General features: G+C 37.9%; 3 protein-coding genes and 1 non-coding gene across 6 annotated transcripts; 2 read left to right on the top strand and 2 right to left on the bottom strand.

Annotated features, from left to right (window-relative positions):
* The first annotated feature begins 13,355 nt into the window (after window positions 1-13,355).
* Window positions 13,356-45,827, top strand: dctn1a (dynactin 1a). 3 transcript variants are annotated; one of them, XM_065261907.2, is made up of 29 exons: window positions 13,356-13,540; window positions 24,614-24,868; window positions 25,054-25,135; window positions 25,247-25,278; window positions 27,240-27,257; window positions 28,310-28,333; window positions 29,362-29,496; window positions 29,827-30,024; window positions 30,742-30,946; window positions 31,024-31,102; window positions 31,442-31,601; window positions 31,748-31,852; window positions 31,948-32,139; window positions 32,393-32,506; window positions 32,625-32,777; window positions 33,159-33,319; window positions 34,580-34,748; window positions 34,845-34,913; window positions 35,076-35,288; window positions 35,818-35,979; window positions 36,314-36,445; window positions 36,578-36,703; window positions 36,909-37,051; window positions 38,528-38,697; window positions 38,774-38,898; window positions 42,153-42,342; window positions 44,172-44,245; window positions 44,328-44,417; window positions 44,505-45,827. In XM_065261907.2, exons 2-29 carry the CDS (start codon window positions 24,638-24,640, stop codon window positions 44,643-44,645), a joined length of 3,693 nt encoding a protein of 1,230 aa, XP_065117979.1. In that variant the 5' UTR covers window positions 13,356-13,540; window positions 24,614-24,637; the 3' UTR covers window positions 44,646-45,827. The 3 variants fall into 3 exon arrangements, with proteins under 3 accessions (XP_065117979.1, XP_065117976.1, XP_065117978.1); XM_065261904.2 differs by lacking the exon at window positions 13,356-13,540 and adding an exon at window positions 23,401-23,421; XM_065261906.1 differs by lacking the exons at window positions 13,356-13,540; window positions 27,240-27,257; window positions 28,310-28,333 and adding an exon at window positions 23,401-23,421.
* Window positions 45,828-46,068: 241 nt separating this feature from the next.
* On the bottom strand, window positions 46,069-50,775 carry epdl1 (ependymin-like 1). Its single transcript, XM_065261909.2, has 6 exons — window positions 50,569-50,775; window positions 50,303-50,337; window positions 47,248-47,382; window positions 46,949-47,135; window positions 46,539-46,626; window positions 46,069-46,452 (listed from the first exon to the last, which is right to left on the bottom strand). The coding sequence occupies exons 1-6, from the start codon at window positions 50,642-50,644 to the stop codon at window positions 46,338-46,340; spliced, it is 636 nt and encodes a 211-aa protein (XP_065117981.1). The 5' UTR covers window positions 50,645-50,775; the 3' UTR covers window positions 46,069-46,337.
* Window positions 50,776-52,319: 1,544 nt separating this feature from the next.
* On the bottom strand, window positions 52,320-62,258 carry alpk1 (alpha-kinase 1). Its single transcript, XM_065261908.1, has 14 exons — window positions 62,053-62,258; window positions 61,676-61,776; window positions 61,198-61,352; window positions 60,505-60,703; window positions 60,364-60,423; window positions 60,198-60,284; window positions 60,039-60,115; window positions 58,747-58,842; window positions 58,556-58,660; window positions 54,881-56,426; window positions 54,666-54,813; window positions 54,422-54,584; window positions 54,026-54,212; window positions 52,320-52,892 (listed from the first exon to the last, which is right to left on the bottom strand). The coding sequence occupies exons 2-14, from the start codon at window positions 61,773-61,775 to the stop codon at window positions 52,696-52,698; spliced, it is 3,120 nt and encodes a 1,039-aa protein (XP_065117980.1). The 5' UTR covers window position 61,776; window positions 62,053-62,258; the 3' UTR covers window positions 52,320-52,695.
* Window positions 62,259-62,500: 242 nt separating this feature from the next.
* Window positions 62,501-62,591, top strand: trnar-ucu (transfer RNA arginine (anticodon UCU)). The gene is given in 2 exon segments: window positions 62,501-62,537; window positions 62,556-62,591. It is a non-coding gene; the product is annotated as a tRNA-Arg (tRNA).
* Window positions 62,592-72,089: the final 9,498 nt, after the last annotated feature.

The raw sequence follows: 72,089 nt of genomic DNA, 5'->3' as shown, positions 1-72,089 counted from the left end.
ACCTGAAGAGAGTAATTTCAACTTTTATGTACTTCTAAACACTACAAATATACAACCAAATGCATTTAAGAGCTAAGAAAGTGGATTTAGCATGATATGTCTCCTTTAATGTATGTCACTGCCTTATCTGTACTTGTAAAGACAAGCTCCAACTGATTTTGCCAAGTGGTAGATGTCCTCAGGCCAACATATTGTGTTGACCCAAGGACAACATTTTTGTAAATAAAACCTAAACCCACCCCAAACCGCAACCCATATCCAAATCCTAAAATCAGGGGTACATGATAAGTGAAAAACATGTAAACTTAAAACAAATTGTAAACTTATTTCTAAAATCTGATTGGTTAATTGAAATGTTGTCCCAGGGTCAACATAATGTTGCCCTGAGGACATCAACCACTTAGCAAAATCAGGAGAGTCGTAAAGACAATACAGCACCAACATAAGATAAAAAAAACTACTGACGAATTATAATAAAGGATAAAGGGGCGGTTTCCCGGACAGGGATTAGACTAGTCCTAGACTAAAATAAATGTAAGAGCTGTCCAATCTGAAAACAACTTGCACTGACATGTCTTAAAATACATCAGTGCCCTTTGTTTCGCCTCAAAACGCACACCAGTAATGTTTTTAGTAAGGCATGTTTGTTAAAACTAGTTATATTTCCTAATTAAACTAAGGCCTAGTCCTGGTTTAAGCTAATCCCTGTCCGGGAAACCACCCCAAAATGTATAGACATATACATTAAAATCTAGAGATAAAAATGTCCAATGGTTAGTATTACCATGTTAATTTTGTAATTACCGACTGTGCCAGTGTCATGTCTGCTCCCATGTGTTTGTGATGGCAGTGCTTCACCGACTGAATTTAAATGTTTTAGCAGGGCTCAATGCAAAAAAAATTATACTGGCCCAGTCGGGCCAGTGGTTCAGGTTTTCACTTGCCCTGCCAAAATGTTCACTTGCACCAATAAAAAAATGTCAGTGTCTGTCACATATTTAAAAATAATAATTCAAAGGTAAAATATTATTGTATACATATACAACAGACATGTTCTGACGAATAAAGGCTCCCAACTTTTCTGCTTTACCTTTAGACTGAAGGCAACCTTGTGCAAAATATAAAATCGTTTCTTTCATCGTGTTTTACCCAATTAAATGTCTCCTTCCAAGATGTTAAATTTATATATATATATATATATATATATATATATTGATGAAAATATATTTTAGTGACTGAAGGTGATGCACTGGCCCGATCAGGCAAATGACAATACTTTTTACTGTCCCGAACATCTCTCATGCTTGCCCCGGGTCACCGGGCAGTCCTTTATGTTGAGCCCTGTTTAGGGAAATCTAGTTGTACTGACACATGTTTACTTAATATATTTTTAGACAGATTCATCTTTTCTTTTCATCTGATGAGTTTAAAGCTCTGTTTGTTTCTTCAGTGATTGCTGTGAGCGCAGGTGTCGTGCAGCTTTACTCCTGGGTCATAAAGTTCATCTGACTTATCACAACATACACACACAGATGACTGGCTGATTTGTGTTTATATGAAAATCTGATTTACTCACTTGTGTTTTATCTCAACTAAGGCCTAGTCCACACGGACACGGGTAAAATTATAACCGGAGTTTTCCCTAAAAAAAATCCTTTCCACACATGCTCGGTTTAAATTAAATATCCATCCACACGGTAAAGCAAAAGCACGCTATCAAGCGCTGTCAAGAGCATGCCACACCAGCAGGCGGGGATATAACCCAAATCGTGTTCCGCAATATAGTGAGATAACTGAGCATCTATCTGTATACATGTTAGAAGCCCTATTAGCACAGTTATTATTAGCAAGATATGTCCGCAATTGCACAGAATCATCAACAAAGCAGTCAGCGGCGCACAATCTTGACGTCAAACACAGTGGATAACGGCGCACACTCTGACGTCGCAAGGTAAAACTCCCGGTTTTACTCTCTACACGACACCACTGTAACCGGGGTTTCTTAAAAAGCTCACCCTGGCCGGGGTTTTCAAATATGCTCGGTTTCAGTCCCCTGATACTGCGGTTTCGTGTGGACGAACGGCCGAACCGTGTGAAAAAACTCACGGTTATAAAAATACCCGTGTTCGTGTGGACTAGGCCTAAATGAACATTTATCTCACTACACCAATGTGCCATGATTCATTTTAATGTTATTTATTTGATGTTTATGCCAACAAAAGTGCACTTACAAGTAAAATCAGTTTTAAATTTGGTTTGCATCAGTTCTTTTTTTTACATTTCTAGAAATTGCTCACAAAACCATGGTAATATTGATACCCGTGGTTATTTTGGTCACTATAACCCTGATGTCAAATTTTCATACCATTTCATCTCAATTTAAATCAATACATAAATTAGTAAAAATAGTAAATGCACACAGTGCAAAATGTAAAAGTATCACTCTAAAAACCGTTGGGTTATTTGTTTTACCCAATAGGTGGGTTAAACATATTGGGTTGTTTGTTGGGTTATTCCTAGCTTGTATTGGGTTATTTCCATAACAACCCAGAGAGTTGGGTTAAAATCGGGCTCACGTCACGCATTTTGAATTTCAACGGTTGACCGGTGCCACTGCTGAGTGCGGACAGACACGAGAGGTACGTTTTAAAATATATATCTCTGTGTAATGTTTTATTTTGCTACAAAGTGTCTTTAAGCTCTAAAACACAGTAAACTATCAGTCACGTTTAAATAAGTGTACAAAAACGCTGCTGTCTAGTTTTTGTCCGTTACACCTGTTCCATTGATTAACTGTTACCGATGCCAAACGCGTTTTTAAGCCATCATAAACGTAGAGAGACATCGCAATTTATTTTAATACTAAACAGTACCAACAGCATGGTCCCTTACAAAAATGAATCATTTCTTCTTTTAGTAGTATAACGTTAGTTTCATGGCGTAGTGATTGCCATATTGCTTTAACCATGCTTTCTGTAACAGACAATGTTTTTTGGTTTAAAGTGTAGTAAAAACCGTTTTTTAACTTTTGTAAGGGATGCAACCGGCTGCTTTTTGCTCCAAATATTTTATTTTGGCGGTCTGTGTTATAGACACAGAGCTGTAATATAAATGTGATTCTGAATGTAAATGTCTTAAGAAATGACTCGATGGCATTTTATTGTCGTTTTACTTCAGTATAATCCCTGATAAAGCGCTGTTTAATCCTGCACGTCTGTTTACTGTAACCCAGGTAACGGTTGAATTTGCAATTCAGCGCCATCTACTGTCAAAGTAGAGTATTTATTCAGCGTGCCAGATGTGTTTGCTTTGAGATTTAATTAATTATTATTTTCTTTAAATGTAGACATTCTTGGAGATGTTGCATTAAAAACCTTACAAAATGGCCAGCAAGATGATTCAGCCTTCCTACAGTACCAAGAGCCAAAGCAAACATTTATTAATTTGCAACCTGTAAGTATCATTTATGACACTTAGTTTTTTTATACTGTTTATGTGTGCATATTTACATTGTGAAAATTCTGTCTTCAGGTCAGAAAACAAACATAATTCAGTATTTGGAGGAGGAGGTATGACGAAGACCCCATGTCCTCCTATGGGATGAATTCGACTAATCACAAGCCTTTGTTATCGTGGGGAGGCATGGCCCAGGAGCAAGACCAGCAGTTGACACATGCTTTAATTTTTTTTTTTTTACATTTTATACAGAGTATCCCAAGCCTTTCACTACTGTTAAGTAGTTTCTGTAACACACAATACATTTTGTACCATGTGATTTTTCCTGAACACACTGTCACCTGCTTAAAGGGACAGTTCCCCCAAAAATGAAAATTGTCATAATTTTCTTCCTCTCCTGTCGTTACAAACCTGTACACATTTTTTTGTTCTGATGACCACAAAGGAAGATATTTTGAGTAATGTTTAAACCAAACAGATCATGAGCCCCATTGACTGTCATAGTAGGAAAAAAGAATACTATGAAAATGAATGGGGCTCATGATCGGTTTGATTTCAAACATTCTTTGAAATATACCTTTGTGGTTATCAAAGTAAAGACTTATATACAGGTTTATAACAACATGAGAGGGAGAAAATTATGACAAAATGTGTGAACTATGCTTTTAAGCAGTTTGTAGTTGGATAAGATTGAGTAGATTTGTTTTGTTCTTATGTTTTTGTTTATTTATGTATGTATATATTTATGTATGTGTGTATGTATTTATGCTTCTATACTGTACATGTCTGTATTTATACATTTAAATGCAGGTGCAAATGACTAAATGAAAATAAAGCATTATAAATGTATTTGTAAGTTTTGTATTATTTATTTAAGCAAATAATAGTAATAAATAATAATAATAATAATAATAATGGGGTTAAAACAGCATTGCAAAAATAACCCAACAAATTGGTTATTTCATAACCCAACTAATTGGGTAAAACTTTCTACCCAATGCATTGGGTTAAAATAACCCAACAATGGGTTGGTGCTATAGTAACCCACCATTGGGTTATTTATTGGGTTATTTTTAACCCAACTGTTTTTAGTGAGTAAACTACAACACATTGTATGTTTGTAATCTGGAGTCATACAAGTTTACAACAGTTCCTACAAAAGCCAGAAAATCACACACTGCTTGTCTTGTATTGGCTGTTTCTTCAGTGCCCCCCCCTCCCTTAAATTATTTCACATGCTTTTCACATCAAATAGATCAGAAAATCTCAAGGAGTGCTCACAGACACTATCTGTATATTTTTTGTCCTCCTGACCTCCTTAAGCAAGAAAGACAAACCAGAAAAACAAGAATTTTTAGAAACATCAAGAGTTTTATTTTGTACCTTAGATTTCTGTATTTATTTGTTTCTCTGCGTGTATCTCCGTCATATTGGTGATTTTTTATTTGTGTTTGTTTTCAGATTTTGAGAGATGTTAAGATAGACAAAACAATGTTGCTTAGCAATAACCATGTCAATTATTTAGCTGGCACAAAACGACATACCATAAAAGCGTATTTTGCCTTAAAGCCAAAGGAACAAGGAAATACATATAAAGATATAATCTCCATGTTCTGGTCAATGACGCATAAATGAGTTATTTTTAAATATGAAAGTTATGCACGGCCTGGGTGTGAATCTTTTTATTCCTCATGCTTCTTAAAGCTGAAAACTGACTGAAAAAAAAATGTCTGTGTTTAAAATTCTGCTAAGATTAAAGTCTGGGTTTTTTCCACCTGTCTAAGCGGTCAGACCTGACTGAACCAGAAACAATACATGATGAAATGATTTTTGTCAGAGTACACAGCTTTGTGTGCTTTCTGTGTGCTAAACGTTTATCCATATTTCTTCATAGTCTCATTCACTATGAATAGCATCTGTCATCAAAGGTGACTGAAGACAATGTTACAAGTGATCTTTATCAGCTTTTGCGTAGAACACCATTCTTTATTATTTGATGGGTGTTCGTAGTTTCTGCTGACAGAAAACAGGCTGATAGATGAGAGGTTAGATTAAAAATACAGATAACAGAGATGAGAAAAATATTTCTACCTCTCATAGTGAAACAAATGCTGAAAAATATTTTCTATCTGACTTTTCGGGTCTTTCAACTTCAAATAAAGCAGCATTTTAAAAGTTTTAATGACAAGCAACGTGTTAGATTAAAGTTTCAGATAACATTAATGAGTCAATTTCCCTCTCAAAGTGAAACAAATGTTGATCATGTGTTTGTGGTTAAGAAAAAAAATTTCTCAGATGTTTCTATTTTTTTTTTACTTTCCAGCAAATTAGCATTTTGAATATGTCTGAATGATGTATGCACTTAAAACGCATTACAGTGACTGCACATGCAAAAAGTGATGATGTGGATCAACTTAAAAAAATGACTTCAATTGGTTTCACTTTAGGTGAAAATGTTAAGTTAAAATAAATTTACATTTTTAGCACTTCAAGTACTTTTTCTAGTTAATCCAAATGTTCACTTTTTACAGTGATAAGGGTTAAGGACACATAATATTCTGTGAACTTTATACAAGGTCGCCATCTACTGGCAGACAAGTGCTGTGTATACTTCTATATGTAATGCTTACAGTCCTGGCCAATAGCAGGGGAGAGCGGAGCACAAACTAACACTTTTTGTCTTTGTCTTTATCATCATTCAAAACATATTTAAGTTAGATTAAATACTTTTTATACACACACACACACACACACACACACATCTCTGCTACAAATGAACCTTTAAAGTTTGTTTGTGGGATCTACCATTATCATACAATTACACTGAAAGTGTCAGAGTGCAAACGTTACCCCATAGGTGGGGTTTATTGTAACAAACAGAGGGTTTGTTGTAACACCTGCAAGAAAATTTAGTTTAAACACAAATTCTGTCTATATACTAAAGGTGAATATTGTTTATAAATCTGCCTATCATAGATAGATATCCACACATTCATCCATCCATGATCGTTCATCTAAACATCCTTGTATTATGCAGCAATGAACATAGATTTCTTTTGAAAGGGCTGCATAGTTAAGACAATTAAATAACCAAATTAATATTAATTTATATCTTAACCAAAACACATCAAACGTTTCACAAATTCACAGGAGATCATCTTCTGACAGTAAGAGAAAAAGACCAAGTTTGCTCACCCTGTAGAAATATTTAAAGTAGCGTTACATTAAAGTAGTAGTGTTACATTGCAAAAAATACTTTCTTGTTTAGCATTTTAGTTTTGTTTCAGTGCAAATATCTAAAAATTCTTAAAAAAGCAAAAAAAATAACTTGACTTTTTCTTAAACACTTAATTTAAGAATTCTCATCCCATTGGGTTTTTCGTGCTTGTTTTAAGCACAAATTCACTTACATTTTATATTTTTTGTCTAAAGCTAAATTTATTTTATTAGGTTATTTTTCTAGGAAAATGCATCTTGATTTAAGAATGTTTAGATATTTGTACTGAAAACAAAACAAAAATACTAAGCAAGAAAGTGTTTTGCAGTGTACAATTAACCCCATGTTAGTTTGTGCCCCGCTCCCCCCTACTGAGAGTAACATACATTTTGTTTTGCACATTTTACTACTGCAGTATTTTTGAATAATTTTTTTCACGTCTCTATGGTTTACTGGAAAACAATTAGTTTTTTTGCTGTCAGTTTACAGGTAAAGCAGAAAAGTTGGGAGCTTTTTTGTTGAAACATGTCTGTTGTATATATGTATACAATTATATTTGACTTTTTTATTTGAGCCAATGAAAATTTTGACAGGGCAAGTGAAAACCTGAACCACTGGCCCGATCGGGCCAGTATAAAAAATTATTTGCGTTGAGCCCTGCAATGTCAATGAACACCACAACAGCTTAAGCAGCAAACTTTGCAAAACACAAAATACTTTACTTTTGGTTATGACTGTACAGTAAACACAGGACTGTGTACATTTGCGATTCTCATTCTTTTGTGTTCCTTGGCAATCAAACCCATGAACGGTGTTTATTTTTCAGGAGGACATGTATAAACTGTCTTTATGGAGCAGAAGACTGTTGTTTATCATGGAAATGGGACTCTCACAGGCAAGCCAAAAATAAAACACAGCACAATAATGAGCAATCAAAAGTTTGATTTCACTCATTGATTTCAATCTTTTGCATTATCTTACTCAAACAATATTAAAGATATCAATATTAGATTTTATGTTGGGATGATTTTATGTAATAAAGACTTTAGCTGAGTTTTTACAGGCAGGGTCAGAATTATGTTTTGCCCCCACAGTGATGTTGGTAATCAACGTTTTAGCTAAATCAGATAAAGTAATAAACTTATGATTTAAATTATCTGTAGTCACATGTGCGTTGTTATCTCTCCGGATCACTTCTTTAAAGGGACTGAGCTACAGACTGTGTGCAGGATGGACTTCATTTGGCACTACACAGACCGCTAGGTGAGTTCTGTCATTGAATTGTATGATTTTGGGCTTGTGATTGTATGTTTATTTTGATGAAAACGAGCTAGGCAGCCAGTTCTGAAAGCAGGTGATAGTGCTTTACTACTTATCAAGGAAACAGCTTTACTGACGAGATGTGTGTGACAATTGCATGCGATGCCCTAATTAAAATGTGTTTGCTTACGAGTTGTGGATTTGAGGTTAAAGTAGGGACTGCGACATCTTTGAACTAGCATTGAACCAGCATTGAACTCTACCACGTTGACAAAGCAGTCACTTGTGAAATGTTTAGAACAGACGGCTAAGGTCAAGCTAATTGTTGTGGAATTTTCAAATAAATGAACATTGGCCATTGGTCTCATATATTCATGTTTTTCAGAAGCCTGTGCAATGATTTAGTTTCATCGATTGAACAGCATTTTCTCACATGGTGCAATTGGGGTTTGTTTGTCAAAAAAGGGGTGGGGCGGTGGAACCCATGACAGTGCTCGTGGTGATGACTGAAGGTGTTGACTGAGTGTTCCTGATCCTGACGTCACGTTTTAAGAGAAGTCACAACGGCTCGTGAAAAATCCCAGCTACTTCAAACAGGCTGTGTAAATTTGACTGTGAAATGAATGTTCTGAATTATATGGTACTTACATAGCCCCTAGACCTCAGTCATCATGAAAAAAGCCATGCTTATGTTGTTAATGCTGAAACCGTCTATATTAGCTTTAAGTAATGATGACTTTAATTATTCTAATTCTTACAGGTTGCAGTTAGAGGGCTCCAGTTAGTGCATCTAAGGGTGTTTTCACATATACACTGTTTAGGTCGGCCCAAATAGTGACATTACGGGCTTTTTAGCAAACGGCTCCGTGAGAAAAACTTTAATAGAACAGCTATGCAATTTCGCGTTAAAGCAAAGAAACTTTGCAAAGACGTGCATCGTTTATCTCCACATCTTGATAGCTGCGCTCTCCCTGTCAGGCTGGTTGTCGTGGATACCTGGGGGTGGTCATGAGACGGTAAGAGCTGTCAGAGACCAATGACAGCGCTGACCGTTGTCACATGGTGTACGCTGCGGCATTTCGAGTACAGCAAAAACATATATATGTGAACACGGACCGCACTAACTGAAAAATGATACAATGTATTTTGGTGCACTCCAAGGCTGCACCACGGTGCCCACCAACATATGTGAAAACAGGATTACAAAGGGACTGTCAGGCTAGCCTGGCTCCGCCCTCCTACGTGCTTCCGCTTAATTTTCATTTCCCTTCAGCAGTACGTCTGGGATTTCTCTATAGAGTTTCGTTTTCTCCTGCAAAAATCTGCAGGACCAATCAGCGAACAGATGGGGGTGGCTAAGAACGATGACGTTGAGGTCGCGCGTCAGTTTGAGTTGTAGTTCAGTAATGGCAGCGGAGAAAGACGTGAGAAAAGCTATTCGGGCCGTTGTTGCAAAACTGCCGAATATACAGAAGTTAAAGCCGGAGCAAGAACCAGGTTTGCTAAGTTTTGTTTGTCTGATTATTCTGACTTGTTGTTTCCGTCCGGTTTCGGTGCATGATATACGTCACGACCTCACGTTAGCGATTGGCTTTGGCAGATCCTGAGTACTCTGGGCAGATCCAATAGTTTTAAACTTCAACAATGGACCCTCCTTAACGGAAGTAACGCTTTCCAATGGAGCGTGGCCAGACTCTCTGTACAAATGAAATGAATGTACGAGAGTCTGGTTGGACCAGGCTACTGTCAGGCAGGGGTGGAGCCAGACATTATAGACTTTGGGGGCTTAGCCTAAATCTAGGGGTTCGAAGGCATGGTCCACTGATGATTTTTTTACCATTTATCGCAGCTTTACAAACAATTTTGTTATCTAAGTGTTGTCTGTAGTATCATTTTAAAACTGTAACATAACAAATTTTGACAATGACACTTTAACTTCTCTTATCCAAAAATAGGCAAAATATGTTTGCTTTAATCCAGTAACTATGAAGTTACATAAGAAAGGTAGATTAGGAATTTGAAATAGCATCACTCTTGAAGCCTATTTTGTTACAGTCTAGAAGAGTACTTAGAATGAATGTTTCCACACCGTATTAATCTGGGCTGCTCTTATTTTTTGATCAAAGTTCCTCAACAATGCTCAACAAAGTAAGTTTACTGTACTTAAATATTAAATATAAACCAAAACTTGAAATTATGAAATGTAGTGGAGTAAAAATTATTTATTATCTTATTTCTTATACCTTTTTTCTTCAAAGCTTTAATTTACTGTGATCTACTAAATACCAACGACATTGTGCAGCGGCAGCAGAGCAGGCAAACTAACTAAGATCAGAGCGCTAACATTGCCGTTAGCCATGCAGATGCTATATAATAGTATTTATATCACATAACTATAAATATTTACTTTCACGGTAATAACAAAGGCACTAGTAATGAACACTTTAAAATGCGTTTAATATGGGAGATTCAACATATTAATTTACACACCTTTGTTTCAACTTCAATCTCTCATTCGTTTATAGGGCAGTGGGGACTGCAGCGTTTAAAGCTAAATGCCGCCACCTAGCGTACTGGATGGATTAATTTTACACATCTGACAAGATTTGGGGAAGCTTGAAACGTATTTTATTCAATCATAAAGGCATGCCGAGATGGCATGATATGTGTTTCTCATAGTTGATCATGTCCTCCATATGACTCAACGCTAAGATGCAAGATATTTTTTTACTCCAAGATTTGTATAAAGTGGAAATCAATACGTTTCTGGTAGAATGTCCCACTTGTGAAAATACGCTTCATTCACATCAGACCCCGTTTCTAAACAAGAATTTGATGCCTTAAATCGAGACAAATCTGTGTTATACCAAACGGTGTGTGTGCAACAGTACCTGAAATATCTGTCCTTCAGACTTTACACTGATCACAGTTCATTGATTTTAAGCCTTTTTCATAGCGAAGTCACTCGAAGATTTTCGTTCACTCTCTCTGAAAACTGTTGCATATGATCTTCGTCAAATCCAAAGGTAAAATTACATTTAACAAAATAAATCTCTCAGAGTTCTCTGAATCTCTCTTCAGTTATTTACATTCACACGTTGGCGCCATATGACGTGACAACGAAGCAGATTGACGGCTGGTATTAACCAATCTAAATCTGCATTTAAGTTGTACAAATGAAAAGGTAATATAATTGAGGTAGCACCGCCCATGTGGCAAAATATATATTTTCAAACATAAATTACAAAATACAAAAAATGGCCAAAAAATAAATGATATTTAAGCATGTATTTCCATGCATTGGAAGATGAACTTTGTATGTTACAAACCTGTAAATATAACAAGTTTGAAAAGGTTCAAATCAAATTTAACTGCTCAACTGCAAAAATAGCTGTACTTGTCATTGTAGATTTTATAAATACTTATAATTTATATATTTTATAAAAACTTTTATACAAGATTACACTTTTACACTTAGATTAAAAAAATTTTGTACTTTGGCTAGGAAAATATATTTTTGCTGTATGGGGTGTAAAATTATAAATGTAGCCTATTTGTTGCCCCTAAAATACATTTTAAAAATATGTGTTAATATATGAAGGTTAAAACTTAATATATTAACAAATTAAAAAATATATTTAATTAAGCTTCACTTTCTACAAAATATATTTAGCATATATTTAAAACATAGTTTTGGCCAGATAATTTTTTCCCATATGGGAGAATATATTTCTGGAACATATGTGACCATTGTCTGTTTTTAACTTTCATTTCATAAACATTGAATAAAAAACAAGTTAACAATCGAGATTCTAAGCAACTGTAGATTAAACATTTATGTACTCCACACAGATCTTTGAAATCGGTTGACAAATCTAAAAGTAATTGTGTTTTATATCTAAAAAAAATTCGCAGGTACCCCATTTACTCGCATTTGTTTGCAGCTAACTCTTGCCATTGCCAATATGGCGGCGCGCGGACGCATCGCAGCAGATGACCAAAGCGGCCAATGCGCGGTCTAGTTCTCTGCAGAGTCGTATAATAATAGAGTTACGACACTCACATAGACGTCCGTTGTAAGAATGGAATGCGGAAGTAACAGCGTTTCATGTAGTGACCGGTAGTGACGCATAGTTCCAAACGCAGCACTGAAGCCCATTCATTTCAATGGCACCTGCTGGTAAATCGATGAAATTACCGTTTCTCTTTACATTTTCGGACATTTCATTAATATAGTCAACAGTGATATTTTATGAACTCTGCTGTAGGTAATGATTATCGTTAATAATAACTAGTAAATTTTTTATATTTTAATGAGTTGTGTATAATGTGTGAATAATATAGATTTAATGGTTTAATATTTTATTACTGGTGGCCATCTACTTTATACTTATCTTTTTTATATATTACGAGTAACACTAGGGGGCAACAGCGACAAGCTAAATGCCTTATAAGAAAGTCACACTGCTTACAATGATGCTATGTGTTTCATTGTGTTTGGTAAGTAATACGAGTGATGTATCCTCGAAAATCATGTATGATTATATTAACATTTATTGTGAATTTAAAATATGAATTTAGTGTGTTTATGTTATGCTTCACTGTTACAAATAACCGCGTTGGCGATCTTTTTTGTGATTTTAATATAGTAAAAGTGTAGGAATTATGTTTTTAGCAGATTGATAGCCATTTATATAGCCATATTTTGCTACAAAAATAAAAGATAAACTGTGTTGCTGTAGTTGGTATAGATAACCACAGTTATCTTTGGGCCACAATTAACTGTTTATCTTTATTAACTGTTTTACTATATTTACATCACTCCCTAGTAAAAAAACGTTATAAACATAGTAAGTATAGTGATCAATTCCCATTACAAGCTAATATTTATCTAAAATAGCTGAAAACCTATGCAAACAGATTGACAGCCCTGCTTGGTTTGGAACTGCAGAACGTTACATGAATCACGTGACCGCGCGGCGGCGAGATCAAAGCGTTTCGTAACTCTGTTATTATACGACTCTGGTTCTCTGGTATCTCACCACTTGGCGGTTCTGGCTAGAGGGGATACAGCTACGGCCAAATCCCGCGAGATTTTGGTTTAGGGTTAGGTTTGGAACATTTCTTTTTACTTTACTTTTTTACTTTTTCTTTTCTTTTACTGTCTATGGCAGTGTTCTTCACTCCTAATCCTGGAGAGCCGGTGCCCTGCAGAGTTTAGCTCCAACCTAAATCAAACACACCTACCTGTGATTTTCTAGTGATCATGAAGACATTGATTAGCTTGCAGGTGTGTTGGATTAAGGTTGGAGCTAAACTCTGCAGGGCACCGGCTCTCCAGGGTTGGGGGGAGTGAAGAACACTGGTCTGTGGTATGAACATAGCGCTCATTTCACGAGATTTTGTCCGTAGCTGTATCCCTTCTATCTTGACCAGGAAGTGACGGGGAGTGACTTTTCCTCTGTGAGTGACTGAGAAAACTTCTTGAGCGTCAGGTCAGCGACGCCCGTCTTCATCGCGAACGGTCAACATTTACCTCAGAAACTTCATCTTCATCAACAGCACCGGGTCGTTTACAGCAGCTGTCAGTCATACAGTTCTTCACAGGTAACATTAAGTGTGCGATTATAAATGTCGTCTCCCTGGCAACAATGAAGTAGCTATTGCCAAGGAATCGCTTAAAAACGAATATTGTCAATAAGCATAGTAAAAAATATTCAAGAAAACTCGTGTTGTCACACAGTTGAAGATCTTGCGTGCTATCACTGTGATTCTGATGAACACTGAATGATGCTTAATGTTAGAGGATCTGAGAGACCGTTAGCCGGTTAGCGCTACAGCTAATGCTAATCCACGAATCAAAAGCAGTTCAGAAATGTTAAAATGTAACCTTGCGTTTAATAGCAGACCATTTATATAACACAGAAAACATGTCGTCGCTAAATAATTTGTTGAGTTTAAATATGTGCTTATGTTTATTTCGGTTGTTATAATGCGGTGCAGTGCAGCTAAAGGAACCAGCTGACTCTGTTGTTGTTTTGTGACGGTGGTGGTTGTCCATGTGTTTTATTACTGTTGTGTTATCCTGTTTATTTACAGTGAGTAGACATGTCAAACTGCATCTCTGTATCAATTATTAGCGATCTATCAATCTAGGCAACAGTTTTGCTTCTCATACTAATAATGCTGCCATGATGTACACAGCGTAAGAAAAAAGAGACTTTGATGCCAAAATTGTGATAACTTTGAGCATATATTTCGTGTGCTACCTTTAAAATCTCGGGTATTTTCAATTGGTACAGTTTAGTATAGTATTATCAGATATGCTGTGATGGAGATGAGGCATAAAAAAATAAGTTTGGTTCTGGTTGGTTGTCAGTTTAGGTCATGGGTCGGTAGGGAATTTCTTTTATTTCCAGTGGCAGCAAGGGATAGGTAGGAAATTGTTACATATTTAAATTGAATATAGCGGATATATTTGAAGTGACTTTGTCTATACTGCGTGTTTGTCTCACATCTCCACGGATTATCTCATTTTAATGGTGTGTGTGTGTGTGTCTCAGTCTCGCCCCCAGGATTGTTTTCATGGGGGGGGCACAAAGGGGCCAGTACAAATCTTAGGGTGGCACAATTAAAAAATGTATTATGCCTGAATCTAATGGTCAACAGTTTTCCCTTTGCTTTTAATACTACTTGGAGTATAGTATTCGTATTTATTAGGGATGCACCGATACCGATACTGGTATCGGGTATCGGCCTCGATACCACATTTTCTCATACCATGGTCTGAGAAATGTCTCTTTTAAATTTAAATCATGTTTTTTTTTTATTAAAGGACAAGTTCGGTATTTTAGACTTAAAGCCCTGTTTTCAGATTGTTTATGGTCAAATAGAATGGTTTTGACTGAAATTTCGACATTTTCGGCTGCCCTGAGAATTTTCGCGTGTTTGTGTTTCAGCTCAGACCTCTATAATGGCTTTATAGGTGCACTGGAACAATCCTTCCTAAAATGCATTAAACTTTCGTTTACAAAGACGTGAAACTCACCGAGTGGTCAGGGGTGTTCACTGATATGCTCACATAAAAATCGCTGCAAAAGACGCATTCCAACAGCTGTTTTAGCATTCGTTGTTAACTTGTGGACCTATTTCCCCAAACGCCTCACACCCGTACATTCTTCCGCTTAGAGCTTGAATAATAAACACTCCAGCCCAGGTGGTGGCGCTAATCCGCCTTTGCCAATTGCAAGAATAGAAACAAAGTTCCCGGCGCGGAGTAATACCGTACCTCACAGGACGTCTAATACAGTCAATGGAGTTGGTAAAAACTACGATAAAACCTGTTGGAATGCGTCTTTTGCAGCGATTTTTGTGTGAGCATACCAGTAAACAACCCTGACCACTCGGTGAGTTTCACGTCTTTGTAAACGAAAGTTTAATGCATTTTAGGAAGGATTGTTCCAGTGCACCTATAGACCCATTGTAGAGGTCTGAGCTGAAACACAAACACGCGAAAATTCTCAGGGCAGCCGAAAATGTCGAAATTTCAGTCAAAACCATTCTATTTGACCATAAACAATCTGAAAACAGGGCTTTAAGTCTAAAATACCGAACTTGTCCTTTAAGTACTCCGTATCGGCAAGTACTGGAATGCAAGTACTCGTACTCATATTCCAAAAAAAAGGGTATCGGTTAGGGCTGGGCGATATGACTCAAAAAATTATCGAGAAAATGTTTTCCATATCAGTCGATATCGATAATTATCATGATAAATAACAAATCTTTACTCCTGTCAAATTTAAAGGCAGATTTTTGCTCCTGAATGAAAATTGTAAAAACCAGACAGTTAATAATGGTTTTAAACTACTTTTTATTCAGAACATGACAAATACAAAAACTAAAATCTTGTTTTAATGCATCTGTATTAAATGTAAATCTATTTGTTATGAAATCAACACATTTCTGACACAAAAGCAGCAGACTACTGTCCCTTTAAGACCCAAGACAGACTGCTTTAAGTTTCAATATACTGAGTAACAGCTGTTTATGTTCACTTAAACAAGAAAGAAAACTTAGTTCAGTGATCACGCGTGTGTTATACATATACGAGCTATACACGCTGATAAATGGATGTCAAGGGTGTCACTTTGCTGTGGGAGCGCACATACCCAAACACTATATTCACTGCAGTGGTGGATCTGCTGCTTTTCCTCAGTTTCCTGAATTTGTGAATGTCCTGTAAATATACTTTTAAAGCTGGGCGGACGTGTGCGTGCGCAAGGCGGACGCTGAATGAAAGTAAAGTATACTGCACGCACCTGTGTCTGCTGTGTTTGACGAACCCTGTTTGCGCGTCCAACATTACACACAAGAAAATGTTTCCGCGCATTTGGATTCCGTGATTCCGTCCGCGTTATCCGCATCGCGAAAATCATAGGTCTCTACTAATAAATAAATAACTTGCCTCATCTTCCACTCCTTCAAGTCTGACTGTCACTGTGATTGTAAACCAAGAGCGCGTGCCGCATCCGGAAGTGCTCGCGCAACATTACGCACAGTGCTTAAACATTATCGATCACTTATCGAACTGTCCTTATCGTTTTATCGGAAAAGTTTACATCGGTTAAATTATCGTTATCGAATTATCGCCCAGCCCTAGTATCGGTGCATCCCTAGTATTTATTACTGGTATATGATTTACTAGAGCATAAGCATGTAACGATTTAACCGTGTGTCCCATTAAAAATGCCTGCCTGAAATCGATTCTGAATCGCAGGGCTGCGATTCTTTGTTTCATGTACAGCTTGTGCGTATACTACGGCAGTGGTTCTCAACGTTATTCCTGGAGGCCCACTGCTCTGCACATTTTGTATGTCTCCCTTATTTAACACACGTGATTCAAATCATCAGCTCATTATTAGAGAACTCTATGAACTGAACTGATTGTGTCAGATGAAAGAGACATACAAAATGTGCAGAGCAGTGGGCCTCCAGGAGCGGAGTTGAGAACCACTGTACTATGGCATTTGGTCAGTAGGAAGTCCTTATCAATCTTAAATCATAACGAGTCGGAGTCGTTTATAACGTGCATTTAAAAAAGCAACACTCGTTAAACAAAATCATTTAAAATATTCTTTATTATCATGAAAATACCTGAAACAATTTGAAGAACAGTGATATAAATATTTCTGTAGACATTTCCTGGAATAGCATTCGTAATGCTACTTCTTCTGTGGCGCAAAGGGAGTTTCTGCACGGGAGCACCCCCTGGCGTTCGGATGTGCCTGGATTTCACCGTAATTCATTCAAATTCATTCATTGAGAAAATGCGCATTTGCACGGTTAATCGTTACACCCTACTAGAGACAAATAAAAACACATTATTCCCTTCGCGTCAGTGTGTGTGTGTGTGTGTGTGTGTGTGTGTGTGTGTGAGAGATAGGGAGAGAGAGAGAAAGAGAGCGAGCGAGCGAGAGAGAGGGAGCAGGAAAAGTAAATGCAGCTGAACGAATACACTGCGTGTTTTAAAGTAAAAAAAAATAACGAAACGCAATTGAGGCCGGTGTTGAATCTGTCTAACTAGAATTAGTCTAACTTATGTGTGGGAAACACTGTATGAAATGAAAAATATTAGGGATGCACGATCTTGAATTTTCATGGCCGGTTTTTATACCGATTTTCTTAACAAGCAAATCGTCTGGTTCCGATCCGATTTCCGATTAAGCAACAAACAAGAAAGAATGAAAGTATACATAAACAATATGTTTATTTGGTATTTAACAGGCTAAACTTGGTTTGGTTATTGAAAACAATAACTGTAACCATCTAAAATTAACAGCAGTAACTGTGCAGAAGCTAAGTGCTAGAAACATAAGTGGTTAAATGAGACCATGACATGGATGGTTGAGTGAGGGTTGATGGTCTTGCCTGTTTTGCATTATCAACAGACGTTTGATACCTATTGTGTTCTATCAGGTGCTGAACTTAAATGTCTGACCAAATTTGTTGTGCCGAATGCAGGGCTCTCAGGTTTTATTTAAAAGTTTGGAGTGAGATAACATCTGTTAGGGGAGAGGCCCCTCTGCCCCACCAAATTCTCAAGTTTTTGCTAGCAGTTCAATGTTACCTATTATTCATAATTGACCAGTACAAATATAAATTATAACAATTTATAAAGTCTGATAAAAGACAAACAAATGTATCCAAATTAAATAAATTGGTCTACATATAAAAAATAAAATTGTATCAAATTAAAATGAAATCTGTATTATATACAGTAGGATTGCAGCACTTGCCATTAGCGTGTATTTTAAGCTGTGTTTAAGAGAGCGATAAGGTTACATGTTCAGTACTACCTGGCAATAATAATGAAATGCATCTCTGGTCCTTTCATTAATTTCAGGAAGCCTCTACGTTAGTTTCAGGTAAGCTAAAGTTTCTGAGTGCAAAGCAGTTGGAGAGTTTTTTAATAAATCAAGCATAATTTAACACGTATTTGGCTATATTCAAGAAACCTGCGTTATTTACAGCATTTATCGGATCTTGCTCTTCTAACTTTCACTCTGTGCGTGCCTGTGTCACGCATTCACGTGATTGACATCAGAGGAGCGCGAGAAACTCGAGACAGCTAAACTCGACAGACAACTTCCCTGCGCCTCGTCCATAAATTGTATATAGCAGGAAAAGTTATCTGTCTCTTAGAAATACAAGGTGTGAAAACTGTGTGTAAACTGACTGAAATGCGTGTATCTCACAGTGAATGCGTGAGACTTGAGAGCCCTGCGAATGTACTGTTATTTCTCCGCGATTAACTTGTCCTTTACAGACATTGCAGATTGCAATCTTAATGTCCTGCGCACAGATTTCAAAATGCTTTTACACAAAAGACATGTTTGCGAATGATAAAAATGTAGTCTGTGCACGTGGGTGCACTTCCGGAAAACCGTCTGAAAAAATACAAAAAACGGCCGGTTGCCGATCGTGCAAAAACTGGCCAGTTCCGATCTTTGGCCGGTCAGCCGGTGCATCCCTAAAAAATGTCTTACGTGAGCCTGTGGCTAGAGTATTAAAGTGGGACTCTTTAACAAATGTCATACCATAAATTCAAATATTATAATTAACTTATTGTCAGCAAAAATGAGCCTTGGTTGGTGCTCTCTGGAAGAGAAAAGCACACTTGCATGTCGTTGTTCAGCTCGTCTTTTTTGGTCTGTAAGTTACAACTTTCGGCGGAGGCAAAATATTACGCTGCTGCATCTCGAATGCACACCAAAAGTCAGCAGTGCCTTTGTAAGTGACGACAGCGATCTGTGAACCGGCGAGCTGCCTTGTTTGTAAGCATTGCTGGAGGACGTTGCATCGTGTGCTTTACAAAAACGGTGCTGTACTAAAAGGTAAATTATAGTTCGCCTCAAAGTTTTTTATTTGTGTATTTATTTAATGTGTATTATTTCTTCCCCAAGCTCATAAAATAAATTTGGGTCGCACATAAATTGACTGGGTCGGTAACCGGAACCAAACAAATCACTGATTCTTGGAACTTTGGCAAAAACATGTCCCACTAAGAAAAGTGCTAATTCTGTTGGAAATTAATAACATTTTCATGAATAAAAAGAATCAATGTTATAATCAGGGGGTCTTTTGCACATATGTAAGGTTCATTTATAGGTTTATTTTTTATTAATTTAATGATTATATGCTGGCCCATTGCCTACAAAATCAGCTGTCCTCGGTTAAGAGATAATCATTTCAACTTGATTAAAAAAGCCAAAAGTAATAATTGGATTGAATAATATATTTACCACATGAAATAGTACATTGTAATATGTATTAAAAAATACAAACAGTGAGTTTTGAACAATATTTACTATTATTCTGTGATTGCTAAAAATGTGTCCCACATATTCGTCACCACCGTCAGATATTTATAAAAAGCAATAAAATCAGACAACTACAGGGTCAGCTGCATTCCTGAGGACTAGAGGTCGACCGATATGCTTTTTCTCTGGCCGATGCCGATTTTTTAGAAATCAGGGCAGCCGATGGCCGATATGTTTGGCCGATTTTCTATATGTACATAATAATCAAAATGTTCTCATCATTATTAGCAGATATTTTAAATGCAAAAATGTCACTATTTAAGTCAAAGTATTTAAAAATATATGACTGGTCTTTCTGAAGAGTTTTACAACCTCCTCTGCACCATGCATTTATCAGACACAGATATTACCTGACACTCTGCCGTCATCATCTTTGATCAGTTTTTTACCATGGCTTTTATTGCTTTATAGGATAAAATCCTTATTTGGTAGACCTGATAAAATATTTATTCATCATAAAGTTAACATAGTAAATGTCTATGTTTTTTAGTTGAGACTGTTATTTAGGGCAAATCTTTTTAAACACATTTACATTCTCATTTCTGAGACGCTATAAGTGACTGATTGTGCTGACAGTGACGTCTTGTGACTTTAGTGTTGGGACAGATCTGTTGTTTCAACCGTTCATTCAAATGAATCGGTTCAAAGGAGTCAGTTCGCGAATCGGACGCGCTGTGTTCTAATCCAGGCTGAGCAGCGCAAAACTGTAAACAAAGTCTTACTGTAACAACACGAAAAACATTTCCTCGGTGGATATGATTTGGTCTTCCGAATTTCGCCATCGGGTCAGTTTTGTTTTGAGTAATAAAAGCAGGGAGACAGAAAGCGTGCGGGCGCGGCTCTTCTCTCTCAGTCACGCAAACAAAACTCATCATCACTCATTAATCACATGAGCCTAATCTTTGCACGGACAGTGCACCGCGAGACATAAGCCCGTCGCGCTGTTGTACTGGCTAGTTAATTCGCGCGATCCGCCATCATTTAGTAAAGCTGTTTGTGAACAAGGCATGGCTGCACACACACGAGACGGGAGCGAACTGCTTGCAGCAAGAGGCATGCAGCGTCACGAGTTCTACAACAGCGCTTAGGTGCCCGCAGATGCGCCTGCCTAATAATCGGCCTAATTTTGCAGCAAAATCGGCCAAAGCCGATTTTTAAAATATGCCAAAAATCGGCCAATTAATCGGCCGGCCGATAAATCGGTCGACCTCTACTGAGGACCCCATTTTCAAACCTTCAGCTCTACTGCATGCTTCAAGATCACTCAAGCTCTTGTATGTTTGCTATTTTCTCTTAAACTTGTTCGTATTTTTGGACACTGCTACTGTGACAACCATAACATGTCAACACCGTCATCTTTGTAAAAAAATATTAGATTAGATTATGAAAAAATTATCATTTTTAAGAAGAGTCTGAAGTAGCTAGCAACAGAGGGGAAACAAGATGGCTAATGTGAACAACTCATCTATTTTTTTAAAATCTATATTAGGTTTTAGTCACCACCGTCAGATGTCACCACCGTCAGGTTTTCTGTCTTTTCTGTCAGGTTTTATGTATTTTAGGAAGTTATGATTAGATATTTGTTCATCACAGTGCTCTGGATTTTAATTTTTTGAACCAAATATTTACATAAAGTTTAAGTAAGAAGCCATTGACTTGAGTGGTATACATTTTGGAATAATGAGGCCAATGTCACCACCGTCAGATTAGTGTCACCACTGTCAGACAGAGTTTTATTTGTTTTAAATGAATATGCTTAAAATATGTTTCTTTAGTGCTGTTGAGTTATTAAATTAACAGTCTCTGTTACTACAAAAATATGTTTATTAAATAAAAAAATCATTACTTTTTCTATTTAGCCTTAAAGTAAATGCTGTATGAGTAATAACTGGAAAAACGCCTATTTTATGAAAAAAATACGAACAGGGGAGGTTGCACCAGTAAACTGCTGAACAGCCAAGACCTTGGTCTATGATATACCTTCAGATTTTGTAATTTAACTAACTTTTTTTTTCAAAATTTAAACCCGTTTTATCCAAATTCCCAAGAATCACTGAATTTTTTTTTATGCCTCAGAAAATTTCATATCATGATTATAGTGACCAAAGTTATCACAGTTATCAATATTATCATGGTTTTGTTAAAATTAGATTGAAATGTTCAAAGAGAGCTGATACACACACTGAAAACATTTGAACAAGTTTTAGTTTTAAATCACAATTTAATATTTCATGTCCCTTAAATTATTTCTGTGGTAAAAAAAAAAACCTCTGTCTAATAAGTTTACTGTGAATGAATACAATACATTATCTCTTAAATACCTTCTTGTGCAAAAGACTATGTTGCATGTGCGCGGTATCAAACACAAATCACGGTAATCAAACACGGTTGTAATGATAATTACATTTTAAATGATAATACTAACCGTCAGGACATTTTATTGTGGTTAATCGTAAAACCGGTAATCGTCCCATCCCTACTCAGAATCTTACCAATTTACACAGCACTTTGGTCCCAAAAGATTTCTGTAAATTGTCAGATAGGCTTTTGTGTGAACACAAACACGTCAGTAAATGTTCTGGGATGGCTCCCGTAAAGAGGACCTAGCAACATTTCCGTAACATTCACAGAAAGCATTCTGTGTGAACAAGAGGCAGAAACAATGCCGTAAGGGGCGCGTCGTAGTGTCTTTCCAACAAGAAGTTATGGTTCAGCTTTTTGACACACGGAAGAACATTCACAACAAGAAATGTCAGGAAACTGGACTGAAGCACAGATCATGGAGCTCATAACTATTAGCACTTAAGCTGAGATCATTCACCAGCATAACAGAACAGATCATCATGCGCTCATTATGATCTTACCATTTTTCATACGTGGACAAATCCCCCCACGATAATGATGTGATTTTGTCGAGCTTCTCGTTGAAAAACAGATCTGTGTAGTAAATGCCGCTCCATTTGAAAGCAGGTGATGGCGATTTACTACTAATAGCGGAACCAGCTTTACTGATGAGATACGCATGAGATCGCAGACGATTTATTGTCCACTCCTAGTGCAAAAATATTTTTTACAGTGTATCCATCTTTCCTTTTGATTTTGCTCTTACGTTGACATTGACAAGCATGTTGAGATCGAGCGAGCAAAATTGAAACTAATATTTTACATTAGAGAATATTTAAACTACCATATCTTGGCATTCTTAGCATGTTATTTAAAAAAACTTTGGCAAATATTAATAAAAAGTTAAATGTATCAGATCCCCCCTTGAAATCTGGTGCCCCCATAAGGGTGGTCTGGACCCCATGTTGGTAACCACTGGATTAGAACATTGAACCTGACTGTTCTTAAGTACGAAATATAACAAAAGGGAAAGTGTGGGTCATACCCGACCAGACCTTTTCTCGACTCGTGCAGGGATAAGTGGTTTAGAGGATGGACCTGGACCAGACATCAGGAGGTCATGTGACAGTAGATAAAATCAAAGCAGTGTTCATCGCTGCATGCAGAAGTAGCTCTCACAACAGATGAAAAAGAGTTTGTTCTTTTAAAGCCAGATTAATTTAAAGGAATATGTCCGTATCACGGAGAAACTCTTACAATCCCCAGGTGAGTGAGGTTTATAAGACACACAGACTCTTATCAGCAAATATATATGAATAGATTTCTGATTCTTACATTTACAACAGCTTATAGTAAACACCAGATGTGGTTTTATTTTCATTCATTGAGATTTAATGCAATCATAAATTCGCATCAATATATATTTAATAATCTTTATTAAGTAATCTTAATTTAATAAATCTTCATTATCTTTATTCAGATGATATGTTACCTTTATTAATTCAGACATACGTGTGCATGTCGTGTAGATGTAGTTTGTGTGTGTAAGTACCTCATGGGTGTGAGTCTGATGTTGTTCTCCTGAAACTAAATGATGAGACTGCGAACTGCGTTCTTTTCCAGCAACGAGCAGTCAAGCTCAAATATACATCTTATAAAGTATCCACTCTTCTGGCTTCATGTCTGTTTGTCTCTGATTATTATACAGCAGGTTTAGATCGTTGCTCTGGACAGTATACTGCGACATGTGATGATTATTATTTTTCATATTCTCACACAGAGATCTATTGTTGTTTAAAGCACATGATTGCTCCCTGAGGCTCGATTCGGCTCACCATTAGACAAATATCACACAGAAGAGAGAAATGCTCTTTATTTGAGATAACTGATGTCACATGCAATCAGATTTTCTGAGATGTTTAGGGGGGGTGGCCGATATGACCAAAATCTTATATCATGATAATGATATGTATCACGGTAGAGTTTTCTTTTAACAAGTTTTTTATGCTATTAAAATGTTTAATGCCATAGAATTTTCATAATTCTCACGAAACATTAAAAAACATTAAAAACTCAAACTCACTGAAGATAAACTGTCAGTGATGAATTAAGAATAATAAATATTAATGTATGTGTACATAGATATATATATATATATATATATATATATATATATATATATATATATGGATGGATGGATGGATGGATGGATAGAAAAGCGATTTAGTCAGAAGCAGAAAGAGATTTTCTCTCAATGCTGTTTGATTAACATAAGTGACAGACAGGAGTAAAATTAGGTACCTCCCCCTTTAAGACCATAGTCCAGACTTAATACTTTTAAGACTCTGTGTTGTTTGCAAGTCGCTTGTGGTGGTGCAGGTCCACTTTAGTTAGGAAGTTGATTATTTAGAGCTGTTGTCTCTTACATCACAAACCCGTCCGTCTCTCTGCTTTTCAGTTGCCGAGCAGTGCGGTCAACAGGATGAGTTCTGACGGAGGCGGGGGGAAGCCGGTGAAGGTGGGCTCTCTGGTGGAGGTCATTGGAAAGGGGCAGCGTGGCACTGTGGCTTATATCGGCGCCACCCTGTTCGCCTCAGGCAAATGGGTGGGTGTCATTCTGGATGAGCCTAAGGGGAAGAACGATGGGACGGTGCAGGGAAAACGCTACTTCACATGTGAGGAGAATCGTGGGATATTTGTCAGACAGTCCCAGGTGAGGACCACTGAACTAGGACTAAGCATTTTACATGATTAAAGTGAAATGGTTTATTATTATTGTTTTTTTCACCCTCATGCTGTCACTTATTGCACTTATTGTGTGAATGTGTGAAACAATGACATGTGAGGGCATCTACATATTCATTCCTTCATTTCTTTCCCTGCTTCTTCTGTTATCAGATTCAACTTATTGATGATGGAGGCAGTTCAGCCACTTCTCCAGAAACACCTGACTCGAGTGTGTCTAAACTGCCCAAGAAAGGTATGAAAGGTTTTTAGTTTATTACCATCTTGTCACCGCTGCTGGAACGCAATGCTTTTTCATATTTGGATTAAAATACATTCAAACTAGTTTTTCTCTTTTATTTTATAGAGATCCAGGAGACGCCGAAGGCCATTAAGCAGGTATAATGACAGTCATTTTTTTGTTCATTAATTTTTCAGACTGTCTCATGTTGTGAAGTGTAAGGGGCTGATCACACCAAATTCGTTTAAACTCTTGGAAACGCAAGGCGTGCCGCACTGCCTTTTTTTAATACAATGCTCCATGTATACTCACATTATAATAATACAGGTAACTTGTACCTTGTTCACACCATAGATATGTATAAAGGCTAGATGTCTCGCCCGCGCTGCTGGACAATTGAGTGGAACGTCCGCATTTTGGCGGCCATCTTACCACAGGGCGCTCGCTCACTCGTAGCATTGCGTTTAATGGAGCATGTACTTTTAAATGACCACAACTTGCTCAATTTTCTACCGATTTTCAAACGGTTTGGTTTGTTATAAACGTCAGAGATGTACCTATGACACTGCATACTTAATGAATAATTTTTATGGATCATGTTATAGCATTTAGAATTATAGCCACGTTAATAACGTTTATAAGAAACCAAACCGTTTGAAAATCGTTAGAAAATTGAGCAAGTTATGGTCATTTAAAAGTATCTGCACCATTAAACACAATGCTACGAGTGAGCGAGCTGTCTGTGGTAAGATGGCCGCCAGGTGATGCCGTTAGAGCCTCCGCCATAAGCCATCTAGCCTTTATACATATCTATGGTTCACACTGTTAGTCCAAATCCGAATTTGGTGCATATGCGTTCCAGTCACATTCAGAACGTGTGAACGGCCAAAAACCACATGAAATACGTTTTTTTCCTAATACAATTTCAGAGTAGATCCAGAGGTGGTTTGAAATCCTTTTCAAATCGCATTTCTGGAAATCCATTTCAGTCTGACTGTCGAGGTAGAGGTTGTGCCAGGGTGACGTCATTGCCGTAGAAACTGGAAAACGGCAGAACGCTACAGGACGCAGAGATCGGATCTGAACAGTTGTGATACACAATATGCAGTTCGGGCGGCCCGCCTAAGCTGGGAAACCCTACTGCCTTAACTAGTTCATCCAAAAAAAAAAATTGCTGCACAAAAGGCTGTCAAGTGCATCTCAGAGAATAGCGCGTATGGGCTTCACAACGCGAGCAGGCAGGCACGCCACACGGCTGAAATGAGAAAGACGTGGTCCGGACGGTCACTGTCTGGAGGATAACTAGGCAGCTGATAAAACATCTCGGAGAATAGCACGGACGCGCTTCACAACCGAGCGTGCAAAATTATTTTCATCATGACGTGTACGCCCCTTTGATTGGTACGCCCCCCTGAACCACCCGCCCAACCCTACCACCTTAACTAACAAATTTTGAAAACCCTTATAAACCCTTATATGGACAGCGAGTCTGTCAAATCGGATATGCACCAAAATCGACTTTTTTTAATGGTCTTGAGCGCTATCCACTATCCTGGTTTGTTTGACTTTCATGTTTGCTCCATATCTTTCCCGGGTGTGGTTTGTTAATCGTCTCCTGGACCGCTTGCACTTGGTTTGGCACAGAATGCACTGCTTTGTTTCCTGTATTCTTCTAAACAGTCAAATCCCAATAACGAAAGTGTGCTTGGGCCTGGATTGAAAAAATATAAGTGTAAGTGGAAACCTGTGGGGATGGAGGGAGACTCTCAGAGCCCTGATAGCAAGCAAGTTTAAAATCACCTGTAAAGGGGTGGGAGGAGACAATAGACCCTTTTACTGTTTGTACACAATGATGACGTGGCAGCGTGTACGCGTGCATTTTGGCAACGGAGGTATGGCAAGAATCAGCAGTTGAAGTAACACAGACAGAGAAGGCAATTTGATCACGTGGGCTGTAAAAGGGTCTATAGTGTGAGCTGATTCTGGGGCCAATAGTAAAATGTCCATTTATGAAGTTCTAATGATCAATAGCTCTGTAAATCAAGGGGTGTTTGTTGTTTATTTAACTGTGCTGTTTCTCATGCGTGTGTGTTTGACTCTTCGCTAACACCTTGAACAGACTCCAACAGCTAAGAAGGTACAACAAAAGCAGTTCATGTATACCATCACACACTTCACGTTATGCACTTTGGGCCAGATTTACTAAACGGGGCAAACTAGAATGAGAGCACTAATCTTAAAAAGCGTGGATGGGAGTGGTAATATCTGCGAGTTAATAACTAAAAAGTTATTGTTACCATCTTCTATTTGTTAGATTGTGGATTTAAATAAGGCGAAACTTACCAAGGGGAACAGCCATTTCAAGCGCAAAATTATTTAAGACATGCTTTTTTCTGCGTTAAATAATGGAGCAATACCAGTAATATCACATTAGTAAACATATGCCAATCATTTAAATAATCTCCCATAAATTTTGCGTTTGAAAGGAGAAATGCATATGCAATAAGCTCTGTGGCAAAAATAATTAGACTTTTCAGCACTAATAATCCACTGTTCGTCTTTAGTAAATCTTGACAGTCGTTAATTATCAACAAAATGATGGTTTGCACTGGCGTAAGCTGTCAGTAAATCTGGCCCTTAATGACGCTTTGACTTCATTCATCATTTTCTGCTCTTCTTTTGGTTTTCTGTCATTGGGGTTCACTTTGAGTTTAATGATGTAATTGCAGTCGCAATAATCACATCCCACTGAAATACACAGCATGTTTGCATGACCGAACAGAGTCTTTTCATTGGATGTTGCCTGTACGAATGCAATTAGAAAAGATGCTGATTGGTTCATGATAAGGATACATACAGTACAGTAGATTTTGTGATATACAGCATTGCCCATCTCAAGTACTGACGTTCATCAGATAGTAGGCGTGTCTGCCGTTGTCATGAATATCAGTGTCATTTGTGATTGTATTGTCCTATATGATGTTGGATTTTTACAGATCCTCATTGTTAACCCTCTTCCTCTCCTGTCTGATAGAGTTTTCTCTCCTTCTTCTAATATATCTCCTCTGATTTGTTCTCTCCTTATGTCCTTACAACTTTGTTTTTGTTGCCTGCTTCTCTTCTCTGTTTTCTTGTGTTGCTGTGTTTGTGTCTTTCTGCTTATCTCTCCTCCCTCCGCCAATCCCTCAGCCTGCTACACGTCGTAGTACCAAGGTGAGCCTGAACACAGCCACAAAGCATTCTGGGAATGTCTGGTCTAATCTATGGCTGTGTTTGCAATTTAATAATACCACATTACTTGTAATATTTTTGCTAAATGTAGCTGTGCACAGTTTGTTTTATTTTTGCATGCAATACCTGAAATGTTTACAAGATGTGCCAAAGTATACAGCGTACACTGTTGTGCAGCACTGTATCCCACAATGCAGTGTGCCTAACCTGACCATCTAAGCGGTCAAAAAAGACCTGGGAATAGATTTAAAGGTTTAGTATCTCACTGCAGAAGAACACAGTCCTGTTTAAAACACTAGGAAGTCACCTGCACCTGGTGTAATGAAAACTGTGCTGTTATTTTTCTGATGATCTCTCTCTGTTTGTATGAGGTGATAATGATGTTTATTCATGGTGTTTATTGTGAGTAACAGTGGAACGCTCCCAGTCGTCTGTCCAGCTCCAGTTCCCTCCCCTCTCTCATTATGGTATGTCTCACATCTCCTCCGCTATCCTCACTGGGTCGGTAGCACCTGGTTCTGAGGGTCCAGACACGATGGGGGTTTAGTAGACAGGGCACTGATCTTGGGCTCCGTGTCAGCCACAAAATCTTTCCAGTGCACTAAAATGCTCATATCCTTAAAAATCCCACAATGCAAAGCGAAAAACAGGGTATTGATGCTCACTATTTGCTTAAGAGCGACCTTTCCTGAAGCTCTCAGAGTTGTCATGTTGTCACAATTTGTATTTGTCTTTGAAACCTTTAAAAGATCAAAAGGATCATGACAGTTGACTACACGCAGTACTAGTCAGTGACATCAGACGTGAAATCCAATTGACAAGTACTCACACAATAGTAGCTGAATCTCAAGCCAATGACATCACAGAAACACCAAAACCTGATCCCACATCTGCACCACTGGCCTGAGATCAGGTCACACCTCACTTTTTAGGGTGGATGTGTCAAGGTGAAGGGTCTCTGTGCGCTCTAGTGAAGTTTCATTGTATGTTTCTGTCTCTTCTGTTTGTAGACCGGCCGTCCATCTGTTGGTTCTGGGTTTGCAGAATCGACTCTGGTGGAAACTGAATCCACTGCACTGGGGTCTCCTGTTGTACCACAGGCCAGCGGCAGCTCCAGTACTCCACAAACTACAACCCAGAGCAAAGTGAGTGACCCCCGGTACAGGATCATTTAACATTCATTTGTTTAGTGTCAATTTGATCAAACAGTTTTGTGGTGCCAAGCTTGTATCCTGACTTTTAGTTCAATGTCAACACAAATGGAGAATGTTTAAGTCTTTGTTTAAATTGTTTCCATACAGGCAAGGACATGATTGAGTCTCTACATCACTAAAGTTGTTTACAGGACATATGCGCTTTATTCAAACTCTCATTTGTGTAATAAACAGCTTAAAAATGAGTCGTTGATTTCTTGATTTGACCAGATTGTGAAATTAGCTGTCTGACTAAAGGTCGATCTGTCTGTCCGTCTCCAGGAAGAAGAGTCTCTTCGAGCTCAGGTGAAGGATCTGGAAGAGAAGCTGGAGACTCTGCGGATGAAACGTTCAGAGGATAAAATCAAGCTGAAGGAGATGGAGAAACACAAGATCCAGATGGAGCAGCTACAGGAGTGGAAGATCAAGATGCAGGAGCAACAAAATGACTTACAGAAGCAGCTTAAGGAGGCTAAAAAGGTGCCGGACTACTCAAACATATATCAATATAACAACAAAACTTGTTCATCACAAAGAATCACCATAATATTGCCCAAATGCCTTTTGTGTGAACGCAAACATGTCCAGGATTTGATCCTGGTATCGTGCCTGTAAAGGGGACCCAGTTAAATTGTCGTAACATTTCTGAAACGTGTTTTGTGTGAACTAGAGTTTAAATACATGTACACTGGAACATACTGTAGTTTGTAAGATTGGAGATCTTGATTGGTTTTTTACTGATTTAGGCAAATCACTTCAGTAGGAATTGCATATTTTAACTTTTCGCTTTAGTTCATGCACAGCATTTTAGCATCTTTTTCACAAAAAGTAGATATTTATTAATTTCTGCAATCTGCAAAAATCTGCAATCTGTCACAAAAATGTGTATTCATACTCTATTCTGGTTCACAGCGATAAGATTATATTAATGATTTATAAATGTAGTGTGATGCCAACCCTTGTAAAGTTAACCTGCAATTTTATGTTTTCAAACAGAGATGGCAATGCCAAAGTTAAGGGTTGCAGATCTTTAATTGGCAAAAAATCTTTGTTTATTCGCTTGTTAAAATTTCTTGTAAAGTTTTGTTATGTAACTTTAAATCAGCAGTTTGACAACGTACAGTTTCAAATATCAAAAGTACAAAGAGTCTCCAGCCGTGCTCTTTAAAAGTGTCGTGCAATCGTTTCACTGTTCAGGAGGCCCGTGAGGCTCTGGAGGCTAAAGATCGATACATGGAGGAGATGGCAGATACCGCCGACGCCATCGAGATGGCCACACTGGACAAAGAAATGGCAGAGGAGAGAGCAGAGTCGCTCCAACAGGAGGTGGAGAGTCTGAAGGAAAAGGTGGAGGAGCTGACCATGGACCTGGAGATCCTGAAGCATGAGATCGAGGAGAAGGGTACACAATCATCTTAAGCGTGTGAACGCACCTCTGCTGTGATGTACGTGACCTTTAGTCTGTCTCTCTGGTTTCAGGATCAGACGGAGCCGCGTCCAGTTATCAACTTAAACAGCTGGAGGAGCAGAACGCTCGTCTGAAAGAAGCTCTGGTCAGGTAAAACCTCACATGGTACACACAGCAAGGTTTTCTCATAATGTATAAGAGTTTCGTGGAGTCTTTGCAGTGCTGGGGCAGAAGTTGCCATTGTCAGCAATGTCACGTTTGTATTTACTTGAAATAATTTTGTATGTAAATTTTATGTTTGCGGGTTTTTTTCTTTCTCTGTATAAAGCTTTACTGTGTGCTTTGAAATGAAAGAAAATTAAGCATTTCGAAAAGCTTTGACGAACGAGCTGTTTGATCTGTCTGACTGTTTACTGAGTTTACACAGTGTGCGCTGACCAGATCTTCCCAGCGTTAAACCCTCCGATCTGTGTGTGTGTTTGTGTTCAGAATGAGAGATTTGTCCTCGTCGGAGAAACAGGAGCACATTAAGCTTCAGAAACAGATGGAGAAGAAGAATTCAGAGCTGGAGACACTGAGAGCACAGAAAGAGAAACTACAGGAGGAGATGAAGCAGGCAGAAGCCACCATAGATGAACTCAAAGAGCAGGTGTGTGTGTTTCTGTGTCTGTTTGTCTGTGTGATACTGTCAGATAATAGTGAACAACAAGAATTTGTTACTGTGTGTTAAGATATAAACAGTCATCATATTCAGAGCTATTTAAAAACGTCTTTGTGTCTCTTGTGTGTTTTCAGGTGGACGCTGCTCTGGGAGCTGAGGAGATGGTAGAGACGCTGACAGAGAGAAATCTGGACCTGGAGGAGAAAGTGAGAGAGCTCAGAGAGACTGTCAGTGATCTGGTGAGACATTATTACTTCAGTCTGAATCATTCAAGCTTTTATATTTCCATAGCTCTTTTCACACAAGTAACTATTTACCTATGACTGTGATTTAGGAAGCTATAAATGAGATGAATGATGAGCTACAGGAGAACTCACGCGAGACGGAGTTGGAACTGCGTGAACAGCTGGACCTGGCAGGGGCCCGAGTCCGAGAAGCCCAAAAAAGAGTCGAGGCGGCCCAAGAGACGGTCGCTGACTATCAGCAAACCATCACCAAATACAGAGAGCTCACCACTCAACTTCAGGTCAGTGAGACACCGATGAGAAGACGGAGACGCACTTTCTTTTTTACCCTCATCAATGTAAAGAGATGAGAAACAGAAGCAGACAAATAGAGATGTCACTGCTACTGTCTTCATCACAGCCCATCTACACATACAGAAGTTTATTTTATTTCTCTCTTTGTTCTCATGATGTAAAGTTCAGTTTATTCATACTTGGCACCCTCATTTCAATGCCACTTTATTGTTTGTTATTATGTTTGCTCTCCACAAACAGGAAGTGAATCGAGAGTTGACCAATCAGCAGAGCAGCACTGTGGAAGAGCAGCAGCCCGTGGCCGAGCTCTTTGACTTTAAAATCAAATTTGCTGAGACCAAAGCTTATGCAAAGGTAAAATCAAACTTCAGTGTTTGCTCACTATACTTTACTCAGCCATTAAAAACATTACTGATCCGTGTGTGTGTGCGTGTGTGTGTCTGTATGTGCGTGTATGTGCGTGTGCATGTAGGCCATCGAGATGGAGCTCCGTAAGATGGAGGTGACTCAAGCCAACCGGCAAGTGGCTCTGCTGACATCATTCATGCCCGAGTCGTTCCTGAGACATGGAGGAGATCATGACTGCATCCTTGTGTTGCTTCTGATACCCAGACTCATATGCAAGGTAACAGAGGCGGTGTGTGTGTGTGTGTGTGTGTGTGTGTGTGTGTGTGTGTGTGTGTGTGTGTGTGTGTGTGTGTGTGTGTGTGTGTGTGTGTGTGTTATAACAGTAAGTGGACAATTTGCAGTCTTTATAAAACATTACTCTAAATAAAAGTCAAAGATATAAATGAAGAGCAACCAGTTCATATTTCATTTATATAGCACTTCAATCCTGATCCAAATGTATTAGAAGAATAAGAGATGGTTTATTATAAGATTTGTTTGTAAATACACAATAAAGAACTGAAACTTCAGAAGTTGATGTTTAAATGTGTTTTTTTTTTTTGTCTTCACACTAACATTAAGTTGATATGCGTGATAAATATACTGATGTTCCTTACAGGCTGAGCTGATCGGTAAACAGGTTCAAGAGAAGTTTGATCTGAACGGTTCTTCAGGAGAACGCGCCGGACTCCGCGGGCCGGCCGGAGAACAGCTGAGTTTTGCGTCTGGTCTGGTTTATTCTCTAAACCTGCTGCAGGCCACGCTGCACAAATACCAACTGTACGTCTCCATCATTACTACTTCACTAACATATAACATCATTTACTACACAACAGCAGTGTGTGGGGGAAATGATTAGATACACGCAGAAGTGTCAAACATTTATATCAGTGGTCTCCAACATGGTGCCCGCAGTCTGTGAGTGTCCCACCACAGCACATTCTATTAATAGCCTCAATTTTAATATTTATTTATTACATATTTTTAGCTTGGCTTGTTTTATGTATGTTATCATTTTAAACATTTACAAAATATACACTGCAAAAAAAAAAGATTTTCAAGAAAAAAATTCTTTAGTATTTTTGTCTTGTTTTCAGTAAAAATATAAAAAAAATTCTTAAATTAAGATGTTTTTTTCTTGCTGAGCAAAATGACCCAAGAAAATAAGTCTAGTCTTTAGACCAGAATTATCAAATTTAAGTGATTTTGTGCACAAAACAAGCAAAAAAATCTGCCCATTGGGTAAGCGAAAAAATCTTTTTCAAACACCAAATTCAAGAAAAATTCAAGAAAATTAGTTTACCCAATTGTCCGATTTTTTTTGCTTGTTTTATGCACAAAACACTTAAATACACTGCAAAAAATAGACTTATTTTCTTGCGTCGTTTTGCTCATTTCTTGAAAATAATTTTTTTGCAGTGTATCAACAAGTAATATCAAGTAAAACGAGATTGTTTTAACAATTGTGGTAACCCTTGCTCACAAAAAGGTTGGAGACCTCTGATTTACATAATAACATTTATAATATTAAACCGTGAAAATCAATCAATAAAATAGAAATAGCAGTATTTTGATGTCATATGCATGCCGTATGAGGCCGAACACACCCACCGCCGCAAGAGAACCAAGTTATGTTTTAGTCGAATAACATCAGTTAATGGAAATGTCGTCATTTCTCAAACGTTTTTTTGTTGACATTTAGAAAATAACGATAAAGTTTTGCGCAAATCTGTAATGGAAACACAGCTACTGTTGATCATTGTAATGGTAAATGTGAAAAAGCTCAAGTGTACACTCCACACACATGTGATTATAAACAGAATATGATATACACACAATATTAAAACGGCACCAGATTTCTGGTTGAGGTGAAAATTAGCATAAAGTTGTTTCTGGCAAAATCTTTTACAGCACTTACTTTGTTAATGTTGGTTGTGTGTTGCCACAGCAGAATGATGAAAAGAGAGAAAGATAATCTTGTGTATTTCTGAGTTGAACAGATTTCATGTTTGTCTCACGCTGTGTCTGTCTGTCCGTCAGAGCTTTGAGTCAGTGTAATGTAGAGGTGTATAAGCGGATGGGGACGCTGTACTCAGAGATGAGCGTTCATGAGCGTTCTCTAGACTTCCTCATAGATCTGCTTCATAAAGATCAGCTCGATGAGACCGTTCAAGTGGAGACGCTCACTAAAGCCATTAAATACTACCAGGTACACACACACACATGTGACACAGTTAATTTAGTGAATCAATACACTTTTAAATAATAACTGCATTGTTATGTGCTGCTGTGTTTTATCCTACAGCAACTTTACACTGTTCATCTCTCTGAACAACCTGAAGACTGCACAATACAACTGTCTGATCATATCAAGGTACACACACAACACAGCACACTACACTGCAGACACACACACATTGGAACTTGCCGACGAACAATTTTTTACAACTTTTCACGATGAACAAAGATGAATTCTGTACTCAGTAACACATTTATAGACGGATCAATAATCTTGACTGTTCTTCATCACCTGTAGTTTACCCAGAGTGCTCTCGAATGTATGGGAGCGGAGGTCGGGCGTCTGCGGGCGTTTCTGCAGGCAGGACAGGAAGGGGCGGAGCTTTCTGTGCTGTTGAAGGACCTGGACACTTCCTGTGGAGACATTCGACAATTCTGCAAGAAGATCCGCAGGAGGATGCCAGGAACCGATGCACCGGGTATACCGGCAGCTCTCGTCTTTTCTGATCAGGTACGGCTCTGTTTCATGAGAAACACAATACTGACAACAACACTTGATGTTAAGATGACACTTGGATTAAGTTGACATCGAGAAATTCCAAAGACGTGCGTGCCAAAGAAACCAAATATCTTCATAACGCTGTAACAATTTCACAAGGAATTTCTGGCATTTTTTGGAAAACGTATTCTTGGTATGCTCAAAACAGTAGTGAGTACCAAGTAATGAGTAGATTTTATTTTCTTGGCCATGGCTCATAATGACCACTTCATTTATTTTGAGGGCACAAGTTCACAAAACCTGCTTCATGTAGACAACAACACAATTTGCAGATACTTGCCATGTTTTGTTGTTTTCAGATGCCTGATGGTGCTGTTGCTTAATCCTAAAACAACTGGATATTCTCTGCATTCACATTAAAATAAACTGTGAAAATATCTTAATTTCATTACTTATACAATGATTATCAGCTGAAGCTGTATTACATCAATCTATGATCCGTCAACATTAAAGTAAATAACTTGTGTCTGTCTGTGTGTAGGTGAGCGAGACGCTGATGGACTGTAGGAAGCAGCTGACGCGTGTGGTTGCGGTTCTGCAGGAAGTTGCGGCCGCTTGTGCTCAGATGATCGCACCTCTGGCAGAACCTGAGGGACTGAACGCACTTAAAGTCGAAGATGTGACGTTTAAAGTGGTGGAGCAGGTACACATAAAACACACACACATCATCACATACAGTCATTTATACAACTGTGGGTCTGTCGAATGTTCTATTCTGATTGGTTGAGAAATCTTCCATGGGTATGCATTATTTTATGATAAACACACACCTGACCCGTCAAACGTCTTAACCACCAGAGCAATGTTTGTGATAACTGTGAGGAATAATTGACTTGACGTGCCACCTTGGGCGTTCATTATTTTAGAATAATTAAATGGCCCGTCATCGATTATTCCTTGCATACACGACACACACTCACATTGATGTCTCAATAAATATAAGTAGTAAATATTTGTGTGTGTGTTTGTGTGAACAGGTGTATGGGTCTCATGGTCTGAATCCATACGAGTGTCTCCGTCAGTCCTGTACTGCTGTCATAACAACCATGAATAAGATGGCAACAGCAATGCAGGAGGGAGAATATGATACAGAAAAACCTCAGCGAGCGGTACACAAACTCAAACATTCATATCATCATCAAACTTATAACATCATCATTCTCCTAGTGATCTCACTGTGTGTGTGTGTGTGTGTGTGTGTGTGTGTGTGTGTCTGTCGGTGTGTGTGTCGGTGTCTGCAGTGCCCTCCAGTGGAAATCCGTGCAGCTGCAGTGAGAGCTGAGATGACAGATGCTGAGGGTTTGGGAAATAAACTAGAAGATCGTGAAACTGTCATCAAAGAACTGAAAAAATCCCTTAAAATCAAGGTGAGAAATAATCAAACTACTTGCTCATGTGCTTTTGATTTATAAGTAACTACCTTCATAAATATAATTGAAATCATTCTTAAACAGATGATCTGTGTGTGCTCCAGCTCTCAGCTACAAACACACAATAAACAATATTAAAATATGCACATCATATCATAGCAGAGAATAAAGAAATGAGCTCATTAATATTCATGTTTAACAGGGAGAAGAGCTGAGTGAAGCAAACGTTCGTCTGAGTTTGTTGGAGAAAAAGCTGGACACATCAACTAAAGACGCAGATGAACGCGTGGAGAAGATCCAGACCAAACTAGACGATGCTCTCTCTCTGCTTAAAAAGAAAGAGAAGTAAGTTTAAAGTGACGGGTTTAAAGTGACGTGCACTTATATTTAGAGGTGTAACAATACATGGATATGGATCGATGCATCGATGAAATTTCTAATGATACGATGGTTCAATGCCACACATAAAATATCGATATGAGGACCTTTATTTTGACACACTCTGCGGCCTTTTTCCTTGACGTAACATGCATCCGTGTCAGGACGTGAAAGTAAAACACCGTGACAGAAGACATTGTGACTGCTATTGGATGCATATCGTGGGTTTGGAAATATTTTGTATTGACAGAAAACGTTTGCCAGCACCAGCTGAAAAACTAAAGACTTTGACTGTTGCCATCATAAGCTTGAGTTTATGTCACATTATTTCCCTCATTATTTATTTAAGAATATTTATTTTCTTAGTTTGTTTTTGTTGGGAGAGAGATTGTGCCTTTTTTAAAGAGTTTAATTAAATGTTCATGTTATATATTTTGGTTGCATCCGTGAGTTATTAAAATGTAACTGCTTAACAAGGCACATAATATTAAAGTATTGATAAATTATTTTAATTGTAATTGCATCAAAGAAACATTTAATGTATCTGCAAATATTACATCGCTGGATGAGATGATTGATGTTGTATCGTACCGCAGTGAACTGTGTTTTATATACACACACATACTAAACATCTGAAATGATATCAGTCGTGGTGTAAATAAGAGCTTTCTCTGATATTTCAGAGCAATAGGCTTTATGCCCAGCTGCACTACTTCCTGAACTTCAGCCAGCTCTTTGTTTCCTGTCTGCCTTTATTGGACAAACTGATTAATCCAGGTGTGCCTGACCTCAGTAGTCACAACAACAATAATCAGACACACCTGGATTAATCAGTTTGTCCAATAATGTCAGACAGGAAACAAGGAGCTGGCTGAAGTTCAAGAAGTAGTGCAGCTGGCCATAAAGCCAATTAAAGAAATAAGCTCAAACAACATTCACACGCTTGCAAAATGAAAGCGAAACGAAAGGGCGGAGAGCAGCCACTTCAGTTCTATCAATGAAAGCCTAAAGACCACACTGCGTGTTAACGCTAAAAGTCAGGACCGATGTAAAACCATTGTGCTCCATACATCACATTAGATCAATAAGCAGAGAACAGGCAGTATTTTGTGGCTGTTTAAACACATACAACCACATCATGGGCATCTACACCACAAAAGTAATCCGGTCGAATGTGTTTTTGATTACCTCTGAATGTGGTTAAAAGTGGATGAGCTCAAAGTGTCTTACACCTCTTTACACCTGTATTTAACATCATCCACCTGTGATCCGGTTGACCAAAACACATCTTAATATCAGGTGTAAACAGGGCCTGAGATATCATCTTTTATCCTCTGTTGTTTTTTTGTTTGTGTAATAGATGAATTTTCAGAGTAATGATTATGTGTAATATTGTTCAGTCAGACTTTGAGTGTTTTATTGGTTGTTTCTGTGTTTCTACAGAGAGTTTGAGGAAACGATGGATGCGCTGCAGGCAGATATAGATCAGCTAGAATCTGAGAAGGCAGAGTTAAAACAAAGGATCAGCAACCAATCACGGGCCGCAGAGGGTTTGCGTGGACCTCAAGCTTCTGGCATCGCCTCTATCGTCACAGCAACGGGAGCAGGAGCAGGTTCGCAGTGACTCGTGTCGATGTTTCTCATTGTGTGTGGTCTGCATTTGTTTGACTTGAACATCTCTGTGTACAGGAGGAACATCTGGAGCTCTGTCTGCAGGTTCAGTTCAGGTGGTGGATTCTCCTCTTCTCAAACAGCAGATCGACGTCCAGCGACTCGCTATTAAACATCTGAAGAGTGAAAACTACAGACTCAAGGTTTTTAAAGATAAAGACCTCAGAAGTGTGTGTGTGTGTGTGTGTGTGCGCGTGTTTAATGTGGGTTTCAATCGAATTCGCAAAAAGAAAAACAAACAAATGTGAATTCAGTGTGTTTCCATTAAAGTGCCCATCTTATGACTGCTTTTCCACAAGTTATATAGGTGTATGAGTTCCATGAAGCATGTTTCAAAAGTTGTTTGCTCGAAATAGCTTGTAGGAAAAGATTGTTACCCATCTCTAGTAGCCTCTGTTTCAGGGCAGTTTAGATTGTGCCGTTTTGAGCTAGTCATTACATATTTATGAGCTGCTGCTCCTTTGATCACACCCCACTACTAACGTCATGTCCCCGTGCGCATGCTCAGTGGTATCGTGAGCAGTACAGACCATACTGTGTTTTTATTTTATATATTATTATTATTATTATTAACGGTTTATGTTGCCAACAGACAAATCATGCAGAAAAGTATCACTAATAAGTACACTACAGGGAAAGAAACTCATGACACACAATGATTCCAGAGTAAATTGTGATGTTACGTTAGCAGTCACAACAATAAACTCGTTTTCCCTGGACAATGCTAACATATTCCCATTATAAAACATTTTCAAACGCATTATTTTCGCAAATCACAGAAATTAAGCCCCGGCGGGGATGTATACTGCTTGTGGACCGCGTGCTAATTGCTAGAAGCTAGCGGGAGGTCCGGACCGTGTATATATCTATGCGGACCGTAAAGTTATTAGAGGCTCACCTCGTCAGAAAAGCCGGGGCGTACGGTCTCGGTTAGTTTGGCAAAAAGCTTTTAGATCTAGCATCATAAATGTAGTATTTTGTGAAAGAAGATGACAACATACAAAATATAACATGACTTAACGTACCTTTTGTGATGATACAACGCGATCGCGAATCGAATCCAGTCTGTTTCAGATGTGTGAATGATCCATGAAAGTCCAATAAAATACATCCAATTTTGTCCACAAATGCGTATAATCCGTGAAATATAGATACATAGTCTGTTGTTTACATCAGATTTCGCATGAAGGTCTTATCGCCTACAATCTGAGGACTGTTTGCGTCGTAACACACTGTATATAAGATTACTCCGGGTTCCAATAATCACGCGTTAAAACTTTGTTTTTAAAAGTAGGCGGGAGTATAATCCATAATATCCAAATAGCGCTGTTATTTCCGTGAGACATGATAACAGCACAGAGGGTCTCATTCAAGTGACTGCTCTATGCTCTCTAGCTACCTGGTGGGTGGAGACCTGCGAGTGGGGTGGTGGGCGGGAAAATTCAAACTGAATGTGACGAAACTTTTTGTTACGTCACAACGGAGCTGAGTTTGAACTCCCGCAATCTGAGACTCAAGGCAGAGGACATTCAGAAACCTGTATCTCACTCAAAACAGCATGGATGGATTTTTTTCCAAGTTTGTATGCGTGTGGGAGCATCAGAGACACAAAATAACACCCCAAAACCCAGAAAAAGTGAGTTATTCATAATACGGGCACTTTAAGTTTTTTGAGCAAATGACGGTGGTATTGGTAATCTAGTAACCAGCAGTAAATAAAACAAGAGACACTTAAAAAATAGAGACATTACTGCATTTAGTAATGATTGGGTAAGATATAAATGTTCTATCAGTGCAGCTTGTAATCGTCAAACTGAATGCTGTGCACAGAAGGAGGAATTCAGAGTTTTTGATGCAGGGCATTACGACAACATCAAGCCCCATTTATGATAAAGACAGCGACAGCTAGACTATCAGTCACGTGGGTTTAATGTAGGGATGCACCGATCCGATATTCTGGATCGGTATCGGGGCCGATCCGGCCTTCTTTGCTGGATCGGATATCGGACTAACAGGACCGATCCAATTCCGATACTGCACGTTACCCATGGTTGTCACTGACAAGCGATTAAAACGACCAAGTATTATAAGAGCACCATAAACGTTTTTATGCACTATAATCAAAGTCATCTTACACTCAATAGCTTCATGTGAAGGAACAAATGCAAATTTAAGATATTAATGTTCACAGAAACACTGTAACTTACTTGCAAACTGAGTTAATCCACTGGTGAGAAGCAGACGGATAAAAACGCGTCATTCAACACACACAGACACACAAGATAACTGTAACGTTAGGCTTTATTAAAGATCTGATTTTATAAAGTCTCAGGAAGCTGTTGGATGGATGCAATTCAGTATGTGCCGAGTTAATGCACAGGTGAAGCGGACGGATGAAACGCGTCATTCAACACACGAACACACACAATAACTGAAGGCTGTTTTAAAGATCTGATTTTATAAAGTCTCAGTAAACTGTTGGATGGATGCAACTCAGTATGTGCTGAGCACACGATGCATCTAATCTCTTTGGGTTTTAATAGTTATGAACGTAACTTTCCATTGCGGCGCGACTATTCCCATGTGAGGATGCTTCTAGAGCATCAATGCTGCACCCAGGAAGCGCAGTATGATTTAGACGCACTCACTATGATTTAGGCGCATCAATTCTGCACCCGAAATGTGCATAAAAGGTCCCGTTAAGTGCATAATTCCCAAAATAACTATCTGCACACTAAAGCTTTTTTACTGTGACTTTTTGCGCAATTAAGGAAAATATATTTAGCATACTTATTTGATCAAACGTGTCTATTTTATTTTCTCATAAACACTGCCATGGTTAATAATTACTAATGTTCTTGTAACTTCTTGTAAAATAAAATCATTTTAAATTATTGGTTTTTACATTTAAAAGTATAATTATATATAATATAATTATATTATGCTAGATTTAGCAGAAAGCACACTACACATTTGTATAGTGTGTGTGAGTGCGTGCGTGCGTGCGTGTGCATGTGTGTCTGTGTGTAATTTAAATTGTTCAAGAAAAATACAGTAGTATCGGATCGGCAGATATCGGAATCGGCCGATACTCAGAATTCGGGCATCGGAATCGGATCGGAGATGGAAAAAGTGGTATCGGTGCATCCCTAGTTTAATGTTCACTATGTTCGAATTTATTCAGCATATGCGTTTCTATCTCCCATTTTTCACATTTACTCTTTAACGCATAAGTCAGAAGGGATTTATCATCTTGATTCTCATTTCTTTGGGCTCATAAAATCATGGTGATGTAAACATGGCTACTGACTGAGAACAGATCTGTTTGTTTGGATCTGAACTGATGATATCTGCTCAGTCTGACCTTCAGATTTTAATGATTGACCTCCACTCACAGGCTGAGAAGATGCGCGAGCAGCTGGCGTCTCTGCCGCCCCTGAAGGTTGCTCGTATGACGGGGATGAAGGAGGGAGTCATACCTGAAGGCCTTTCAGGATCGTTGTACCGTAAGACGGATCTTCTGCTAAACAACCTGCTGAAGATGAGTGCTGGAGTCAAAGTGGTGGACATCACCGGCAAAACACCAGGTCTGTCTGTCTGTCTCTCTCTCTCTGTTAAATGCAGGGCTGCAACTAACAATTATTTTCATAATCGATTAATCCGATAAAATATTCTTCACTTATTATAGCTAAATAAGGCACTAAATGAGGGTATTCACGTGTGGAAGTGTACTTTTAAAAGTGTAAAAGCCAGACACTACTAGAGTTTTTGTAATATAATCTTTTTGATATTTTGAAAGATGAAATGGTATGAACATTTTTACATCACTACCACAGATTTTCTACCAGTTTCCCATACACTCCCAACACATCCCAGTGACTCAAGTTATTTTAAATTGATTTCATATGTAAGTGCACTTTTGTTTGCATAAACATCACATAAATAACATTAATCCTTAACAGTAATCATGGCACATTTGGGGTTGTAAGATAAACATTCATCTAGTTGAGATAAAACACAAGTGAATAAATCAGATGTTTATATCCAATTCAATTCAATTAAACACAGGGACAAATCATCAAGTCATCTGTCTGTGTTTATGGTCTGCGTATGTTGTGTAAATCAGGTGTACTTTAGGACCCAGGAGTAAACTGCAAGATGCGCTCGTGGAAGAAACAAACCGCTTTAAACTCATCAGATCACATCATATAATGAAAAATAAATAGAAAAGATGGATCTGTCTAATTAAATAATAAGTAAACATGTGTCAGTATAACTAGATTTTCCTAAATGTGAAAAAAATTTTGTTTTTAAATTCAGTCAGCGTTACTCCTTAACACTTGAGTATAACAGTAACTAAAGTAATTTGCACAGTGATGCTCGGGTAGAGTCATTTGTTTACTTTTTGGCCGCACATCACCAGCTGCTAATATATCCTCCTCGCGTACCCTCACAGTCTGGTTCTACTTGACGGTGTTGTTGCTGTGCGCGTTAGGGAACGTAAATGCGCCATACGTCATCGCGTTGCTATATCATCTATATCGCAAAATTACATATTTATGTCATGTCATGTAAAAAAATTATATCGCTATTATCATGAACGGTATGATATGGCACAGTTGTAACCGTATTAAAAACCTGGATTTCCCTCTTACTTTAAAACAGATGTTTGTAGTTTTGTACTATTTTTATAAAAAAAAAAAATTAACAAATACAAACATCATATTAAAGGATGAAATTAATAGTTTAACAACCAGCATTCATTTGCGCTTTTGCTTCTGTCACTGTTGGTGTGCCAGATCCTCGTTATAGGAGCCATTTGGTTATGCAGGTGGTGTAGTTTTCTGTCACGCCAATAGAGGGCGCTTTATGTATTGTATTTATGATGAAGATTTACCACAGCAAGTGTGCGTGAAGGAGCGAGGTCAAACAAACTTTTTGACCGTCACCGTTGTCACTATATCTTAACTTGAGTAGATAGATTTTCTTTAATTTTCTATATTGTTAATTGCTGTTTACATTTGGAATCAAAAAGGGGACAAAATAAATGGATATCCAGCTATATTCTTTAAGTTATAAACGTTTTTAATATGGGTAGATTTCTTTTGAGCAAAAAAAATTGAGCAAAAAGCTGAGTTGATTGCATTTTGGTAAAGGAATTTTGTTAGAGATCGGATTCAGAACGATGATCAAAACATACACAGAGTTTGCACAGTTAACACTTTATGAATCAGACACGTGTCTGACGGTGCTGGAGCATGTGACGTCACAGACCAACTAATCCATTATTAAATTCATTGACAACAAATTTCATTAGCGATTTTTATCGATAAGTTTTTGCAGCTCTATTTTAATAGACTCTAATGTTTCTGTCTGTCTGTCTCTTTAATGGTCTCTGATATCTGTCTGTCTGCAGCGAGTGCGAGTGCTCAGCTATTGGAGCAGACGGCCAGACTGAATTCTCTGAACGAGACCCTGGATAAAGTGAGGGTAAGAGTGATTACATCCCATAATAACACCGGGCCTGTGTGCTCATTTCTGACGTGCTGAAGATGTTTTCTTGTTGTTTCAGGCTGAAGTGTCGCAGCACGTCGTCTCTCAGCAGCCTGGCGCTCGTGTGCCGTCTGATTTCGCCTCGTTCCCGGCCACTTCTTTCCTCAAGGTCTGATGCCCAAACTCACAAACATCTCTGTGAAGCTTCACGATGGCGCAGCGTCTCAATAATCGCTCGTGTGTTTCTCTCTTTCAGGCCAAAGACGAGCAGAGGAGCGGCGGCTCCGTGCTGGTCGGGAGAGTGGCGATTCCCTGTTCCCGCGGTAACGAGCAGAGACACTGCCTCGTCCTATCACAGCAGCAGCTGCAGCACGTGCACCGCCTCCTTATGACGTAAACGCTCGCTCATCACAGAGCCAATCAGATGCTCACTTCCACAATTCCACAGTTTCACTCAGGAAACAGATCAGATCTTTTACTGCCAAAGACAACGTGTTTAGTTCAGAGCTGCTTGTCTTTTCATAATCTAAAGACTTCTTGCTAATTCTCATCTGTCAGACAGGAGTCAATATGATCAGATTTCTCACAGTAAAACCACACAAGTGTTTAGAGGATTAAGAGTATGAATGACGTCTCTATTAAATAAGATATCCAGCGTACGGGTTTGGATGAAGTGAGGGGGTAAACAACAACCAAAACATCCTAAACTCTTCCTTTAAAATGATCACACCTGAGGATTAATTCAGCACTTGGTTAAATCTGAACGAACGCTTAAAATACTTTTACAAATATTTCTGCTCTTGTGTTTAGTTTGACACTAATCATATACAAATCTTTTGTTCTTGAGGCAGCAACATTTCTTCATTCTTATGCAATTTCTTAAAAATAAACATTTGATTTGGTGAAAGAGCTCAACTTAAGATGGTTTTGGCTTTTAGGCAGGTTAAATGTGCTTGCTTTAGGGAAATATTTAGAAATCAGTTTAGCTGTTAAGAATTAAACAATCATCTTCATCAATAATTCATTTACTGTATTAAAATCAAAACCCATCAAGACATCCTTAACTATTAACAACATGACTTAAAGTTTCTTTATAAACATTGCAAAAAAATAACTTTCTTACTTAGTATTTTTGTTTTGTTTTCAGTACAAATATTTAAAAATTCAAAAATCAAGATGCATTTTCCTGATGAGCAAAATGACCTAAGAAAATAGTCTATTTTTAGAATAAAAAAATACAATTTAAGTGAATTTGTGCATAAGACAAGCAAACAACAAATCTTGAACTTTTTCCTTCAACACCTAATTCAAGAAAAAATCTTATTCCATTAGCAAATACTTTTGCTTGTTTTAAGCACAGATGCACTTAAATTTAATCTTAAAACTAGACTTTTTTTTCTTAGGCCATAATGCTCATTAGAATTAAAATGCCAGCTTTTTTTATATTTGTACTGAAAACAAGACAAAAATATGAAGTAAGAAGTCATTTTTTGCAGTGGACTTAAACATTTATTGAGGCTGTTTGTTTCAGAGTTTTTCATGTCAGATTACAGCACAAATAAACTGTTTTCAGTCAGTATTTAACACTTCCTTCTTTCTTAATGCTTTATGATATTCACTGTTTATCACTCTTAGATGATCTGTGTTTGACTGATGTGGATCATAAGGAGTTCATTATTAGCAGCTCCTGAAATAGTCTCATCATTTAAGGATTTAAAAAGTTTCTGAATGATGCAAGCAAGCAATAAAGAGGGAGACAATGAATTTGTGTGTGTGAATCGTGAGATTTAGATGTTATAGAAAAACAAACAATTCTCATCCAAATTGTTGAAAGTTTTTATTCTCTTTATAAAAAAGATTTTTATAGTTGTTCAGCTGTAGCTGCAGAATAATTTCTCCATAAACGCTCGAATCAAAAGAGACTTGCATTATCATTTAGTAAAACTAAAACATGTTCACGTCTGTGAACTCTAAATCAGAAAGAGAAGTAGTTTGATGATTTAAATTTGATAACAGGTTAATAAAACACATTCACATTACTAGAAGTGTTACAGTATGGAGGTTAAAAATGATATGTTTTTTGTTTTCTTTAGAAAAAGGCACTAAAGAAATTGAGTTTTTCTTCTTCTGTTTGTATGCCAGTGCAGAAGGACGGAGGGTTTAAATCGTCAGGGTCCTCGATCCCGGTTACTGCGTTAAAATAGCTGCAAAAAAAATCAGTTTGACATAATTACTGGGAAGTGTGTTTATTTATCATTCATCACAACCACATACATTAATCCTGTCTCACCTGGTGACCACCCAGCCCGTCTCTGCTGTATAGTATAACATCGAGACAGGGATGCAGCCGAATTCTGTGACAGTGGCCAGATATTTACCTGCAGAAATAATAAAGGACTTCATTTACACAATGAGTCCACCAGTGGGTTACAGACGACCGAACCTCCCGTCATTATAAACTTTACGCCATCTACATTATGAACATTTAAAGATAAAGACAGGGTAGATGATTTTGTCCAGAAACATTTTTTGTTATACTGGCTGAAATTGGTCTAAATATATTTATCTCTCTTCTGTGGAAGGCGTAAGACCATAAAATGCTTTGGGGTCCTGATTGAAAATAAGCTGGTTGTCTTGATACTCAACAAACTTTAGACAATCTGTGTAGTATGTGTTGAAGTAAAAGTCACGTGACTTAACCTTGAGTCTCAGGTACGACTCCTGTCCAGGTGTTGACAAGCAGACCTTCACCTGGTCCAGAGGAACCTCCCAAAACTACCTGTGACATCAGAGAGGCGTTACGAGGAATCTCTGATGGGTGAAAGGTCGTGTTGAGGAGATTCTTCTGACAGGTCTTGTTCCTGTAACTGATGGTGTAAACCACACCCTAATGAAACACATGAAGAAAAAACAAAAAGAAATTCTGGTTTAGGAACACGTGGCCGTCAGTAAGCAGTTCATGATTGTGCTTCAGTTCCTCTGTGTGAGTGCGACTTTACCTCCCGAAAGAGGAACAACATGTTCAGATGAAATGATTTGTCGTCATATTTTCCAAATTCCCACAAACGAATGCGCTGCCCAAACGCATCATAGCGATATTTGGCAACAGCCCAGTTCTGACCTTCTTTAGCACTCTTGAGAGAGAAGAGAGAGAAAGAGAGAGGAACAAGGTTCAGTGTGGAAGCTCTTCATTTCTTTCCTCCATCTGGGTTTCAAAATAATCTTTAATAAGGAGACCACTGCAGGGACCTCATTTATAAAATGCTGCATAGAAAGCATCCTAAATTTGATCTTGTGATCATTTCTCAAAAATGCGAAGTTCATAGAATGAACCCCTTCATTTCAGATGTGAAATCTATAAATCTTTAAACGATGCCCAAATAATGTCATCGACATACATAAGAGCGCCTGTCAAATGTTTGTTCCCAGAAGGTTATTTTCCAAGGTTTGTTTTTGGTTAGCCAGGAAAGTTTTCTTTACAAAAGCAGAACGTTAATTTAAGGTTAGTTTAACATTAGAATAAAGTTATTTTAACATTAAGAGGACGTTAAACTAGCTTTGTTTTTCTATTTAGAAGAATCATTTTCTAATTCTTGTCAATATTATGCAAATGTTTTTTGATTGTGAACGATCATAATATTGAGATGCTTGTGAAATACTTTAATAATTTTACTTTAATAAAATTCTTACGTTACACGTCAAACCAAATAATTGTAAATTTTCAAATTAAATAGGCTTTATGCCCAGCTGCACTACGTCCTGAACTTCAGCCAGAAGCAGTGCAGCTGGGCATAAAGCCTATTTAATTTGAAAATGTACATAGATTGAGATATATTATTATTTATTCAAACAGACTTACTAAATAAAAAACACAGAGGACGTTCTGTACAGACGGTTTCATCGGACGCACGTGCGCTGACGCGATACACGTCTGGATCCGAACTTTACTTCCGGTTTCGTTTGTTTAATGGTCTGACTAGTTGCTAAAGCTAAACTGATCTCTTGAACAAATGCCTCGTCGAAAATAAAAAATGTTTTGGTGTCCTAGGTAATCTATGTGTTTTTTTTTTTTTTTTTGCTTATATAAATAAACTACGCTAAGAATAACAACAAAGTTCTTTAAACGTAGTTTACCGGAAGTTACGTGCGGACCATGACAGCCGCTTGTTTATGTTGTTACTACTGAAACCGTCTATAGCATTTTTTAGGTTATTTTAAAAATAACCACCCTGCAACGTTATTTTATGGTTGCAAAAATAAAACTTAAAAAGAACGTTCCCAGGACGTTATTAATTGGTTCTGGAAAGAACGGTTTATTTTCCAAAAACCTGCAGCAGCCAATCAAGCAAAAGTGCGTCCTGATCAGACCCTTACGTGACGTTTTATAAATATGGCAGAATATCCTGAAACAGATGACTTCAGGAAGTGTACGGACACTCGTTATTTATGCTTCAGTGATTTCTGTGTCGACGCTGACTCAGTGACGTCACGCAGGTCAGGTGTTTATTTTCGAGCACTTATATCACAGTGGATCTGTTTTAAACATTGTTGTTCAAATAAAACTATCTGTGGAGAAACCGGTAAGGACTTTTCATTATAGGGAATGTGGAGTTGACGTCACGCCGTGTGGCATTATGAGTAATCCGCCATATTTGCAGGATCGCCTCCTATCCCGCTGTATTTGAGTTAGTGTGTTGGAGGTTGTTTTTGTATTTTCTGTCGAGATTTTAATAAACTTGGATATGTTTAGTCAGTACTGCTCGATCAAGAACTGCCACAGCAGGTCACACGATCGTTCAGGGAGGAAACTGAACAACGGAATACGTTTTTTCAGCTTTTATTTGGGGGAGCCGGTGGAGGAGCTGACGAAAAGACGCCGGATCGCGTGGTTTGCCTGCCGCAATCAGGAGAAAAAACTTTTACTTTTCAAAAAAATCCCTGCATCAGCTATAGAGTGTGTTTGCTGCATTTTCAGTCATTCAGTAATTTGTGATTAATAAAAGCAGAACCACTTAAATTGTCTTGTTTTTATGCTAACACTGTCAAACTAACTTGTAAATGTAAATTATGTAACGTTATTCATTCATTTCTGATCAACATAACCACAAGAGTTATAAAAATAAATCTTTAGACAATTTTGACGATTATAACAAATATTTTTTATTAAATGCAACTGCTCAAACCCACTGCTTGTGACTCTTTGAAATAACATAACGTTAGCTGAATATTTAGCATTTTGTTTGTTTTAATAACTTGGCCAAGAACAGAAGAGCCATCTTATATACATGTGTTGATTCATTGCACAGAATAAAACGGATATTTTTTTATAGATTCATTAAGATACGTATACATTGTAAGTAAATGGCATATTTCTTTTAGCTGGTTTGCCAACCGTCATAAAACTCCGAAAGAAGAATGTCATCTTACTATGAGCTTGAAGGGATTTATAGCTCTTAAACTCCTGCAAAGTGTATGCACTCAATCCAAAAACAAGGTAATAATAACAGATATGTGAGCGGAGGTAGTGCGTCTGGATCCGTAATCCAGTCATGGGCTGCTAAATCAAATGGATCTGTTGTTTATTTGTCCAAATAAAGTTTTTTGGCAGTAGCACTTAGTTTCTCCCGATAGGGTCCCTTCTCTTTTTCTTTCAAACTCCTAAATTTCTTCGGTTCTTCTTCAAGTTTACCTAGTTTTAGCTTAACACACCCACAATTAAATGGCATAGCGGTCGGCGGTGCCTCTAAACATGGCGCCCACGTCCCATAATGCAACACTGCGGTGACGTACATTAACAATCCCTATATGAGCACTTGCGATTAAACATTGTTTTACTACAGTTAAAAAACGTGGTTACTGTAGTAAAACCATGGTAAACACAAAATAATCATGGTTTAAAAAAAACATAGTTAAACCATGGTTAATGTAGTAAAACCACAGTTTTGCTGATAGTAATCAATATACAAAAAAACATGGTTACTACACTTTCACAAGAATAAAACCATGGTCAATTTCCTGATTTATTAATGTTAATATCAGTAAAAATAAACTCACCACAGACAGACTTCCAGAGAGCAGAGGTGGAGAACCTGAGAGTTATTAAAAACAAACCTTTAAACTCATTTACAACCCCTCACAGTCCGAGGTTCAAAACTGTGGACTCGTCTCTATTTAAAATAACCATTTTCTAAAGCAAACGTGTTGTGAATGATCATAACATTGAGATGCTACATGAAAAAAATTGAATATATTGCTTCACACCACTGAGGTGAGCTAAATAAGTTTAAATCTAAGTTAGATTCTTCTTTATTCAGACTTACGGCATGGATGAGGTTTATGTCCTGAACAGATCCCCGTCACAAACATTAAAAGACCAAAGTAAAGCAATGAATTCATGTTGTCCTGTGATCGCGAGCTTCAGACAAGTTTAACGGATCGATGTGTTTCTGTCAGTAACTTACACCACACTCTACACATAAACACTTAGTGATGGTCGCTTTCGAAGAACTGCTTCATGAGGCTTCGAAACACTTACGAATCTTTTGTTTCGAATCAATTGGTTCGGAGCTTGTTTCAAACTGGCCAGTCACGTGAATTTAGCAAACGAGGCTTCATTACGTCATGACTGTTTCGAAAATCCGATTAATCACCACTAGACAAGAGTTGATCACAAAAGACTAGTATAACCACTAATAACACTACCATTTGTCTGAATATTGTTTATAGACAGATTTAATGACAAAAATGTGCAAAAAAAAGGGGGGTGCAAAAAAAATGGAAAAAAGGGGAGTGCCCCGAATAAAGCTAAAAACGAATCATATACTTTTAATTATGTCTTAGGTTAAATATAAAAAAAAAATATTTTAATAAAAATCTTGCTATCATTTTGTCATTCAAAAAAGTGTAAAATGTTTGGCTAGATCACTACCAGCAGGTGTCGCCAGCGTGCGTGGTGTTTCGAACGCTTAGATAAACTGAATCAATTTTCAAAGCAATTGGTTCAATTGATTCGAAGCTTCGAAAAAGCTTTGTTTCTCCCATCACTAATGAACACTTCCCTGTTTATCATCTTATCGTGACGTCACTTACCTGCTCATCGGTGTCCAACAGATTTCAGATCCGTCTGACTCTAAACCAAATTTCTCTCATTTAAAAATGAGCTTAAGAAATATTGTACTATGCTAAAGAATTGTAAAAGTAAAAAAATCACAGAGCTTATAAGATTACAAGCAAATATGACATTGCTAGTTAAATGACACCCTTTTCTCATTTTTTGTTTGTTTATTTTATTTATTTATTATTAACTCTTTTTTTGTTGATTGTGTAATATTTGTATACTTTTGTTTAATTGCAATCCTTCTCATTGTAGGCTACTGTTGTATTATGGCAAAAAAAAGAAGAAAAGATTTCAGATCCTACTGTAGAGTTAATAAAGCCGAAGTAAAAATGCGTTTTCGACACACGCGGCGCTGCAAGAACTGACAGGCGGATGACATCAAAGTACTCGTGACACAAATATCAACTACTGTATTTTCTGTACATCTAAAACACTTAACATATAAATGAGTGATTCTACAGATCAAATAAATGAATTTTTATTAGTTTTACAACACAAGTCTTTAAGATGTATTTAAAACACTACCAGGTCACTAATAAAGAGGTCAATGATAATGTCTAGGTAATAATCTAATAATGATCCTCCCTCACTACCACAGAGATAAATAGAGAGAGAGAGAGAGAGAGAGATTCTGATGGAAATGTGGAATGAAGTTATTCTGGTTTCAGTCATAAGACACAACAGTGAGTGATGTCACAGTCCCATGACCGTGTTAAAGAACTGCGGCCAGTTGCATTTAAACATAGTCAGTAAATTAAGACTATGAGACTAGTCTGACCAACTAGCAATTAGTAAGGGCTAATCAGTCTTACTTTTCAGATTGAAATGAGATCAGTCAAAATGTTTATTTATGATCACAAAAAAAGTGATGACTAACTTGTAAGACTAGTCTAAATGGTTTATGCAACCAACCACTGATGAGAAGTGAAATGAGATCTGAAGGTGACACAACTATTTCACATAATGAAACTCAAATTTATTCAATCCATAAGTTTCTGTGCTCAGATGTCACAAATTCATTAACTGACAGCACTTTCACACCATAGGATTACATTCACGGTCAAATTAACCGACAGGGTTTAGATTAATCCAGGGCTGGGCCTTTGTTAATATTAGTTATATATTTAAGTAGTTTTTACTAACAAACCTTACAAAAAACATTACTGGTGTGCATCTTGAGACAAAACAATGACACAGATATATGTTAAGATACACCAGTGTTAAGATATGTCAGTGCAAACATGTATTTTAGTCTAGGACTAGACTTGATCCCCGTCTAGTAAACCGGCCCTATATATTATATTATAAATATAATATTATTATTAGTCTTTTATAGAAGTAATTTCTGTGTGTCAATTATCTTGAGTCCAGCCGCGTGACAGATCTCATTACATTCATCTCCATGTTGATATTTGAGAAAGTTGTTGATTCCAGTCTGTCTGAAGTTGCTTGACCTCGGCTTTCTGAGGGAGTGAATCTGGGGATCTGTCAGATAGGTCAAACCTTTACCGTTGCTCGTGACCCATCCTGATCAGAAAACATAGAGGAAGATACTAACTATTAGAATGAGCTTTTTAATTTTATCTCAAGTGTCAACAAAATATCCTCAAGCATGAAGGAATGAATACTGTATCATCACTGTACTGTCAATGCATCGTCACTGTCATGTCACTGCATCTTCACTGACCCATCACTGCATCTTCACTGACCCATCACTGCATCTTCACTGTCCCAACACTGTATCACCACTGTCCCACTACTGCATTTTCACTGTCCCGGTACACATCACTGCATCGTCACTGTCCCACTACCCATCACTGCATCATCGCTGTCCCACTACAGTACATTGTAACTGTCCCACCACTGCATTGTCACTGTCGCACTACAGCAGATCACTGCATCATCACTGTTCCACTACCCATCACTGCATTTTCACTGTCCCACCACTGTATCGCCACTGTCCCATCAATGATTTGTCACGGTTCCACTGTCCCACTACCCATCACTGCATCATCACTGTCCCACTACAGCACATCACTGCATCGTCACTGTTCCACTATCCATCACTGCATCTTCACTGTCCCACTACAGTACATTGTAACTGTCCCACCACTGCATTGTCACTGTCGCACTACAGCAGATCACTGCATCATCACTGTTCAACTACCCATCACTGTATCGTCACTGTCCCATCAATGATTTGTCACTGTTCCACTGTCCCACTACCCATCACTGCATCGTCACTGTCCCACTTCAGCACAGCACTGCATCGTCACTGTTCCACTACCCATTACTGCTTCGTCATTGTCCCACTACCAATCACTGCATCGTCACTGTCCCACTTCCAATCACTACATCGTCACTGTCCCATCACCCAGTCACTGCATTGTCATTGACAGTACAAGGACAATACAGTAACGGTACAATGTATCATCACTGTATCAAAGCAAACAGAAAGATGAATTTGTGTAACAGTGACGATATTTAATTGTGGACTGTATTTGAAAATGATCATGTGATCATGTGTAATATGTTTGTATATATATACTCCACCTACAACATAATCTGAATAAATAATATTTATTTAACAACTAAAGTGATTTGAGAAAAACATCTCATATATATTAGTCAAGACAATTCTCTTGTAACAAATCTCTCACCTTGAAGATCCACCACAACCTCCTCACAGTTGGAGAACTCGTAGGTAAAATGACCAAAAGCGACGCCAAACTTTGTCGCCTCGTGCTCAGTTTTTGTACGTTTTGTGTTGTTTGTAAGCTTTATGAAATCTCCAGACATGTACGGCTCTGCAGACAAACACGTTTTAATACGATCCTTCTCCAGAACCTGAAACAAACAAACGCATAAAACACATTAAAGTTGACATCTTTAGTTGAGGATCTAAAGCTACTAAAAGTCTCCTCTGTCAAAAACACCAGGCCCTAATATCTCATGATGAGAGAGTATGCGGGACCTTTTACAGCTATCGGGTGCCTTGCGTTCTTACTTTTAATTATTGGCCGTAGAAAAACAAACAATCATTTCTTAATTCATACCAGCAGCACTTCTGAGGGGATGAAGAAGATCTGAGTCGTGACGTTATTGTCGTAGAGACGTTTATTGAACTCATTCACGTAGTGCTGTGCGGTCATCTGACGCTCCACATCATCGAGGTGGGCATGAAGTCCCTTCTCCTGCAGATACTCCTTACCCACATATCTGACGATTACAGAAAGAGATTCTGCTTAAACAGGTTTCACGGAAGATCACAATAAAAAAAAGTTTCAGGTCAGGTGTTACCTGCTCAGCAGTTGCTCCTGGTGGAGATATTGCACATCCACGGCTCGTCTCTGTGTGCCACAGTCACCGGTCATCTCTCCGATAAAAACGCTGCTTTTAAAGCCCATCCACACATCCGAAGCCTTCGAGTATTTCAACACGACGGCATCTGCGGGAAAAAAAGGAGTGAGTTTTCAGAACAAACATCACGGCGAGGACGTGTTAACAGCACTCACCGTATGAACGGTTTAGCTGTCTGCTGTCCAGCGCTTTCATCGGTTCGTTTGGCAGCCTCTCGATTAAGCAACTATGACAAACTCCAGCAAACAGACACCTGTAGTCACGCTCTGTCAGCACATCGCTTCCCATCATGCAGTTCTTGAAACATCTGTGGCATGACTCTGCGTTATCTTCTGAAGAGGAGGAGACGTCGACGGTCTCTTGATGCTTGTCAAGGACAGACAGATCCTCAAATCCCAGCTCTTCAAACGGATCGCTCTCAGTGGTGGACAGAGTCGGGGTCTGAAGCGCTCGATCGGTCTTCTCCTTCCTCTGTTTTAATTCAGAACCCTGGTTTACAGGACTCATGGACAATTTCTCCCAAGAGGAGCGTGATCCAAAGCTGCCGCCCAGCGAATAGGATGACATGCTCCCATCTCCACTCCTGACCTTTGCCTCATGATCGTTTATTGAAAGGGAAGCGACGCCGCAGTCAAACTGTGAGGAGTCCAGTATGTCTTCTATGGTTTCGATGTTGCTTTGTGTTTGGACTGGTATATGTTCATACGATGAGTCTAAACTACTGCTAAAAGATACTGAAGGTTTTGCTTTCAGACTTTTCTTACCAATATCTCCAGCGACCGGTGGCTCACCGTCTTCAGTCATGCAGAGCTCCTGCGTCGGTTGCTTTTGACTGCTTTGCAGTTTGGGCATCGAAGGAGCGACATGGCTTTGATTTCTCGCCTGACCTCCAGAAGATCCATGGCTGCTTTGTTCATCATCACAAATCTCAGTAAGACAACTCGGGTCAACCAGAACAAAAGAGGATCCGCTGCTAGATGAATTCTGTCTGGAGGAAAATGTGCCGCTGGACTTTTTTCTCAAACTTTGCTCAATGAATCTACCCATGACCTCCTCACGTGGGCTGGAAGTCTTCAGGTCGCTGGGATGTTCGGGGCGTGCAGTGATCTCGGAGCGTTCTGCTTCTGTGTCTATCTGAAATGCTGTGATACAGCTGTGAGTCGAGTTACGATCTCCTGTTCTTACCCTCCTAGCATTGATCTCGAAAGTCTCACACACCGATCTGTGGTGCTTTCTAAAACTGTCAATCAACTTTGTGAAATCGGCAAGTGTGAACCGCATAGGCCCAAACTCCACAGAACGATAGCTGTCGGGGATGAAGGAGCGTGGATCTGAATTACTGAAGGGTTTTACGTTTAGTAATGACTTAATCTGTTGTATCTTAACCATGATCTCTGTACACAGAGCGATATCTGCTGTAGTGGAGTACTCGGATAATAAAGTCATGCCTTCCTGACACGCTTTCATCGCTGTGGTGACTTTCTCAGACGGGCCTGTCATCCATCGGTGTGTTGTGGCTAAACAGTAGGACGCTTTGAGTAAAGTGTGTAACTCCAGTTTACTTGTGACGACGTTTCCCGTTGTATTCGCCAGCAGTCCGATCTCAAAAGCTTCTTTAGCTAAAGCAAGATAAAGGTGCTGCTCCTCAGCTGAACATTTGTCAGAGAAACTGTAGGACAGCAAACAAGTTCCTTGGGCGACCTGGAATGAGAAACCAAATGAAAAACGTAAATCGTTTGAGAGTCAACAGTGAAGATCATTCGTTGCTACAACAAAGTATTAAGATGTGGAGCGGAGGCAAAAACACAGAATTATCAGTGTTGAGTATGTGGAAACCCAGAGCTGTACAACATCTTTTTACTTTTATAGAAACAGAAATAAAAAGGATCTTGCTAAGAAGAAAGTGAGTGAGGAGGTGGGACAATCTGGTAAGTTGTTAAAAATGCTATTTACTTAATTTGGGCTATCTATATATCCATCCATCCATCTATCCATCCATCCATCTATCCATCCATCCATACATACATACATATAGAGTACTTGCTAGCTAAAGCCGCCAAATTGAGCATATTCATATCTGATATTCACATGTGAATGACACGAATTTCATGCGCAAATGAAGCAAGTTAACTCAAAATGTTCAAGCGTCTAACTACGTGTGAATAGCGCGATTTAGTAACTTTATTCACATTTGGTGTGTACGTACAGTGCTGCATTTTCTTACCCTTCAAATTCACACTGCCAATTGAAAATACAGCCAATAAAAAAACAGTCATTTTGGCAAAAATTCCATATATTGTAAAAAGTTTTCTCGCTCGCATGAGGTGGTTTTTCAGGCAATTCAGAAAAGGGTATTTGGGTCAATGATGTGACGTTAATTTTTAGTACTTTAGTACTTTTTATGAAAATATAAATATATATAAATATTTTTTACATGCATGTTTACATCATTTGTCAAAGATCATTTAAAAACAGAGCTGTTTTCAGCATATGTCAGAACAAATATTACAAAAACGCATTAAAATTTACATTTAGAAATAACTAATAAAATTATATTTTTAAATGTTTTTATGATTACGCTTACATGCCATCAGGGTGGATAAAATATTTAATATTTATCCTTCTTTGGCGCAATTAGCAGTTACACCATTTGACATTTTCAGGTCCATGCAGTCTTAACCTTTCATAAAAATGGTGCAAATGTAATTTTTTAATAAAAAAAATACTTACCTAATTTTTTAATTATTGTAAATTAAAATATATACACTATGTGCTTTGAAACTGCTGCATTCTTTTTAAAACAAGCTTTTTGAATTTCTCCTCTTGCCAAAACGTTTGTCACCCGTTTCGCAAAACTGTAATGGAAACACTTTATTCACATTTCACCTGACGCAAGTAAGTCACAAAGGGCATTAATGTTTGGATTAGATGTCTAATTTGATGTAAAATAATGGCTAGTGCAGTGGATGCGATATTTGTAAACCTTACAACATCAGTCGATGTGATGACTTATTGCAAGAAGACAACTATGCTTCAGTTGCATATCATCAGTTTGTAGAAACGTCGTCATTTCAGAAAAGTTTTTTTATCGACAGATAGAAAATATCACATAGGTTTTGCACAAATCTGTAATGAAAACACAAAACACCTTTTTAACGATGTCTCTCTCTCCTTAATCTCTACGTGCACTGTCTTCTACTATCTGAACGTTAAAACTTTTTATTACTGGCACTTCTGGTGTTTATTGCTTTCTTAAGATGAATGGCTTGTTTTATTCCTCAACGGTAAGTCACTTTGGATAAAAGTAGAGCTACAACAACTAATCAATAAAATCGAGTTTTGTGTGTGACGTCACATGCTCCCGCACATTTCAGACACGCATTAATACAGCGTTTTTAAAGTAAGGGGGAAAACTAGATTTTTTTATTACTGTTACAATGCATGTACATCACTTTCATATCATAATGGCTTATTTATCTTGTAAATGGTTTATTGATATTTTGACATATAAAGATTTTTAACAATTTACAAGCTGCACTTACCTTTCTTTTATTTAAGGCTTAAAATATCAACATCAAAAAGATTATACATTATACACACTTCTACACTTGAATACAATAATTTACTGCCTTATTTAGCTATCAATGTAAATGTAATTATAATACGTCTGCTGTATCGGGCCTATACATTTGAATACAGGACATGTGTTTTAATAAAGACTATTATAAATCTGTTGCCTGAATTCACAAAGTCAGAACGATGCTTACATTAAATAAATTAAAACGAAGCACAAATCTGACTTTCAAAATTCTGAAAGAGTAAAAACTCACCACATTGGTCAGGACATACAGAGACCCATACTGACTGTACACAACAGCCATTTTAGCCAACCGCGCTGCAGACAGCAGACGATTACGATTTTCTCCCAATAAACTCTGAATCAAGACGAGAGAAAGAAAGAGAGATCTCAGAACAAATACCTCCACAAAAACAAGACTGAATGCGTTTCAGATCATCTTACAAAGTCAATATGAGTCATTTTCTGAAGCGCATCAAAGTCGTTGTCATTCATAGAGATGAGTATGTGTGCGAGAATGCCGAGAGACGTCCCGATGCCCTGATCACAAAATAAAAAAAGGTTCATGATGCAGATTGAGTAATCAATTACACATTTGGCATACGCAAGGTGTACACTTTTTTTAAATCAGCATTTCCAGTCTTCCCAATGCTTTTCCATTGAGCTATATGAGAGTACTCAGCTAGTTGACTGTGGGTGGTCGTGGACCTCCTATAACCATTGAGGAAAATATAAATTAGGGGGTCCCCTGGTTTTATTAAAATCCTACATGAATTTAAAATTCTCATGCTGTGTTGCAAAAAATTACTCTCTTACTTAATATTTTTGTCTTTTTTTCAGTACAAATATTGCATTTTTGAATCAATATGGATTTTTTTGATGAGCAAAATGACATAAGAAAATAAATCTAGTTTATAGACAAAAAAATAACATTTAAAAGACTTAAAACAAGCAAAATCTGCCAATGGGATAAGAAAAAATCTTGAAATAAGTTTACTTTTTTTTTAAACACATAATTCCAAAAAAAGGAAGAAATTTTTTTCTTACCCCATTGGCTTTTTTTGCTTGTTTTTAAGCACAAATTCACTTAAATTGTATATTTTGGGTGTAAAAACTAGACTTATTTTCTTATGTCATTTTGTACATCAAGAAAATTGATCCTGACTTAAGAATTAAAAAAAAAAAATTCTGATAACAAGACAAAAATACTAAGAAAGAAAGTCATTTTTTGCAGTGTGCGCTGCCACAAAGCGATACGGTCCATTATTTGTGCCAATTTAACAATAAACTCATCCAAAATAATTCTGTCTGAAATAAATTCTCTCAAGTTTTGTGGAGGAATTGACAGACAGAGTAAATGTCTCTATGTGTGGATTATTTTCACCTGGTTGACGGTAAAAATGGTTAGTTATTATGATCTTTAGTTTTTATCTTTAGTAATCTTTAGGGTTAGAAGCTTTTAAAAAAAATCTTCTCAAACTTTTATTTTACAATAATTTGAGATGTAAAAATGATTAGGGTTTGAGTTAAGGCTAATTTGGTGTTTCTTTAATTAAAACATTGATCCAGGACTAACAAAAAATGTTAATGTAGAATCACATCTTACTTTATGAAATCATGGCAACCCTACAATGATGGGGGGGGGGTTTAGCTAGGGGACCCCTGTAATCTTTGACATAAATTAAACACAGCATGTTTCATTCAGTTAAGACAGAAAACATAACCAGACTCCAGACCTTTTTGTCAGGTTGGGGAAGAGCATAAAACCCGACCAGAGACGCCCAGATCAATTCAAACGCATCAATCCACAGACCTGCAATAAGAAAAACATATTTAAAAGCGAATGAAACCACCTCTTCAGTATAACGAAATCATCTCTGTTTATACGGTCTCACCTAACTTCTGTAGCACCTGTCCTCTCACCTGCAGACTCACGGCCTGCACCAGCGTCTGGTCACTGATCTTCTCATACGTCCATGAGCCTGAATCAAAAGTTACCCAGCGGCAGTCAGAAACATCAGGAGCACCAGGGGTCAAATAGTTGTTAAGTATAAGCATTACCTGTTAAACCATTGTTATTTATCAGGCTGCTGAGGATGAACTCTGCTTTCTGCAGTTTACCTACATCAAAACCAAGAAATGAATAATGGTCCAATTCAAGATTTATGAATCCAACGAGTCCGTATAGAGAGATGAGCTCACCGACGTTCAGATAAACACGAGCTTGTCTGATGATGATCTGAGGGGCGATGGGGATCTCTGGATAACGTTTGTGCAACGCTTTAGCAATCTTCAGAAGCACATGAGAGCTGTCCATCCAATAGAGAAGACGATCCACCAAGAAGACCACTGCCACGGCCCACTTCGGCTCATCGGCTACAATGCTGTCTCTGAGAAACCGCTGTAGTTACACCACAATAAAGAAGACATATCATGAACTTCTGACTGTTTTTCATGATTAAGTACTATATTTGGGTCCCCGGTGCTTCTATCAACCTAGAAAATGTGATAAAGATCAACCCAGTAACTTAGTTTTGGTAAACCATTCTCTGCAAGTATGTGAAAAAATAGAATAGAATTGAAATTTGGCTCCCCTTGTGATGTCAGAAGGGGATCTTTTATAATAATACCACCCCTTAATCTGCACTCTCCAACCACGACACTCACATTTAGTACAGAGATCCGCTCATTTGCATTTAAAGGACAAACCTAGAAACGGCACATTTTTGTTCACACCTACAAAGTGTCAAGTTTAACATGTTATAATAAATTATCTGTGGGGTATTTTGAGCTTAAACTTCACATACGCACATCTTAAAAAAGTCTTGTGAAATGTCCCCTTTAAAATCCCAAACACAAGATCATTCTGCTCATAAACAACAGCTGGATTATTACCAGTAACTGAGGTAAATGTCGTCCGATGAGGTCAGATGAGTTGATTTTGTCCTCGGACGTCACAGATTGTTTGTACTGCCATTTCTCTTCTACGAAGGGCCACTTCCTGTCCGCAGCTTCCTGTAAGAGCGTGCTTAGATCATCTGGAAAGAACCCTGAGAATGAAAGGTCAAAATAGTGTCTAAAGAAAACTGATTAACAATGCACGTCCATTGTACCCCAAAACTATTTTTTTTTTGTCATTTAAACTTCAAAATGTCATTCAAATGTCTCAATAGACAAATGATCATGTTTACATTTGGGTCCTGTGGTCGCTGTGGATAAAAGCATCTGCTAAATGTTTAAAGGGATCATTTAATGAAGTAAATACATTGCATTACACCAAATACTGTTCTTTTTAGCAACGTCATATGATCCCTTTAAATGTAAATAAAATCTTAAATTGTGGCGCCCTCTGCTGCACTGCCTGCGTCATTACCGCTTTGCTGCGGGAGCGCGCACCCTGCTTCGTCTGGTCCGCTTAGTGCGCGTCGATGACATTCTTGCAGTAACAGCGACACCTGCTGCTGGTCACTCATACTGCACATGTAAAAATAAACAGGCCATTTAGACATGTTTGTACACGTATCTCTCACAAATTATATACTGCTGTATTATTCCAGGTAAAAAACTATGAAATATAAGGCAAAGGCGAGAGACTTTAATGTCCCTTTAACCTCCACGCACAACAGAGCACTTACAAACATTTACCGTGATGAATACCATACAGTTCACACTTTACATTACATTTAATGTTACGTAAAATATAATCAATATATGAGCAATAACAGTAAAGGAGTGTCAAACTGTCTCTACCTTAATATGAATCTCAATGTAGTCACAATGAAAGTTAAACACAGCGAAGAGTCAGTCGATCCGCCATTCCTCTTTTAGCGCTAGTGCTATTATTAACTGTGTAAATGTCCCTTAACCTTGTTTGTAGTTAAAAATCAATGTGTTTAAAGAAGTTTGAGAAGTTGATGTCTCGTTTTATTTTCGCTTCCGTGTGACGTCACTTACGTCAGAACGTCTCAGCCAATCGCTACATCGCGTAACTCACTCGTTGCATAAAAATTAAAACCAAAAAATATAAAACACCACAAACTGACGGCGCGGATAAAGGTTACCACGTTGATGATGTTTTTGGTATTTAAAAAAAACCTATAAAAACTACAGTATAACGAAATAATTACACATTCTGGTAATACGAGTTTCCGTGTGAATGTAATGTAATATAGTGTAATGTTCGTGAAGATCAACAGGTGGCTCCGTGGCGCAATGGATAGCGCATTGGACTTCTAGGCATATCTAGCGATGTGATTCAAAGGTTGTGGGTTCGAGTCCCACCGGAGTCGCGTTTTTCTTTTCTCTTGCTTTTTATTTAAACTACAACAAACACGACATATTTGTTATACATTTAATCAGGATTTACTTACAAGTATTCTGGCACTATCCAATTATTTATATGTTACTAAATAACACACTGTCTCCCTGGATAAAAATAAGGTCACCACACAAGATGAATTAAAATAGAAATGTTATGCTTGCTTCAAACTAAATTACATGAAAAAACATTAAGAAGAGGAAAATGATTAAATATATAGAATAGATAAAGAATAGTGTACATAGCATGATTGTTTATGTGATTGTCCTCAATAAAACTGTAACCTACTGAAACGGTACACATGCATCACTGAGACTATATGAGACATTTCATTAATATGATAGATGACACGCAGACATGGGAATGGTCCTTAAACAGAAGAGAAAAAAATAAAGTAAAACTGTAGTGTAACATACATACAGAATTAGCAATGATAACATGTTATCTAAATTAGTATCACACACTGAAAAAAGTGAAATATTAAGTCTTTCAACTAAGATGCATTTTATTGAAAATGATATTTGACAGAATTTACAAAAATAAATGTCACAGGGGGCTATGGGGGCTTAAGCCCCTTATGTTTTGTCAAAAGCCCCTGATCTTTTGAGGATTGAAAACTTTATTTTATTATATATTTTCCTAGAACACAAATTCCAGTTGTTTGAAGTAGATCAGCGTGTGACTTATTCAGTTTGAAGTAGCTTTGAAGCTCTTGTGTTGTTTTTATCTGTTCAGGCCTGCAGGTGGCACTGTTGACAACACACAGTCATGAACGTCATTTTCATCAGGTAGACTAATAATAATAAAACAACTTATTTCACTTAAAAGCTTAACAACTTGTCTTAGTTTACCATGTCAATTTATATGTATGTAAATATGTATAACATATGAATGCACCTATGGTATTTAAAGTAATGCTGTTGAAAATGTTATGAGCTGAAATTTTTCCAGGTTGAAAAGTCAGTCAGGCAACAGAATATAGAGAAAAAACTGGATTAAAAAACAAGAAGATACTTATAAAGCACCATAAAATGAACGAGAAATACCGCAAGAAAACCGAACAGACAGAAATGATGAACTGTGAGTGAACAGTTAACAATGAGCAACTACAACTCCCATGAGCACAGCTCAACCTTTGAGTTATTTACCACAAATAAAACCCTCTGAATGTTCTGGATGATGAATTATGTCATTCTCATTAAACATGCAGGGATTGACATAAACCATTTCCAGTTATTAGCCACTCAGTATTTTCACTGGCCACAATCAATTTTATATGATTGGAGTAGAGTTTGACATGCTAAAATTACTTGATTAATTTATTTGCATTTAATATGCATTCTGCATTGTACTGGTTTGCAAACGTCCTAAACATTAAAACCCTCTATATAACCTTGTAAAATATTAAATACAGTAGTATACATTCTGAAAATCCTACAGTGACACAGAGGATCTTGCTTTATTCTAGATCATTTACATTTGCACCTTTGTAATGTTATACAAATGTTAAAAAACAGGACTGATGCTAGTTAAACCATCAAATATGTAGAAAATGTAAAAAAAGTAATTTATTTATATTTCAAGGGTTTTTAAAGGACAATTCTCATTTTAAAAATCAAGCAAAGCTGGCTAATAGAATCAGATTCAGAATCAGTTTTTTATTTGGCCAAGTATACTTACATATACAAGGAATTTCTTTCCGGTAGATTGTAAATACTCCCTATACTTTAACATTTAAACGTATAATACAATAGACAGAAGAACACCCAATATACATGACAATAACGATAAGACAAACTGTACAAAATAGACAACAATATACATATAGGCACATGTCAACCTATTAACATAATATACAAATGAGATATACAAATATACAGTAGTATGTATGTAATGAGTGCAAGATGTATATAGAATTATAAGTATGCACTGTGGTGAATGGACATAGAGTGGCTGACGCCACTTAACTGCAGTTCAGTACAGTTATGGCAGAGGGAAAGAAGCTGTTCTTATGTCTGGTTGTTTTGGTGCGCAGTGTTCTGTAGCGCCTGCCAGAAGGGAGGAGGTTAAAGAGGGTGTATGCGGGGTGCGTGCAGTCTTTGATGATGTTCTCTGCCCGCTTCCTGGAGTGAGGGCAGGGAGACACCAATGATTTTTTCAGCTGTCCTAATTACGCGTTGTAATCTGTGTTGTGGCTGCCCCGAACCAAACGGTGATGGATGTGCAGAGGATGGATTCAACTGCAGCAGTGTAGAAGATGGCCAGCAGTTCTTGTGGTAGGCCACACTTCCGCAACTGTCGTAGAAAGTACATCCTTTGCTGAGCCTTTTTAAGGATGACGTTGGTGTTGGACTCCCACTTCAGATCCTGGGAGATGATGGAGCCCAGGAACTTAAAGGACAAGTTCGGTATTTTAGACTTAAAGCCCTGTTTTCAGATTGTTTATGGTCAAATAGAATGGTTTTGACTGAAATTTCGACATTTTCGGCTGCCCTGAGAATTTTCGCTTGTTTGTGTTTCAGCTCAGACCTCTACAATGGCTTTATAGGTGCACTGGAACAATCCTTCCTAAAATGCATTAAACTTTCGTTTACAAAGACGAGAAACTCACCGAGTGGTCAGGGGTGTTCACTGATATGCTCACACAAAAATCGCGTTAAAAGATGCTTTCCAACAGCTGTTTTAGCATTCGTTGTTAACTTGTAGACCTATTTCCCCAAACGCCTCACACCCGTACATTCTTCCGCTTAGAGCTTGAATAATAAACACTCCAGCCCAGGAGATGGCGCTAATCCGCCTTTGCCAATTGCAAGAATAGAAACAAAGTTCCCGGCGCGGAGTAATACCGTACCTCACAGGACGTCTAATACAGTCAATGGAGTTGGTAAAAACTACGATAAAACCTGTTGGAATGCGTCTTTTGGAGCGATTTTTGTGTGAGCATACCAGTGAACACCCCTGACCACTCGGTGAGTTTCACGTCTTTGTAAACGAAAGTTTAATGCATTTTAGGAAGGATTGTTCCAGTGCACCTATAAAGCCATTGTAGAGGTCTGAGCTGAAACACAAACAAGCGAAAATTCTCAGGGCAGCCGAAAATGTCGAAATTTCAGTCAAAACCATTCTATTTCACCATAAACAATCTGAAAACAGGGCTTTAAGTCTAAAATACCGAACTTGTCCTTTAAATGAGTCCACATTTGTCACTGGACTGTTGGATATTGTGAGGGGGGATAGCGCTGTGGGGTGCCTCCTAAAGTCCACCACCATCTCCACAGTCTTCACAGTGTTTAGCTCTAGGTTGTGTTGACTGCACCAGAGCACCAACTCACCAACCTCTTGGCGATATGCGGTTTCATCACCATCCTGGATGAGCCCAATGATAGTGGTGTCATCTGCAAATTTTATAAGTTTGACAGTTGGGTCTATAGAGGTACAGTTGTAGACATGTGATCAAATGCGTTCAAATAAATTTCACAAGCATGTGCAAAAATACACGTGATCCCATGTAAAATGTGTGTTTTTGGGTCATTTTTATGTTAATTCCCATGTCGTATATATATATATATATATATATATATGGTGAGAAGTTTTCTACATCTGATCCCATTGGTTGTTGGGCATGTCAAATTCAAATGGCTTTTCTGTAATGGCACATAGATTATATATGCAAAAATAACCATTTATTTTCCCAGCGCTGGCTAGTAATTTGTATAATGGCGATAAATGCTACACAAATAAACTTTTACTTTTATGTAAAAGCTCATGGAAATCTGTAAATACATGATCTGACTTCCGACAGTACCTCTCTCTTCATTTACATGAACTCTTATGTGATTTATATCAAGGGCAGTGGAGGCCAGTGGCTTCTTTTTCAAAGGCGCACGATCCGAAGCTTGTCAAAACATGCATTTAGCTCGTCATGTTTGTGACATGTCATGATAAAATATGCGTTCAGTGCGTCATGTGAACTTATGTGCATCAAGTGTCTTGTCAAAATAAATGTCTGCTGCAGGGTTTATGATAAAAGAGATGCTCATGTTTGCAGAAACTCACTTAATCTCATGTGTAATTAGAGTTTAGTGTTAAATTACTGAGTATTTTGAGTGTGAGCGACTCTTTTATCATAAACCCTTTCAATGTGTGTGCAGCAGGCACTTATTTTGACATGACGAGCAAAAGTATGTGAACCCCTAAGAATAAACTGGTTTTCTACAGTGATTGGGCAAAAAAACGTGATTTGATCCTCATTAAGGTCACAACAAACACAATTTGCATAAGCTGACAATACACAAATAATTCTAGAAAACATCTAGATTAAACATTCACAATGCTGGAGGAACCCATAGATCAATTACTTTAATGAAGCTGTGTTAGAAGCTGTTAAACTGGAGTCCAATGATAAAATGAGTTTTCAGGTGTGGTTTATTTCTACTTTAATTTGATAAAAAGACACTCAAACATTTTAAGATTGCTGTCCTTAATAAGCATCAGCTCTTATGAACCGTGCCTCTCTAAAGATATCAAATCAAGAGTTGTTGCACTCCATAAGGCTGAAAAGGTATACAAAACAATCTCAAAATGTTTAGACATCAATCAGTCGACAGTTAGACAAATTGTCTATAAATGGAGACAGTTACTATAGCTACCCTTCCTAGAAGTGGGCCCTCAGCCAAGATGACTCCTAAGGCACAACGCAAAATACCCATGAAGTGAAGAAGAACCCACGAGTAACAGCTAAAGGCTTGAAGGCATAATTGTAACTGGCACATAAGTCTACCATACGTAAGTCTTTGAACAGGCACGGTGTCTATGGCAGAACACCACAGAGGAAGCCATTGCCCTCTCGAAAAACATTGCTGAGAGAGTTTTCAAAAGAGCCCCTTGGCAAATCCCAGTGCTATTGGGAAGATATTGGATGGACTGATGAAACAAAAGTGGAATTGTTCTAGAAGAATACTACTGTATGGAGCAAAAAGGGCACAGCTTACCAACATCAAAACATCATCCCAACAGTGAAGTATGGTGGAGGGAACATTATGATTTGGGAATGCTTTGTTGCCTCAGGGCCTTGACCTCTTGCCATCATTGAGGGAAAAAGAATTCCCAAGTTTAACAAAAGTATCCTACAGGATAATGTCAGGGTGGCTGTCCACCACCTGAGGCTCAGTAGAAGTTGGTTGATGCAGCAGGACAATGACCTTAAGCATTGAAGTAAATCCACCACAGATTGGCTTAAGGGAAAACAAAATGTGCCATTTGGAGTGGCCTAGTCAAAGCCCAGACCTTAACCTTGTAGAGATGCTATGAAATGACCTCAAGAGGGCGGTTCACATCAGACATCCTACTGAGTTGGAGTGGTTTTTCTATTCCTATGATGTGCAGGTCTGATTCAGAACAACTGAAGTCATTGAGTACGTTTACATGCACATAATAAGCGGATAACTATCAAAAATCTGCTTATTATAGAAAACTGTTTTCATGCGTTTACATGCAAATCAAGAAACCGGCTATACAGACAACTGCGTTTACATGGGACTTGGAGAATTATCAGATTTCTCACAGGCAGTAACGTCACCGCCTATAGTACATAGTAGTCGATCAAAAAGCCAACTGCATATCTGTCTTAAGCTGTACAGTTGTATCTCTTCTCAGGTCTTCAGAACCTGTAAATGTAACATGAGCTTCTATTTTAACAGTTTCTCTGCCAACTGCTTTAGTCCAGCGGAGACTTTTATGCGTTACTTTGCGCTTACTTCCGCGTGTGACGTTTATCTTTCATACTCGGAGACATGCGCACGTGGACAAAACCGTGAGAAAGCTGGTTAAGGTGTTTACATGCCACGCGAAATCGGCGTAATGAGCAAAAAACGACCTGTGCCGATCGTTTTTTGCTTACGCCGTTTATGGGCTTCCCCCGATAAAGGAAAACCGTTTTACACGTTTACATGACCCCACACGTTATCAGTTTATTGAGCATAATCGGCGTAAGACTGTGCATGTAAACGCACTCATTGCTGCCAAAGGAGTTTCAACAAGCTATTAAATCCAAGGGTTAACTTACATTTTCCTCCAGCACTGTGAATGTTTAATGAAATAATTATTTGTGTGTTGTCAGCTTCTGCACATTGTGTACGTCTATTTTTGTGACCTAGATGAGGATCAGATCACATTTTACGGCAAATCACTGTAGAAAACCATTTCATTCCTAAGGGTTCACATACTTTTTCCTGCCACTGTATTTTGACATGACAAGCAACACACATGACACACCAAAAATATATTATGAACTCACACCCCTCAGAAGAGAAGTCACCGGCCCCATTGATTAAGGGTCTTATGTCACAACTCTGTGTTCTGGAAACATGTATCATGCAAGTCAGTTTAAGGTGAGGTCAACTTGTTTGTTTTGTCCAGTGGTCTCCTGTTACAAATATTTCCATAATGTCAGCCAGTTAAAAATGAGTACAATTAACATTCAAAAACCTTCTGTTTTGATCAAGAAGTGGAGTTTTGATCATGAAGTTGATCTATACATTCTGACCACAGTGGACAAAACCTCGGAGATGTTAAATCTGTGACATTTCTGATGATTTCTGTCATTTTTACAATCATCCATTTTATTTTCTGAAATAGTATTTGAATAAAGAGGCTCACATTGCCAGTAATGTAAATCAGTCTCGGTGTCTTACATATCAGAGAGGAAAGGTTTTGCCTAAAATGTGATACCTGTCCAAATCTTCATGCCAAGTTAAAAGAGTCGAAACAGTGCAGAACACAGCTAGCGATCATCTGGACCGATCTCAAGCTTCAGCTGGGTTTGTGGTTGCAGGTAAAATATAATCTTAGATTTTTACTTCAAAATGACGTATAAAACAAACCAGGAGTCTAACATAATTGATTAAAAACACTTCTAGTAAATTATGATATATTTTTATTTATCACATTTGAAGATGACTATAATATAAAACAAATTTCACTTTTATATTTCATTGAGCAGTCCTGTAAAGATCCACCTGAAGAGATGATGCTGAATCTGATTCACATGTATATTCTGTTGGGTAAGTGAAACTGCCGTAAGCTCTTACAATGCTTGATTTATTCTTGTTACATCAAATACTGTGTCCACAGGAATCTTATGGAAGGTGTTGTGCACTGCCTTTGGCTTCGTTCTGATCCAGGAGCAGAAGACCTGGCAGGAGGCTCAGTCATACTGCAGAGATAAACATCAAGACCTGGTCACCGTTCAAAGTGATGAAGATCGCTCCATGATCCAGGAGCTATCAGATGAGATGAATTTGACTTCTTTTGCTTGGGTTGGGCTGTACGACGGCATGAGCGTTTGGCATTGGTGTCTTCAGAACGAGTTGATAAGCTTTAAGATGTGGGAATCGTGGGAGCCAAACATGGGCAAGACAGAAGAGGCTTGTGCATCTCTAAACATGTGGGGAAAATGGGCCGACACAGGCTGCCATGAATACAAGTACTTCTTTTGCTACAATGGTAAGAAGTCTTTCATGACTCTGAATATGTGCTCATGTTATGTTGTGGTGCAGGTGCGTCATGCACCAATTAAAGGGGAGCCGTAACATTTCTAACAATGCCTTCATGTGAAAACCACCAAAATATATCTAACGACTAACTTTCACATCAAATACTTATAACAGAATAATTACATATTGGCATAATATTTACATCTGAAATTACTTTTTTGTTTATTTACGTTCTATTTAATGACTTGTTTAATTGTGCCATTCATGCATTTGCACAACAACTGCGTTATGTTATAAAATGAATGTCATTTTAAATCCATAAAGTAAATAAACAATGAAAACAACATAAGCAACAATCACCAGGGGCCCGTTTCAGAAAGGTGGTTAAGTGAAAACTCTGAGTATGTTAACCCTGAAATAAGGGAAACTCTGAGTTTTCTGTTTCAAAATGAGAGGTAGGTTAAACCTGAGACAGCGGGGTAAGTCAAGCCTGTTTCAGAAGGAGAGGTAACTTATACTCAGAGTCTGTTTCCGGGGTAACTTACTCTCTGAACCTAACCTGGTCGGGAGCAGGTTTAATCCTGTAAACTCACAGTTTCTTGTCTCCTCCCCTTTTTTAAAGGAGTAGCTGTGTTTAATCTTGTTAGTTGCTTTAGTACATTCATTCATTGCGCACATTTTAATTATGTACACTGTAAAATATGTTTTTAGCTGTCTTTAAGTTATAATAAAATTGCCAGTGCAAATCATTTTACCTTAGTGCTTTATATATTTTATAAATTACACTTAAATTTAAACAAAAAAAAATGTAACAGTATATTGAGATGACTAGTAAAGCCAATTTGATAAACTTAGGTGCAGAGACGCAAGTGACTAAAATTTGAAGTGCTTTTATAGAGGATCCTGTAGATGATGATGCTGCATTCATTTGTAGGAATTTACATTTATGTTGCAAGAGGATTTTGAGACCACGAGTGGATTTTTGTCATATCCACTTGCATTTATGTGAGCAGAATTATTATTTTTTTTTTTTGCAGTCATTTTAGAAATATAAATATCCTTACGTCACTAATATCAGTCTTTTTGTGGCCGTGCTCTTACATATAAACAGTTGCCTTGACATTTCTTTTGTATTCATTTGTCATTATCGCTGGTCCAGTGGGTAGTGCTGTGCGCCGTGGTTTGGGCAGATGTGCTGTCGGCGATCGAAGTTCAAATCCTGGCTTGGCGAATTTCTGTTTTATTCATGACAAACATTTGTAAAGTTCGTAGCCTTATATGACAAAGTATTATGCTTAATTTAATTTTTAGCTGAGCTGCTGTCATATTTTTGTCCATGGGATTGCATCCGCATGAAAATGAATATAATAACGTACAGTTCTCAGTTTATTTACTTCGGATATTTTAACTGTGATGAAAAATTAAATGTACGCATTTACTAGAGTAGCAATTTCCAAAAACAACACTTAACTTTAAAATATATGCTAGTAGTTGCTGTACACTTGCAGCAACACTTTTAGTTTAAGTAGTATAAAAGATTAAGACCTCTTTGTCACGTGCTGTTGCCATGGTGAATCGTAATATCTGAGCTCCATTGATAATGGCTTTTCATAGTGGTTGTGCACGCGCTTAACTCAGAGTCAACCTACTCAGAGTCGATTGAACTAACTCAGATCAGCTGTTCTGTAACCGAAAACTCAGAGTTGCCTATCTCAGAGTAAGTCAACTCAGAGTTCAAGTTTAAACTCCGTTGAACCTCCTTATTGAAACAGGCCCCAGATGTGTTTAACGCTGATATTTTACGATATTAAAAACACCCTGAAACGTTATTGGAACATTATTTTATGGTTGCAAAAAATAAAACCTAAAAAGAACGTTATTATTTGGTTCCAAAAAAAGCCAAAAGATGACGGTATGATAACCTTTAGCAAAAATACCACAGTTTCACGGTGTTGCGGTATTTCCATTGCAACACT

The sequence above is a fragment of the Paramisgurnus dabryanus genome, chromosome 2 (assembly GCF_030506205.2).
Source record: "Paramisgurnus dabryanus chromosome 2, PD_genome_1.1, whole genome shotgun sequence".
Lineage (NCBI taxonomy): Eukaryota > Metazoa > Chordata > Actinopteri > Cypriniformes > Cobitidae > Paramisgurnus > Paramisgurnus dabryanus.
This window is presented reverse-complemented; position numbering and strand designations above follow the sequence as displayed.

Excerpts from the sequence above, each read along its gene's own strand:
- dctn1a (XM_065261907.2), top strand. The coding sequence starts at position 24,638 with ATGAGTTCTGACGGAGGCGGGGGGAAGCCGGTGAAGGTGGGCTCTCTG. Across the intron at positions 28,334-29,361 it reads CTACACGTCGTAGTACCAAG|ACCGGCCGTCCATCTGTTGG; the intron begins GTGAGCCTGAAC and ends TTCTGTTTGTAG. Across the intron at positions 38,899-42,152 it reads GTGAAAACTACAGACTCAAG|GCTGAGAAGATGCGCGAGCA; the intron begins GTTTTTAAAGAT and ends CTCCACTCACAG.
- epdl1 (XM_065261909.2), bottom strand. The coding sequence starts at position 50,644 with ATGAATTCATTGCTTTACTTTGGTCTTTTAATGTTTGTGACGGGGATC. Across the intron at positions 50,338-50,568 it reads ACATAAACCTCATCCATGCC|GTTCTCCACCTCTGCTCTCT; the intron begins GTAAGTCTGAAT and ends AATAACTCTCAG. Across the intron at positions 46,453-46,538 it reads ACGGGCTGGGTGGTCACCAG|CTATTTTAACGCAGTAACCG; the intron begins GTGAGACAGGAT and ends TTTTTTTTGCAG.
- alpk1 (XM_065261908.1), bottom strand. The coding sequence starts at position 61,775 with ATGAGTGACCAGCAGCAGGTGTCGCTGTTACTGCAAGAATGTCATCGA. Across the intron at positions 60,424-60,504 it reads TCGTGTTTATCTGAACGTCG|GTAAACTGCAGAAAGCAGAG; the intron begins GTGAGCTCATCT and ends GTTTTGATGTAG. Across the intron at positions 58,843-60,038 it reads TTCCCCAACCTGACAAAAAG|GGCATCGGGACGTCTCTCGG; the intron begins GTCTGGAGTCTG and ends TTTTGTGATCAG.